Genomic DNA, 59,584 nt, shown 5'->3' with positions numbered 1-59,584 from the left:
CCCTTTACCCCTTCTCTCCCTCTTTCCTTTCTCCCTCTTTCCACCCCATCTCTCCCCTCCCCTTTCTTCCTTCTTTCCCTCCTTCCCCCTTTTCTGTCTTCCCTCTCTTCCCACTGTCCCTCCCCCTTCCTTTTTTTTTTTTTGCTGTTGTTCTCAGTGCTTGCCCTGCATTTCCTCCCAGTGTACCCCCCTTCTCTAGCACCCCCCCTCGCCAGATGGCCATGCTGCACTTCTTGCATTTCTCTTCTCTTGCCCCCTAGCTTTGGTTGGACCACGTGACCTTTCTCTTGACTCCTCCCGTCTCCTGATCTTGCTTTTTAGCTGACCAAGTCCCAGGCCCCCATCTCGGGCCTGCTTTTCTTCTATTTTGACTGTTTTGACTTAAGTCCTCCGCCAGGGTACCGGTTTCCCAGGTCGATCAGACCATTGGTCCATCAGGCTTCCAGTCCATCAGGCCTCTGGTCCATCAGGCCCCTGGTCCATCAGGCCCCTGGTCCATCAGGCCGTTGGTCCATCAGGCCGTTGGTCCATCAGGCCCCTGGTCCATCAGGCCCCTGGTCCATCAGGCCCCTGGTCCATCAGGCCGTTGGTCCATCAGGCCGTTGGTCCATCAGGCCCCTGGTCCATCAGGCCCCTGGTCCATCAGGCCGTTGGTCCATCAGGCCCCTGGTCCATCAGGCTGTTGGTCCATCAGGCCCCTGGTCCATCAGGCCCTTGGTCCATCAGGCCCCTGGTCCATCAGGCCCCTGGTCCATCAGGCCGTTGGTCCATCAGGCCCCTGGTCCATCAGGCCGTGGCTTGCTGGACACCTTGAGGAGCTCCAGGTCCCTGCTCATGCCTGCTGCTGTCATTGGGTCCTTGTGGAGTGTCCCCCGCCTTCTTCCCGTGCCCGGGAGCCCAGTATTCTCTCAGTGTCCCGAGCTCGGGAGGGAGTCTCCCTCTGAGGAAGTCACCCCCTTGGGGGAGGCATCTGGGGGCCTGCGAAGGCTGCCCCGAGGAGGCAGGGACTGCATGGCTCCTTTTCAGGGACGCCTGCTCCGGGCTGCTGTTCGTTGCTGGGCCGGGCCCACCGGCCGCCGCAGTCACCCCCACCCCCCCACTATCCCTTCCCCTCCCCGCTTGCGGCCGGCTGTGTGCGCCGATGACTTTGGGGATCCTCCATGGCTCCAGCTGAGGGGAGCCGAGCTCACCGATCCCGATGAAGGGGCTGAGGGCTGGGACCCTCCGTGCCAGCATCCTGCCCATTCGACAAGGAGCCAAAGGGGCCTCTGCCAGCCCCTTCCCTGCCCGGCTCTTGCCCCCAAGGACCTGCCAGGTCCTCCTGGTCTTGCCTCCTCCAGCCCAAACATGGCCAGCTCCTTCTGTGTCTTCGTGCGCCGTGGGAGCCGGGCTCTGTCCGTCCTGGCTGCCTCCTCCCAGGGTTCTCCCCTCTGAAAGGGGACCGGCGAGATGGCCTCCACTCCCTGGGCAGGGGCAGCCTCCTCCCCTCCCTCTCCAAACTAGTCGGCCGTGGCGCCCCCGGGTGTTCCATGCAAGGACACTGAGGTCCACGGAGGTCTGCAGAGACGGGCCAGATGCTCAGCTTGACTTCCTGCATTAAGCACAGTGCCTGGCATACAGTTGGTACTTAATAGATGCTTAGCCCACCTGGGCCACAGACCTTCAATCTAGAGTGAAACGTTTCTCTCCTTCCTCCTCTAGGAATTAGGATGTGAGGTCAGGTTCCCCTCCCTCTCCTTTCTCCCCCCCTCCCCTCTCCTTTTCTCCCCTCCCTTCCCCTTCCTGCTCTCCTTCCTCCCCTCTCTTCCTTCCCTCCCTCTCTCTGCCAGGTCTCAGGCTCACTTCAGCAAGTGGCCACAGTGGGGGTGGGGGGAGGTCACAGGACGAGTGGGGAGGCTCGGGAGCAGCGGGGCCCAGCACCCTGGGGTGCTCTGGGACACCAAAGGCCCTGTGCTGGAGCAGCGAGGTAAGGGGCCGGACTCAGGCTGACTGTCCAGCAAGGTGGTCCCCCTCCCCTCAGGCACCCGCCCTCAGCCGCCCTCGCCAAGCTTTGCAGCTATGATCTCGTTTGATCCTCAGTGACCTTGAGAGAGAGGGGCTATTATGATCCCCATTTTACAGATAAGGAAACTGAGGCGGGCAGTGACCTATCTGGGGTCACTTGGACAGGGTGTCTGAGGTTGGATTTGCTACTGGCAGGGGAGGAGCTGTGTGTGCTGGGGCCGGGGAGGCAGCTGAGGGGTCGGGGGAGGGGCTGAGGAGCTGGGGGAGAGGCTGAGGGGCCGGGGGAGGGGCTGAGGGGCTGGGGGAGAGGCTGAGGGGCCGAGGGAGGGGCTGAGGAGCTGGGGGAGGAGACTAAGGGGCCAGGGCTCCTCTGGTAGTTCCCTGGCCTGTTCCCAGGGACATCCTTGGAATTGTGCACCCCGTGGGCCTCCATCCTCCCTGGGGAAGCTGGGCTGGACCCCTTTCCCTTCTCCCCCCTCCTGCTCGGCGGTGATGGGGCCTTCCCCGCCCTCCCTTTCCCTTGATCTTCTCTGTGGCTCTGAGAAAGCCCCCGTTTCACCACCGAGAGCAGAAGAGCGGGGGAGGGGAAGGGCAAAGAGAGACCGGAGGCCGTTCTGCCGGGCTCCCCGAGGACCGCAGCGGGGAAGGCCGGCCAAAGGCAGGGCCCCGCGGGGAGCCCCACAGACCCTCCATCCCCCAGGGCGCCCCAGAGGGCGGCGCGGCGCTAGCCGTCCAGCGAGGAAAGGAGAAAGGGCCGGGAGTGCGAGCGCCTTCCGGGGAGACTCCAGCCCCGGAACACGGGAGAGCCGCTGGCAAGAGGAGGGGTCCCCGCAGGCGCTGCCGGAGAGAGCCGGAATCCCGAGCCGAGTGCCCAGGGCAGGGGCTGTACCAGGAGGAACACCACGGGTCAGGAGAGCGGTGCCCTGGGGAAGGAGGGCCTGGGGCCGCTGAGGAAGCGGCCCAGCACTAAGACCTACAGTCGGCGAATGTGAGAAAGGGCTTCCCGAGCGGCTCCAACCTCCAGGAGCACCGGAGGAGTCCCCCAGGGACCAAGCCCTACACGTGCCGCGAGGCTCCCCCAGCGCCACCCTCCGCGCACCGAGCATCCGCCCCGACGCCGCCAGTGTGGGAGAGCCTTGGGGGCAGCTCGGACCTTCGCGAGCACCAGAAGAGTCACCGTGGCGAGAGACAGAAGCAGCTTCGTGTGGAGCTCGGCCCCGGGGACAAGCCCGACGGGGCGCGGGGAGAGGCCGGAGGGGCGCGGGGAGAGGTCCGATGGGGGCGCGGGGAGAGGCCGGAGGGGCGCGGGGACAGGCCCGATGGGGGCGCGGGGAGAGACGCCACGGGCGCGGGGAGAGGCCCGAGGGGTGTGGTGAGTGCGAGAAGGCATTTCAAGGGGAGCTCGGACCTGAGCCAGCACCTGAGGGTTCACACGGGAAGAAGCCTTGGCTCCTGGAGGGACCCCCGTCCCGCCCTTCCCAATCCCTCCCTCTCTTCCAGCTTCCTTTTTTCTGCCTACAAACCTGCTGGAGTCCTCCCTCTTGCTGCCCAGGTTATGGGGCAGTCCCTGGCCCCCACTTAGCCCATCCTCAGGTCCTTGGGGGGAGGGTCTTTCCTACTAGATGCTCCTGGCTGAGACCTCCGATGCCCTTAGCTGGGCTCCTCTGCCCAGGGCCAGCCTGGTCATGTCCTGGTGACTCCATGGGCCATGATGGAGTTCATGACTTGCTGTCCTGGAAAGAGGGGAGGGCAGAGAAGGGTTCCCTTGCAGAGAGGGTTCCCTTCCGAAGAAGGGGCTGGCCCTTCACCCAGTGGGCTAGCATTCAGTGGTGACTGCCCTCCAGACTCCCCCTCCCCATGCTCCTAGCCCTGCCCTCGTGTGGCACCTCTCCCCTTCAGATCCTTCCAGTCCTGCTGGAATCCCTCTCCCTGGGAGACCCCCCCTTTCTAAAGCACCTTGTGGAGGAGATGGCAAGGAGGTGTTTGTGTGGGGAGGCCCAGGGAGAGGCAGTCAAGCTTACCTGTTGGGGCTCCTAGCAAGGAGGTGGGTGGCAGTGTTGTTTCCCCTCCTCCCTTTCAAGCTGATAGCAGGGGTTCAATGTGGCACAAGAGGAACTTGCCCAGGCTACAGGCAGAAAGAAAGAGAAGGGTACACCAATGGCTCCCTCCCTGGCCTCCGGGACAGGCCAGTCTCTGCCTGTAGGGTTCCCCAACCTCAGCTTTTCTGCTTAGGTCACTGATGGGTGGAGTTGCCTTCCCCAGCTGTTTCCCTTGTGACCCCAGATGGAGATCACCTTGGTAACTTGGTCAGTTCTCCCCCATCATTGGGCTTTAGTGTCTCATAGGGGCATTGGACTTTAATTCTTCAAGTTACTGATAGGCTAATTTTATAGCTTAGAGGTAAAATTGCAGAGTGTTTTTTTTTTTTTTTTTTTTTTTAATAAATGGATTAGATTTTATTAGTTGCCCTTAAAAAGGCATTAAATGTCCACTTGAGAAACATGGCAAGCTTCCTAGATGACCTGTGGCAGTGGTTATTGACAATAAATTGTATACCAGGTAGCTAGGATCAATTATTTTTATATTTAGTACTAGCAACTAGTAATTTTTTTAAAGGTTTTTATTTAGAAAACATATGCATAAGTTATTTTTCAACACTAACCCTTGCAAAGGGTCCCTTACTTATCTCCTCCTTCCTCCCACCCCCTCCACTAGATGACAGGTAGTCTATTACATGTTAAAAATGTTAAAATATGTTAAATCCAATATACCTATACATATTTATAGTTATCTTGTATAGAGTGGTCTTGAAAAATATAGAATTCTAGGGCTTAGAAGTGTTGCACCCCACTATTGAATTCTCAGAAATTTTGATTATCACTGACCAACAGATTGTTATCTGACAGTCAGCATTGTTTGTGGCACTCTCAAGGTACGGTAGCAGGTATTGCTATGTCCTCCATCGGAGCTACATCTCATTACTCTCATTCCCCAGATTCAATAAGCTGTCAAGGTCGGTTGATTTCACTTCTGCAGCATCTCTGATCCATTTCACCTCTGCAGCTTCTCTGGTCGCTTAAACTCTGCAGCATCTCTGGGCCATGTCACCTTTGTACCATTTCTGGTCCATTTCACCTCAGCACTATAGAGGGCTGAAACTATTGAGTTGATGCACTGAGGTCAGGACTGCTGAGCACTTGAGGCTAACTACTGATTGGACAACACTTTATGGGCACTGATTGGACAATACTTTATGGGCATATGCTTGGAAAATGGTCCTTCCCACTATCCTGTGCTGGCTCAATGATTGGTGTATACAGAGGATTGTAGGAGGGACTAGGGGGTGGAGTAAGACTGGCCAGTCATACTTTGGCAGTATATGAGGGAGAAGGCAGTCGCGGAGATTCCACTTCTTTCCTGTTCAATCCTGTGTCTAAAGACCAAGAATAAAGACTAGGGACTTTTGCTTATTCTGACTCTGGCTGATTCTGGGGTGTCCTGGGTGCTAGCGCATTCGTCACATTGCACCATCTCTGGTCCATTTCACCTCTGCAGCATCTCTAGTCCATTTCACCTCTGCACTATCACTGATCCATTTCACCTCTGCAGTTTCTCTGGTTGATTTCACTTCTGCAGCATCTCTAGTCCATTTCACCTCCACACAATCTCTGGTCCATGTCACTCCTGCACCATTTCTGATCCATTTCACCTCTGCAGCTTCTCTGGTCCCTTTCAACTCTGCACTAAATCTGGTTCCTTTTAACTCTGCAGCATCTCTGGGCCATGTCACCTTTGTACCATCTCTGGTCCATGTCACTTCAGCATCTGTGGCCTATTTCACCTCTGCACCATCTCCAATCCATATCACCTATGCTTCCTCTCTGGTCTGTTTCACCTCTGTAGCATCTCTGGTCCATGTCACATCTGTAGCTTCTCTGGTCCATTTCACTTGTGCAGCGTCTCTGGTTCATGTCACCTCTGCAACATCTCTGGTCCATTTCACCACCTCACAATCTCTAGTCCATGTCACTTCTGCAGTATCTCTGCTCCATTTCATCTCTGTACCTTCTCTTGTCCATGTCACCTCTGCAGCAATTTTTTTATCCCCTTCTCTCCTCTGACACTGTCACTTTCTTGCTGCAGGATCTTATCACTCACAGCTATGTAATGTGATGCTAGTGGATGGCAATAGGGGATGGTCTTGGGGAATGGGTCTCTCTCCAGACCATTCCTCATTCTGCCACTAAAGTGATTTTCCTAAAGCACAGATCTGACGTCATTCTCCACCCTCACTCAACAAACAAGTGGATCCCTATAGTTTCTAGGAGTAAATAGGTAATGCTCTGTTTGGCATTAAAAGCTCTTAACGATCCAGGAGAATTTTACACCTCACTGTCAGACTATACTTTTTAAGCATGACAGCCTCCAGGCTGTGTTCTCCATTCAGTGCCCTATGCCTGGAATGCTTTCTCTCCTCCACTCAACTGATCTCCCTGACTTCCAAGTCCCAATTAAACTCCCAGTTTTTACAGAAAGTCTTCCAGGGCTTTTCTTGTGTTAATGACTTCCTATTATTCTGTAAATCACTTGGTTGTAACTATTTGCAGGCCCTTCTCCTTCAGACTTTGGACTCCCAGATGGCAGGGACAAACTTTTGCCCCTTTTTTGTATCCCCAGCATTTAGCACAGTGATTGGCACATAATGTTTAATGTTTTGACTAATGATTGTTTCTCAGTATTTGATTTCATACTGATCCTGGCTTAGTGTAACAGTTTCAGGATACTAAGGTCTTCAAAAAGAGTCAGACCAGCATGGGAACCCAAGAACAAGAAAAATGAGGCTTTAGGGGAGCCCCCGAGGAAGGAAAATCAGGTGGTCTGGAGGCCGCCAAAGGAAGAGAAAGGGATTGTTCTTAGATGTTTATCATTATAGCTGCTGCTGAAGGGAGTACAACTTCGAGAAATACAGCAGAAATCCTGAGGTCCCCTGACCTTCGAGTGCTATTCTAAAAAATCTGTCAATGATCCTAAAGTCTAGTGGCTTTTGGAATACAATAGTTCTAGCAGCTTTCCTGATTGCCAGATAATCTGTTGGTCAGTGATAAAATGGGTTTCTGAGACAAATGGTGAGGTGCATACCAGACCACTCCTCAGTTTTACTTCTGGGCCACAAAATTAGCATATCAGTAAGATGAAGAACCAGATCTGTTTTTTCCTATAAATTTGTCTTCTTGCTCCTGGTTCTTTGCTAACTCCTTTTGGTACTCAGCTGGCTTCAACTGGCATTACAATAAACTTTGCACCTTAATTTGGAGTTGGGTTCAATCCTGCAAATACTTTTGAGACACCTCGACACCGGCTCTGACCCCAATCTATGAACTCTCAATGCTGTTATCCTTCCTTGCTGGGCACTGGTCCATCTCCTTGACCCCCGAGCTGGCCCTTCTGGCCTCTGCAATGGAGCAGCTATGGAAGGTGGGGCAGGCCAGGCTGAGGTCCAGGTCAGAAGGAAGAATTGAAGTAAAGCTAGAGTCACCATCTCCCTATCCCATAATTAGAGGTGCTTGTACTAATTTAAAAAAGAATTGGCAAAGAAAAACTTAACCATAGAGACTTACTATGAGAACAAGACTGACCAGGGTTCATTTTCAAAGGATGATACTGAAGCAAAAAAAAAAAAAGCTTCTACCCTGAAGAATGCTAATTGGCTCCCTGCCCAGAGAGAATTTATAGAACTTCAAAGAGAATTTAAAAATCAAATGAAACATTGAAAAACTAAAAAACCCTCCACAAAAAACCCCAAGAAAAACAAGATTATGAAAAAAGTTAACCAACTAGAAAATGAAATTTTTTTTGCTGAGGCATTTGGGGTTAAGACTTGCCCAGAGTCACACAGGAAGTTTTGTGTCTGAGACCAGATTTGAACTCAGGTCTTCCTGACTTTTCAGAGCTAATGCTCTATCCAAAAAACAAAGTCTTAAAAGATAAACTCTCTGAAAATTAGAATTGGGCAAGAGGAAGCCAGTGAAGCTATGAGACCATAAAATAAAATATGAAAAAAATAGAACAGAATGTGAAACATAACAGATGTAGAGAACAAATCAAGAAGAAAAAATATAGACTACCTGAAAGTTGCGATGAAAAAAGTCTTGACACAATACAAGAAATAATCCAAGAAAATTGTCCTGGAGTGTAAGGATCCAAAGAGGAACCTCGCATTATAATGAAGTAAAGAGGCTTTGATGTCTGAGGTACCCAGATGCGATCTCTGCAGCTAATAGGGACCGCCTTGTGAGTGGGAGCTCTGGGTCACATTGAGAACGCATCAACAACGGGAGGTGTCTCCTCTTATTGGCTGTGCATATGACCTCATAGACCCAATGTAAGTAGTGAGGAGCTGGAAGTAGGTGGAGGCAGTAGAAGTTCAGTCAGAGTGTGGGAGAATGTAGGAGTGGTGCAGGATGTGATCGTGTAGAATAAAGACCTGAGCTTGCAAGCCGCTGTGTCTGGGTGCTCTTTTGGACAAGAGAACTACAGCTCAGTGAGGCAGTGGCCAGAGATCTCGGAAAACCTAGGATTGGGTAAGCAGTAAAGAACCACTGCTCGGAGAGGCAGATTTCTGAAGGCCTGGGATTAGGCAAGACTGGCAATCAGTAACCTCTGAGGGGGAGGTTACACTGGAGTGATAGAACATGTGAAGAAAGTAGAAATGAAAAAAAAAAATCCATTGATGACCGTTTCAAAGAGATCCTTTGTGGAAAACACATAGGAATATTGTCAAACTTCAAGACCTGCACATTAAAGAGAAACTCTTGCAAGAAACAAGAAAAATAAACAATTCAAATATGCTGGGGCTACAATTAGAATTGTGTAGGACTTAGCAGCAGCCATAATAAATAAAGACCTCAGGTCCCGGAATCATTTACACTGACAATGAAAAGAACTAGGCCTGTGGCCAAAAATATATCCAGCAAAATTATCCAGAATATCGAATGAAAAAGAAAACGGACATTCAACAAAACTTGTAGATTTTCAGGACTTTCAACCAAACCTGAACTCAAATTTTTTTCTAAGATCCAATATCAAAGATCAGTTTCAAGGAACTTAATATAAACAAATTCTTTTTAAACACGGAAATACTCTAAGATTGACATCAGCAATGGGGTAGCTTCAAAGAAAGTCTGGGGCAGAATTAAGATAAAAGGTAAAAAATGAGGTCCAGAGGGAGAAGAGACATGGAGACTAAAATTGGAGGGGGGTTCGGAGTTTTGAAAGCCTACTGATGGTGAAAATAAGTTAAAATAGGGAACACCACTACATATATACATATATGGCCTCCAAAATCTATAAATAGGGAAGGATGGACAGAAGATGGAGAAGAGAGGGATCCATGGATGGGGACAAAGTTAAATAGCAAGTGAAGGAGAATTAAAGCAGAGTTAGCGGGAATAGCAAAAATGTGTGGGGAAAGGGTGTGTATGTGTGTATACATATTTTAATAGATACATCTCCTTAACTATAAGCCTGCATAGAGGAAGTGGGGATGGGGTTGAAAGGAATAAAAAACAGAAAAAGTGCTCAGCAGAGAACAAAAGAACTTATAAGATGGACATTCATGAAAATAATTTCTTATATCCTTTCTTGAACCCAATAATTTATGTATTTTGAATCCTCACTGATATTCTGCTGGGCACATGACAATGTTTTATGTTCCATTTTGTATCGTTTTCCTTTCTTTTTTTAGTTAAAATGAGCAGTCTGATTTCACAAAAGCCTGGGAAGACTTACATGACCTGATGCTGAATGAAGTGAGTGGAACCAAGAGAACATTGTACACAGTAACAATCAGATTCGATGATCACTCAACTGTGCTGGACTTGGCTCTTTTCAACAGTTTGATTCAAAGCAATTTCAAAAGACTTGGGAAAGTGCCACCTGCATCTAGAGGGAGAACTATGGGGCCTGAACGTCCCCCAAAAGCAGAGCATTTTCACTTTTTGTCTGCCTATTTCCCCCCTTTTCATCTGATTTTTCTTGTGCAGCATGACAAGTATGGAAATGCTCAGAATTGCACGTGTCTAGCCTCTACCTGATTGCCCGAGATCTTGGGGGGTGGGGAGAAAAATTTGGAACACAAAGTTTTGCGAAGGTAAGTATTGAAAACTATCTCTGCATGGATTTGGGAAAATAAAACACTCTTTAAAAAATGCTTTAGGCTCTGGCTGGAGACACCCTCAGGACACTGGACCAGTCCCACCCATTGGGGCCGCGGATAAGTCAGTAACCAGTCACTGGTCAATGAGTGGGGTTCGAGTCCAGGAAGGGCAGGCACTGGAGGCCCCACCAAAAACAAGTTCCCAGAGCACATGCTTTGCCCCTCTCAGACGCCCCGAGTGCTCCCCGAGGGCAGAGACTTTGGCCCCTTTTGGTCAGTGCATCCCTTGTGTATCAGACAGTGGCTGGCACCCTGTGAGTGCCTGATAAGTGTCTGTGATCAACTGCTTGGCTGATTTCACCAGGGAAGGGAGCTGGGTCCCAGAGAAGGGTAAAGGTCTGCCAGAGCTCAGTCTGTAAGGTTCAGAACCAGAATCCTCTTACAGGTCATTTCAGAAGAGTAAGTCAAGGCAAGAACGACTCACTCAGCTCCTCCTTTTTGCCAGGGTTCCCTGGGACGCCCCCGGGGCTCCCCACCACCCCTCTGGCTGGTTGTTGCCCTTTGTTCTTGAAGAGGACCAAAATGACATCTGTGACGGCGTCCGGTGGCGGCGTGGCCGATCAGACCAATGCGCTCCGGATGCTCCGTCACAGACACGAGTCCCCACGAACTCCGGGGGCTTCTCACGCCTCCTCTGGCACAGCTGCAGCCCCTTCTCTGAGGGGGGCTCGCCACACCGGGCGGTCCCCTGTCATACAGTGGGTTCTCGGGTGCTTCAGAGAGCCCTCCAGAGGGTCCCTGGATCGCTTTTCCTGCCCGCCTCGGGGGCTCGTGCCCTGCGGGGCCCTGACTCTGCCATTTGGTAGCTATATGGGAACCTCTGAGCCTTCCCCCACCTAAGATAATCCTGTTAATTGAGTCAAGAAAGCCCTTGGTGGGGCAGCTAGACGGCACAGTGGATAGAGCATCGACTCTGGATTTAGGACGACTCAAGTTCAAACATGGCCTGAGATACTTAACACTTTCTAGCTGCGTGACCCTGGACAAGTCACCAAATTCCAACTGCCCCCCCACAAAAAAAAGCCCTTCTGCCACCCAGAAGGCATGCCATGGGCAGAGCCCACCAGGAAGCTCCCCTCCTTCTTGGTACGGAAGTTTGCTCTAACATTCACGCCCAACACCTGAGGAGAGGGTCCCCTCAGCCCAGGCCTCAGGGTCACCGGGACGGAGGAGCCGCTCAGAGCATGGAGGCTTCCTCGGAGGCCCGGAAGCCAGCGGGCAACCTTGGAGGCTCCGGACAGCCGCTTAGTCCAATGTTTCACAAGAGATCCAGAGGCTGTGAGCCACGTACCTGCCCACCTGGTCCACAGGTATCGTCCACAAGCCCTGCATGCGTGGGGTCTCCCCTGGCCCAGACCCCCATGCCCACCCACCCTTTTGGGGCACCTGGGAAGTGTGAGGCTCGGTGCCAGTTAACGGTGGAAAGGACCCTACCCAGCGTTGCCTCCTGGGTCTCACTTTCCTTATCTGTAAAATGTGACACTGCTCCCAGCGCCCGCTCCCCGTCCCTCCCAGCTCATTTTCATCATTTCAGCAGAGAAGTGCCCCCCGCCCTGCTTCCCATTCCTTCTCCCCAGCCTTTTTACAGCTGCCAGTGTCCTGACCCCCACCTTCCTTTCTGGACATCCGCCCTCTCCTGAGCGTGGGAGGGGGGCCAGGAAGGTCGGAAGAAGACCTCTGGGGCAGAGGGAAACAAGGGCCATTCCTGTATCCCCCACGGGACCCGCCCTCCAGCCCCAGCTTTGGCCCCGAACGGGGCCCAGGCTTCTGTGACCCATCCGGGGCTGCCCAAGCCCTCCGCCTCTCCCGGGATTCTGGAGAGGGGAACTCGGACTTCTGCTTTTCCAGGCATCCCCTTTAAGAACCAAGGATTTCAGCAGCTACGGCCCCACCGTCCACTCCTTTCCGGCTGCTACAGAGTCAGGGAACATCCCAGGGGCCGCATCAGTGCGCTTCCTCTGGGGCCGGGCCAGGCGACGGGGCCGGACAAAGGCTCTGACCAGTCAGCCTCTAGTGGGCGAGTTCTCTCTCGTGGATGAAGGCCCGTCCTCCGGGGAAGGGGTAACCCTCAAGGGCTTCTTTCCAGTGGGGACCCTCTGAGGTTCCCTCAGGGAAGCGAGTGCCCTCAAGGCTTTTATCACACTGACAGGGTCTCCCCCATCACAGACCCCCCGAGGCTGAGCGAGGGGGCGCTCCGGGTACAGGCCCTCCCACATCCGTCGCGCTGACAGGGTCTCCCCCATCACGGACCCCCCGAGGCTGAGTGAGAGGGCGCTCCGGATACAGGCCCTCCCACATCCGTCGCGCTGACAGGGTCTCCCCCCATCACGGACCCCCGAGGCTGAGCGAGGGGGCGCTCCGGTACAGGCCCTCCCACGTCCCTCATGCTGACAGGGTCTCCCCCCATCATGGACCCCCGAGGCTGAGCGAGGGGGCGCTCTGGTACAGGCCCTCCCACATCTGTCGCGCTGACAGGGTCTCCCCCCATCACGGACCCCCCCGAGGCTGAGCGAGGGGGCGCTCCGGTACAGGCCCTCCCACGTCCCTCATGCTGACAGGGTCTCTCCGGTGTGAATTCTCATGTTCATCGAGGCCTGAGCTCACCCTGAAGGCCTTCCCACACTCAGCACAACCACAGGGCTTCTCACTCCTGTGTCCATTAAGGAATGAGCTCAGTCTGAAGCATTTCCCACCATCACCACATACATAAGGTCTCTTTCACGGTGAATTCTCTGGTGCTGAGTCGGGGGTGGCCCTGGCAGAAGCTCCCCCACAGTCGGTGCCCTCGTGGGCTTCCCTGCGGGGGATTCTCTGGCGCTGGCCCAAGGTTTTTCCACAGCGATCACAAGGATGATGTGTCTGATGCCGGTGAAGCCCCTCCCACACTCACGGGTTTTGCTCCTGTGCACGTTCTGATGTAGAGCAGGAGATGGGCCCGGGCAAAGGCCTTCCCCACCCAGGACCCCGGAGGACCTTCTCGTGTTCGCAGAGGGAGGAGGCGGGGAGGGGGCTCTCCGGCCTTTCTCGGTCAGCGTGAACACTCTGGGGCCGATCCGGGGACGATTTGCTCGAGAGCTGCCCACGTTCTACAACGGGGAAGGTTTCTGCGCGCCCTGCGCCAAGTGTGAGGAGCTCCTTCCCCTGCGCTAGACCACGAGCCCTCATCCCCGCCTGAAGCCCCTGATGCTCGCCTCCTCCTGCACCGCCCTCCGGGGGCCGGGGCGGGCCGGGGCCGCGGGCACCCCCCTCTGGGATCGTGCTCGGGGAGCACTTCGGCACTCGCTTGGCTCGGCCATCTCCTTTCCAGCCCGCAGTCCCCGGGGCCTCTGCCTTTTCGTTCCTTGTCACAAGGGGGGCTCCAGGTTCTGGGTATGGCCTCTTGGTCTCAGGGCTGGTCTGAAAGACTCGGAAAATGTCACCTGTCCGGTGGGGCTGAAGGGGTGGAACTAAGCCCAATGCCTGGAGGGGAGCGGGGCCGAGGTGGCTGTGGTGGAGACTAGACAGTGAAGGGGCCTGGAGGGCAGGGGCAGACAAGGACTTCTCAGGAGCCAGGACCCCTGGAGGGAGGGACCTGGGGGATATCGCTGGGGGCTGGCAGCCTGAGAAGCGACTCCTTCTGCAGTTGTCATGGAGACAGAACGTTCTCCCTCCCCTATGGAAATTAGCCTGTACCAGTCCTTTCTGATTGGTGCGTACGTCCCGCCCTCAGCCAGGAACGTGCGCAGCATGCAGGGGCCGCCCCAGGAGACAGGAGCCCAAAGACGGGCTTGCCCGTGGGGGAGAGGAGGGTCAGCTGCTCTAACCTGGGGAGGGTGGCCAGAAACCCCCAAGGCGCTGCCTGATGAACACCTGTCACCTTCCCCCTCTCTGCCCGCCTCCCAGTAGGTCACAGCCCCTGGAACACTGAGCACAAGCCCCCAGGGGCCTTGGAGGTCGAGGTGGGGGATGGGATTCACATGGACTTCACTCCTCCTCCTCTCCCTCGTCCTCGGGACCCGCCCCGCCCTCAGAACTGGACCCTGGCCACGCTACCCCTCCTCAATAGTCCCTCCAGCACCTGAAGCCCTTCCTGCTGCAATCTCCTCTGACCTCCCTCCCCGACTTCCCGCCTCCGGCTTCGGGCTGAAATGCTCTCGGGAAGCCCCAGCTAAAACCCCCTTTTTGGGGCCCTTCTCAGACCCCCATCTTATTTGTCCCGGCCAGAGCTATTACTCTGTTGGTAAGCTGTCTCCTCCCATGACTGTAAGCTCCTCAGGGGCCAGCTCGGTCCTCTCCCCTTTGTGTACACTTCCGGGGGGGGGAGGGAGGGGGTCCCGAGCCTGGTGGCCATCCCCCCTTCTGGGGGCCGCGGGAATAAAGAGGGGTCCTTCGACCTGCCTTCTCCCCCCTCCCCCATCGCCGGGTGACCCCAGGCTCTGAGGGCAGCCGGGCACACAGCAGGCGCTTCATAAATGCGGACCGTCGGTTGGGGGCATCATCACCGGTGGGGGGCGGTACAGATGTCTCTAAAGGCCACTCTCTGTTCCCTTCGGGGCCTCCTTTCCCCTAAGCATCGCCAGCCATTTTCTGAGCTCAGGTAAGACGCCCACGGGGGCAAAGATGCGCAGGCGTGAACCAGCCTCCTGGCTGAGGAATGACGTCATCGGACCTCTTCTCCAGGGGCCTTCCTCCCAAACAGCCGTGGGTCCCGCCCCACGGTTGGATCATGACGTCACTCATCCGGACCCCGCCCACTAAGCTTCCCAGCGCGGGCACGCCGGACACGCCCAGAGGCAGGGCTGAGCGGCCCCTCGGAGGCCCGGGGGGCGGGAGCGGGTTCCGCGCAGCTCAGCGGCCTCGCCACAAGCCGGTTGGCCTCGGGGTCCGCCTCTGCGCGCGCGCCCGCGGCCTCGGGAGCCACAAGGCACCTCCGAGCGCCTGCGCAGCCAGCCTTCTCCGCCCGGCCCTGGCTCCCGGACGCCAGCATCCGCCGGAGGCACTGCATTCCCCGAAGCCTTTGGGCGGCTCGTGCTGTTGGCGGCCTGCAGGACGCTTAGAGTTAGGGCTCCGGCCTTTTCTTTTTAAAGGCAAGAAACTGAGGCTGCGGGAGGGGCGAGTCCTTCGTGAGCTCTTCCTTCCCAGAAAGTCCCCACCAGTGTGCGTTCCAGCGGACGGCGAGGATTCATGCCCTGCTCCCCAAAACTGACTGTAACAGCTTCCGAACAATGTCCTTTCGAGTCAGGGCCGTGTTTCCCCATTCTCTCTTCTTCCCTCCAGCCTCCAACCTTTAACCTTCAGCCCAGGATGGATCGGGGGCGGGGCGCCCGGTCTGGGTGGACCTCGGCTTCTGGACCCCAGATGGACAGATCCCGGAAGCTGTATTTGTTTGCCCGATTTGAGGGTCCATCTTCCGGCCTTTATCCACGTGCTCCTCTTTGGGCAGTAACTGGCCCTCGGGTGTCACCTCAGCTGTGTGCTATCGCTCGGGGCTGCCAGCCTGAGAGGAGTCGCTTCTGCAGTTGTCATGGAGACAGAACGTTCTCCTTCCCCTATGGAAATTAGCCTGTACCAGTCCTTTCTGATTGGTGCGTACGTCCCGCCCTCAGCCAGGAACATGCGCAGCATGCAGGGGCCGCCCAAAAGGAGGGAAGGCGGGCTCTTGGAGGATTTTGGGAAGTGTAGTGCAGGGTTGCCGAAACGCATGCGCATTGTGTCATCCGAGACTGGGAATGCGCGCGCAGGGCCGTCCACCCTTCAACCCTCCTCAGGCTTCGGTTGGCTTCTGTTTTCCCTCGCCCCGGGGAAGGCGCCCTCGCGGGCGGTACGTTCCGCAGTCCTAACTGCCGTCGGTCCTTCTGCCGGGCCGGAGGCAGGGAAGAGACGGGGAGTAGTGACGTCACAAGGCTGGTCCGGGACACAAAGGAGGGGCGAACCTGATGACATCACCTGTTACCGGGGTCTCTGGACCCAGGCGGAGGCAAGGGGGAGGAGCGGAGATAATGACGTCACTTGTTACTGTCGCTTCAGGCAGAGGAGGAACTGGGACGAGTGACATCATATGTTGGGGCTCTTGGGTACAGCCCGATGGGGGCGGGGCCTGGTGATGTCACCAGTTGCTGGGGCCCTAAGAAGAGCTTTGTCTCCTGTGGCCTCAAGTACCTGGGCACGCAGCAGGTGCTTCCTATGTGCCTGTCGGAGTCCTGGGATGGGATAGCCTCAAAGTCGCCCACATGCAGTGGGTACTTGGGAGCCCAGAGATCCGGCGCCGCCTGGGAAGTCGACCCTCTCCTTTGGCCGCCGAGCTGGGGTCGGGGGTGGGGGAGGGGAGATCTGGGACAAGTTTTTGTGACTCCGGCTCAGCTGTGGGATTGCAGCCCCACTACTCCCTCCCTCTGCCCACAGCAGCCACCCTCAAGGAGACATCCCCAGCGCCCCAGACTGAGCCCCTGCAGGTTACTTCCTGCGTAGTCCCCTAGAAATCAGGGGCTTGACCTCTGAAACCCTGAGGCCAGAGGAACCGGCCAAGAACCTGGACCTTGGCACGGCTGGGTGGCCCGATGTTGGAAGAGGGATAAGAAAGGGATTTGGAGTCCGGGACCCTGACAGCAAGTCAGCAAAACCGTCCCTGCTTTCCAGCTTCCGGGACCCCAAAGGTGGGGGTGGAGGTTCCACTAAAGATCAAAGAGGGATGGTCAGTGCCCTCTTCAGCAGCATCTTCACCCTCTCTCCTCTGCTCCTCTTGGGAGGGATTAAGCTGGAACCCTCCCTGCTCCCCAGGGTCCTATCTGGCTTCTCCCCCTTCTTCACTCCCTCTCCTTTGAGGTTCATGCTGTTCACATCTACCACCCAATTAAAATCTACAGACACGCTCAGGACAGCCCCTTCCTGAATGAATGAATTAGCACCTGGCTCACAGCCTTCCTCTGCTCCTTGGAGGCTACTCTCATGCCAGGGGACTCCACGTACACACTGACTCCTTCAGAGACCAAGCCTCTCTATTTCTCTACCTGCTCACCTCCACTCACCTCGGCCACACCTGGGATCCTGCTGTCACCCACAAACGTCGCACCGACAGGCTGCTTAGTTCCATGGTCTAGAACTCTGAAACCCCTTATCTAAAGAAAGCTACTGTCCTCTCCCCTATCCTTCTGGCTCCCCTTACATGACCCTACTCTCCCTTGACCCCTCAGCCCTCTCTCAGGCTCTCTCCCCTGCTCTAGCCACTCCCTCTACTTCTCCCCATTGGCGACCCAGCTCAACCTTTGTGCTCCTCTCCTGAGTCCCTTAATCTCTACCATGAGCCCAAATGTGCGCTTCTCCCCCCCCCAAAAGCTCCAGTCTTGGATCACTCTCACCATCTGACCTTCACGCCCATATACATGATGGTAAATAAAGGTAGAGAAAATCACGTCCTGACAGGGCCCACTACAGGTTTACGGGACACACTCCACTGGGCCCTTGATGCTACCAGGCTGTCCTACTGTAGCTCCCTCATCAGCTTACTCCCCTCCCCCTCTCTCTGCTGAAACCCTTTCTGTTTTGTAGAAAAAACCTGAGACCATTTGCCATGAACTTCCTCTTCTCCCCTCCCCTCCCTCAGAAACCCCTACCCCTCCTTCCTTTCTTCCCCCATCTTCCATGCTGAGGTGGTCTGACTCCTGACCAAGGTTGACCCTCCACCTGCTCCAGGGATTCTCCCCATCTTACCTACTCCACTAGATCATTAGTCTCTCTCTGGTTCCTTGCTCCTTCAAACCTATAAACCTAACCAGTCTCCCCCAATCCTCACTTGACCTATCTACCCGGCTAACTGTCATTCTAGATCTCCTCTGCCCTTTGTGGCTAAACTCAAATTCACCATTTATGATAGCATCTCTCCTCTCTCTGTCTTCCAAACCCGTGATGGTTTGACCTTTGACATTATCATTCCACCCAAACTGCCCCCTCCAAAGTGACTGGCAGGCTCTTAGTGACCAGATCCAGTGACTCATTCTCTTGGACAGCTCTGTGTCATTAAACACTGTTGGTCACTTTTTTATCCTGAGTCCTCTCTTTCCTCTAGATTTTCAGGGACATCCACTCTTTTCTGGTTGTCTCTTTCTCTGACTACTTATTCCTTCCATGTCTCCTTTGCTGGGACCTCCTCCAGACCCTGTCCATTCCCTCAGGGCTCTGTCCTGGGTGCTCTTCTCTTCTTTTTCCATCCTATTTCACTTGGTGACTTTGTTGGCTCTCATGAATTAAATTACTACTGCTATGCTTATGATACATCATAACAACATGCATACATAAAACAACCTCTCCTGCCTCAACCTCTCTGCTGATCTCTTACTATCTTAAAGACATTTTGAACTGGATGTCCAGTAGACAGACATCTTAAACTCAACGTCCAAATTAGAACCCATTATTTCTTCCCCAATCCCTGCCATCTGTCTGCTAAATTATTATAGCAGGCACCTTCATTCTTCCAGTCTTTCAGGATCACGTTGCACTCTTTACTCTCTCACTGTCCATATCCAACATGGTGCCAAGGCCTGTCCATTTCACTTCTGCACCATCTCTGGTCTATTTCACATCTGCAGTGTCTCTGGTCCATGTCACCTCTGCTCCATCTCTGGTACATGTCACCTCTGCTCCATCTCTGGTACATGTCATCTCTGTTTCACCTCTGATCCATTTCAGTTCTGCATCATCTCTAGTCCATTTCACCTCTGCAGCTTCTCTGATCCATTTCAGTTCTGCTCCATCTCTGGTCCATTTCACCTCTGCAGCTTCTCTGGTCCATTTCAGTTCTGCAGCATCTCTAGTCAATTTTGTCTCCATACCATTTCTCCAATACATCCCCCTCTTCCCCTCTGACATTGCCCCATTCTGGTGCAGACCCTCATCACTTCAATATCACATGAGCTGCTATAGTAGCTGGCTGCTGGGGGGTCTTCTTGCCTCTAGTCTCTCCTCATTTTAGTCCATCCTCCATTAAGTGACCAGAGGGATTTTCTTAAAGTAAAAGTGTGACCATAATTACCATCTTTGTGCCTACTGGATCCACATCTCTGAGGGGGAAAATGAGGCCAGTGACCTTGCCCAGTTCTCCCTCACCTAGATCCAGTTCACGTGCATGTCATGACATCACTTCCCCGATATCATGATTTTCTTTGAGAATGAAGGACAAAATCCAAAAATCCTTCAGTAACTTTCAATGGATTCTTATTGCCCTAGGAAGAAATGCAAAATATTTTGTTTCAGTTAATCATTACACATTTATTAAGTGCTTACTATTTCCAGGCATATATTGGGGATACAAAAAAGGGCAAAAATAGTCTTCTTGACCATCTGCTATGGTCTCAGGTCTCACCATTGGTGGGTGTACCCCACCATCCCACCTCCCCACTCCCCGAGAATTCCTGGCTTTGAGAGGGCTGGTGGTACAGTAGATAGTCCTAGGCCAAAAATTGGTAAGATCTGTACTTGAATTATGCCCAGAATGCTGGGCATCCCCGGGGCAATCATTGATCCTCTACCTCAGTTTCCTGATTTGTAATACAGGGATAATAATGGCATCTACATTGAAGGATGAATCAGATAATGAGATAAGATTATCAGAGGATCAGAGAAGAGAATACTTTCAATCATTAAAGCAAGAAATCTTTAGACACTTGCTATATTCCAGGTACTGTGTAAAGTTGTAGGGACTGAAAAAGAGGCAAAAAATAGTGAACAAACACATATATAAAGCAAGCTCTACCCAAGATAGATGGAAGAATTGGCAGAGGGAAGGCACTGAACTTAAGGGGGATTGGACCAAAGAATTATGAGTGAATCACTATACACAGCTTTATTTAAGGTCACCAGCTTTACTTTCTCCCCCCCAAACCGTGAGAAGTCTCATTGCAAAATCTTGTAATGTTCTTGGTGGGAGGCGTGGGCAACTTCAGTTTGCAGTGAAACATGCTGCTTACCAAAGTACTTCTAAGTCAAGGGTTCAACTCCTAAGAAAGTTCTATTTTCCTTTATGGTATAATAAAAATAAAATGAAATGATAGTATAAGAGACTTGTGGATGTCATAGATATTTGTAAAAAAATTCAGGACTCTTTTAAAAAAAACGCCAGTACCTCAAATTCATACTTTAATAAAAATAACCACTTTTATGAAAAAGTTATTATAGATAATATACAAAATGATGTTTCTTAGTTTTAAAAAAGCAAGCTCTGGAGACTAGCTGATTAGTCATTGGCCAATCTACAGAAGCAATTCAAATTTTATTTTTATACATATCTTACTCTTACTCCTTATCTTACTCCTAAATTAGAATGATTAATAGATTTCTTTCATGAAAATTCACTTCCTTAAATGTGTTATAGGTGCCATAATGCATAGAGTGCAGGGTCTTGTTTGGGGCAATTGCAACTACCCAAACTGACTACTCAGGAGTCGCTCCAAATGATGTACAGAAAAAGTTTATTAGAATCTCGAGAAGCGGACTGTCCTGGCCTGTCGGCCCGAAAGGACAGCAAGGATACCCACAGGAGGAGAGTCATTCACTTGAAGATGCTTATAATTTTTATACATTTCAGACAAAGAACCCCCAAAATCCCACCCTCTGTATGTTGTGAGTAGTTACATAAACCTTTATCCCCCTATGTGGTCAGTGGAATGCAGTGAGAAAGGTGATATACAGCTTCAGCCACTTAATTCCTTCTTTGGACAATGAATTGCATTCCAGGTCTCATCTAAAATCACATGACTGGGGCCTATCGGCCTGATCTACTTTAGTTAACAGTCTCTGATCAATCTGAGCTTAATCTGTAAATTCTTCACCTTTCCACACCATCTGGAGGCAGAAAGTATCCTTGGCTTGAGTTCAAACATGACCTCAGACACTTCCAAGCTAGGTGACCCTGAACAAGCCACTTAACCCTGTTTGATTCAATTCCTCATATATAAAATGAGGTGGAAAAGGAAGTGACAAATCGCTCCCTTGTCTCTGCCCCAAATACCCCAAATGGAGTCACAAAAAGTCAAACACAAAAGCATCAGACACTGTGCTAAGTAATGGAGATACAAATAAGAAAAAGTGTCTGCCTCAAGAAGCTTACAATCTAATATGGGAAGGGAACATTAAAACAAAGCTGCTAAGAGGGAATATGAAGGGGAATGCCAGGGATTATCTGGTATTGGGGGTATCAAATTCTGTGGAGTTCAAATAAAGCAGATAGCTGGAAAGTCCAGATCTCTGCCCTCTCTAAAGGGAAGCTTTGAGAGGAGTTTAGGGTCCCCTTTAGTGAGAGCACATTGAAACAAGCATTTGAACCTGAAAAGCTGGCTCTGGTTTGGCTATAGGTGAACAAAGAGTTCTTAGGTTTATCAAACAAAAGATGAATATTTTAATAACATTCAGAGTCTTAGATTTCTTTCTACAGCTTTTATAAGGACAAATATTGATCTTGATTATTGGTTGAAAATATATTATGAGAAACTTTGTACACCCCATAATCATAAATTATGGTTATTGTCTTATATTAGATAATGTGAAAATGTTTTTTTTTTTTTCCATCACTTTTGGGATACAGAGCTGATAGTTATACTGTTGGTCAAAGTCTTTTGGGTACAGTTCCAAATTGCTCTGTAAAATGATTGAATCAGTTCACAACTTGATCAACATTAGTAACTCATTTTCCCCATATCTCCTCCACCATTTGTCATTTTCTGTCCCCCTGGCCAATCTAATTATGAGGCAGTACCACAGAATTGTTTAATTTGCATTTTCCCAATCAATAGGGCATTTTTTTTTTTTTTTGACATACTATTGCTCTGATTACTCCATGCTTTTGGAGAAGCCCGATGACTGTTCTGTCTCCCAATGATGAGTGAAGGGGCTTCAGCCCTCAATCTTGTGAGTTCATAAGGTCTGGAGTATGTCTCAGTCCTGGGGTGAGCAGAAGAGAAAGGAAGGACCTCTTAGAGTGATCTTTTGGTCCCCAGGACAAGGACTTATCTGGTATAAGCCGGTCAAGGGGCATTTATGAAGCTCTTCTTTCTCTCCCTTCTCTTTGTCCACATAGATGATATATCCTTACCTGCAGGTGCTCAGCCCAAACTAAGTACATTTTGATTGCTGAAACCTCACAAGATATCTTGAGATTTATAGCCTAGGATCATGTCCTACGTCCAAATCACTTCGCTTTTTATCAATTGACCAACAATAGGTCCCAGGTCCCAAGTCAAGCCCCACTTGGTCATTATCGGGCTCCTCTGAGGGCATGTAAATAGCAAGTGTTTCTGTTGCCAGAAATGTCCATTTGGACTGGGTAGAGAGGACCTCCTCTGCCTTGTTTCTTACCTAGCCTTAATCACTGAGTGGGCATCCCCTCAATCAGACTGAGACCTGTTTCCACCTCGAGTGGTCTCTATCTGCCTCCACATCCTGTAGGACCTGGAGAGAGCTTGCTTTCACTATATTTGTGTGCTGTTCTCTCCCTTATTAGTTTATGGCTTCTCAAGGGCAAGGACTCTCGGTATCCCCAGCTGGTTACTGTACTTGGCACAGTGGTTGGTCCTTCTTGAAGAGGACCTCTATCCCCGCAGTGGTGAACCGGCAGCAAAAGACCACTTTCCTCTGAGAGGAGGGCAGAGGATGTGATGGTGGCAACTGGAGGAAGGTCAAGTGTGGAGAGGGAGAGGAGAGGCAGGGAGGGAGCATGGCCTCCATTGTGGAGTAAAGTAGGAGACAAGGCCCTCTGGGGAGGGTCCCTTCTCTCAGGGGTTTGGCACTGCTATTCCTGTGAACGATGGCACAGAGGGGATAGAGGGCTGGTCTTGGGGCTCAGCGGTGAAATGGCCTCCTTTGTATCCAGAAGCAGACAAAAGAGAGATGATGAGGGCTGGGGGCTGGGAAGCAACCCAGGGAGGCCAGAAGATAGCAGCTGAGGGGCCACAAAGAGCGCAGAGGGACAAGAGCCAAGACTAAACCCCGGGGACACCCCCACCCCTCGGCTCATGTGTTGGGAGCAGTCAGAAATAGCCGGACAGCCTTAAATCTCCCACCAGTGGTCCTTTCCTCTGCTTAGTGTTCCTGCTCAGGATGACCCCCCCCCACCCCCCCAGCTCTCTCCCTGGCTACAACCCCTCCTTCAGTGGAGACAGAAACCCAACAAGCAGGAAGCAAGCCTGGCTCTGGGGTCCATGGAGGGCAGGGGGGAGGGAGGGAAGGGGGCCTGCTCTTCCTCTTCATCCTGCTCCCAGGACTCTCTCTCCCTGCCAGGGCCCCCTCCTCAGATTTGCTCCCTGCCCAGGAGGTACATCCCTTTATAAGGCTTCTCTCCAGTATGAATCCTTTGATGTTGAATAAGGCTTTGTGGTGTGAATGGGAGCTGGGGAATCTCTGAGTACTTTAGCCTCAATGAGGGCCGGGGGGATCTCTGAGCACTTTTAGCCTCAATGAGGGCCGGGGGGAGTCTCTGAGCACTTTTAGCCTCAATGAGGGCCGGGGGGAATCTCTGAGTACTTTAGCCTCAATGAGGGGGGGGGGGGAGGGTCTCTGAGCACTTTAGCCTCAATGGGGGGGGTGTCTCTGAGCACTTTTAGCCTCAATGAGGGCGGGGGGGGGGTGGTCTCTGAGCACTTTAGCCTCAATGAGGGCCAGGGGGATCTCTGAGCACTTTTAGCCTCAATGAGGGCGGGGGAGGGGGGGGCGGAATCTCTGAGTACTTTAGCCTCAATGAGGGCCAGGGGGGAGGGTCTCTGAGCACTTTTAGCCTCAATGAGGGGGGGGGGGGGTCTCTGAGCACTTTAGCCTCAATGAGGGCCGGGGGGAATCTCTGAGCACTTTAGCCTCAATGAGGGCCGAGGGGGTCTCTGAGCACTTTAGCCTCAATGAGGGCCGGGGGGGTCTCTGAGCACTTTTAGCCTCAATGAGGGCCGGGGGGGTCTCTGAGCGATCTTAGAAGGGGTGAGAGCGCTGGAGGGAAGCCGGGCGGGAGAAGAGGATCCCCAGTCGCTCCAGAAGTTGCAGTCAGCAGAGTCCTTAGGCTCTGGGTTGGCGGAGCTGGGGAAGAGGCACGCCGGTGGTTGCCATGGAGACAGAACGGCCCTTTCTAGGGGTGGTAGGCTTTTAGGCAGAGACAGGAGAGGGCTCAGATGCGGCTTATGATTGGAGAGTCCGTGGGAAGGGAGGGCCTCTGGAGGGACTCAGGACGCAGGCGCACTGTGCTCCCGGCGGCTGGGGATGCACGCATTTTGTCCCTGGCCCTGTCAGGCCGCCCCTTGCCCGTTCCCCGGCGGCCCTTGCGTGCCTGGCTCCCCGCACCCCGGGGCAGCGCCTTCGGAGCCGGTACGTGCGGACCCCGGTGTCTCTGAACCCCGATTCTTTTGGCTAGTGCATAGCGTCCCGGGCATGGGGAGGGGAGGAGCCCCAGCGCCCGGGGAGGGGACGTGACTGGGTGACGTCACTCCTTGCTGGTGCCTGGAGGTGACGTCAACTGTTGCTAGGGCCCCGGGCAGAGAAGCTGGGATCTGGAAAGTAATGCGCCACCAGAGCCCTAGTAGAGAGGGGCAGGGAGGGAGGAGGGGTTGGAGACGTCACCAGTCTTTGGGGCTCGCTGGTCTCCAAAGCTCGGCCCCGCAGCAGGTGCTTAATATGCACTTAGCCAGTCTGAATGCGTCTCCAAGTCGGGACCCTGGACAGATGGTGCCCTCTGACCCTGAGTCTCTTCTTGTAGACCCCCGGACAGTAAGCTCACCTTGTTTCCCTGGGTGTAGAGAGGAGTCCCATGCCATAAGTCCCGGGGCTGTCAGCGCCCTCCCTCACTTCCGTGCTCCCTCCGTTCTCCCTTGTGGGCATGTGTGACCCTGCCCTCCCCCCGGACACTGCAGGCTCCTGGTACACCCCTCGGCCTTCTCTACTCACGAATCCTTTAGCTCTCTGAGATCAGCTCCAGCTGACCCCAGCCTCTGTCCAAGGTACTGGCCGCCCCTTCCCTTGCTCACAGTCAAGTGGTAATGGGCTGGGCTGTTTTTCTTTGTGACCTCTCCCCACCTCTTCTGAGACACTGCCCCCCCCCCAACCCCTGGCCCCCTCATCTCCTCTGCCACCCCCCCCATCTCCTGGCCCCCTCCTCTCCTCTGATACTGCTCTCTCCCCTCCTCTCAGACCATCATCACTTGGACCATTTCAGGAGCTATTGGGGGTGGGTTTCTGCCCCTCCAGTCTGTCCCCCATGCACCCACCAAAGTGTTTTCCCGGTATGATCTCCTTTCATTCCAGTAATTTAAGTGGAATTTCCTTTTCCATCTTGCTGCGGGACTTTGTGGTCCACGTGTAGAAATGCTGCTTATCTGTGGGGGAAGGGAGGGTATCTTCTGTCCTGCAGCTTTGTGAAAGCTGGAGATCATTTCCAGAAGGTTTTTGGATGATCTAGAATTCTCAAAGCACCTCTTCAGATCATCTGCATGGAGCAAACTTTTATTTTCTCCTGGCTGACTCAGATCCTTCTAATTTCTTTTTTTTAATCACTAAAACCAGAGCCCCTCTTCGTTTGGAAGTTCCTGGGGCTCTTGTCCACTTCCAGAATGAACTCTAAGCACTCCCTCCTTGGTATTTAGAGTCACTCTTCCTTCTCCCAGATCCCTCACCTCACAGGCCAGGGTCAGCTTGTTTTTATCTCTTTAATCCAAGCTCTTAGCATAGGGGCAAGGTACACAGTAGGAACTTAATAAATGTATGTTGGTGTATTGATTCACTGATGTCTCTGTACTTCTGCCCACAGCAGCCACCCTCAAAGACACAGTCCCCAGAACCTCAAGGTGTGTGGACCACCCAGAAGTAAGCAGAGTAGCTGTCCAAGACCCCGGATCCTAGGACTACGTGAGGATTGAGCCCCCACTGAGGGCAGCTTTGCCCAAGTGGCTCCAATGTTGGAGGAGGGGGGTAAGAAGGGAATTTGGGGGTCAGCCCCCAGCAGGTTCCTTCTGATTGAGCTGGCTTCCAGGATTTCAGAGGCCTGTGACTACAGAGACAAGGAAAAGAGGAATGGGTTCCTGGGAAAAGGGAGCTCCCCTCACTTGGGAGGCCTGGTTCTAGGCCCTGACCCTCTCTTTCCACTCTCACCTCTTCAACTTCCAACCAAGGTCATAAAAAGATCCCTCCCTTCTGTGGCAGGCCCTTGGTTTCCCTATCTGTCAGTGGTCCTTCTGAGGCTGTAGAGATGTGAGTCATCATCTCTGTTTCCTGTTTGTCTCCTGGGTGGGAATAGGGAGGATTCTCCCTTCTCTGGGGTTAGTAGCAGATCCTCTCCAGCTCAGGAGCCTGGGACTCAAAGAGAGAGAGCTTTTATTTGGAGTGAGCAAGTTTGGGATTAAATCCTGGCCTATTCCTGCCCTATCTTTGTGTGTAAATTTAATCTAGGTGTGGGATTCTAATTTCAGCAGGCCTAGTCTTAAAGAATGTGGGTCTAAGTTTATTACTGCTCAGAGCCTTGATTGAAATAAGGGAGGAGGAAACTCAAAGCATAAAAGTGATACAAAATTAATAACCACAGTGACTACAATAAAGACACTAACAAACAAGTACAATAGACATTACCATTAAGCATAAAAGTAGTACAAAATTAACCACAGTGGCCACAATAAAGACACTAACAAACAACAGACATCATCACTGCTATGAGGAAGCACCAACATCTGAGTCTGCGGAGTCTCAAGTGAGAGGTGTCAAGATGTCCTTGGACAAGTTGTCCAAGGCTTTCTGGCTGAGTTCTCAAAGTCCCTTTCCACTAAGGGGTTTTTACAGGCTGAGAACAAAGAAGGTTCTGTGCTAAGTGTCCTCCTTTGGTACATGACCATTGAAATGGAGCGGCCTTCCAGGGACTGCTCCCTCACAAAAGGCCCACCAAGGAGAATATGCTTTGATTCCTTTAGGAGGAGTGGGTTTACTCAAGACACTGGCCAGGTTTCCAGGGTAAACCCAGGCTAGTCATAAAGGATGCTCATTGTCGACGGCACTACAAGGATGGCCGGCTCTTCTTGGATGCTTCCCTGGCATTTTGTCAGATGGCTGTAAGCACTTTCTCATGTTCTCAGCAAACAGTTATACAAAAGACCTGGCCCAGACTCACTTAGCATTTCTTACTAGGGTTCCTTACACTGTGGTCCCAATAGTTCTTCCTACTGGTGGAATAGGGATGTGGCCAGACTCCCCTGTCTTCCTTTGGTACCTCAAAGATGGAGGAAGGAGAGGGGGAAGGGAGGGGAGGGGCAGGAAAAGGAAGAGAGGGAAGGAAGGTGGAGGGAAGGGGTAGGGAAAAGAAGAGGGGGAGGGAAAAGGAGGAGGTGAGGGGAAGGAAGGGGAGAGGCAGGAAAAGGAAAAGGGGGAGGGGAGGGAGAGGAAGAAGAGGGAGGAGGAGGACAGCTAGCCACCACTGGGAAGGCCTGGTCCCTCATGTGTACTTCTCCAGTGCTGCCCACTGAGGGCATAACCCATTGAAGGGAGAGGAGGTAGGGGGAGAGTAGGAGGAAGAGGAAGAAGGGGAGAAGGGGAAGGGGGGAACAAAGGGTGAGAAGGGAGGAATCAGTACTGCACAGGCCTGGCCCCCCACCCATGACTCCCATGTCTTCCCCTAGCTCTGCCCACTGAGAATACAGCCCCAGCCCAGGAGGAGGAGGAGCAAGAGGAGGAGGAGCAGAATGGAGCAGCCCTTTCCCAGGTAGGTTTCAGGCTTTGGTGTGTAGACCCCTCCCTGGTTACCATCTGTCTGAATGGCCACTCCTTGAGGGTGTAAGAAATGTTGATAGTCAAGTTTCCCCAAATTTTGCAAAGAACTGGGGTGGGGGGTGCAGTCTCCCCCCAGACCCCTGGTGATTCCAGGAGCTAGCTTGGCTACAGCTTCTGCTAAGGGGACCAGCTCTAAAGCTGCTAGCCTGGCGGGGCTCAGGGGCAGAACTGGAGGCAAACGCGAAGCTTGCTGAACCTCAGACAAATGAAGCCGTGTATCCCAAGGCTGGGAGAGCGGCCGTCTTTAGCTTTGGGAAGTCTGTCTGGAGCCGCATGGAAGGGGCAAACGAAGAAGGCTGGCAGGCTGGGCTGGGCCAGGCCTCTGAAGGGAAGAGTAGGACTGAGCCAGAGGAGAAAAGATGCTTCTCCTTTCTGTCTCACCCCGAGGGAGTTTAAACCGCTCCACTCACTGAGTGAATGTGCGCCCATTTTGGGGTTCAGAATTTTGTTTCCCACAAAGACAACAATTGGGTCCCACTTGCTCTACTCTGTCCCTCCTCCCCCTCCACCACAAATCCCACTCCTTCTGTGGGGTCAAGACCAGAGGGAGGATTAGAGGGCCAGTCCTTGTCTTCTGGGAACTGTGGTTCCCCCTATCAGCTCAGGAGAAGGGCAGCCCAAATACAAGCATGGGTGGGCAACAAGGGTCAGGCACCGGGTTTGCTTTTTGGAACAAAAGCCTGGAGTTGGGCATTTGTAGGGGCCGAGCTAGGGACTTAGTGTTTGGGAGCAGAGGGAAATGAGGTTGGATACAGTTTGTGGATGGCCTTGGGGGACCGGCTGAGGCCCTGGGCCACAGGCTGGTCCATGCTCATGCTGGGATTGTGTTGGCTCATGGCGGGAGTCAAGGGGAGAATTTGGGTCAGCCAGCCACAGGGCACAGGGTAGTCCTGAGTGTGTTCCTGACTCTCCCATCCCTGGGTAGGCCTTGTCTGCTGCTTTCTGTCCTCCCCCCCGCTCCCCGAGACTTACTGGCAGCCGCTAATGCAGCCTCTGTCCCCCACTCTCCGTGAGGTTATCCTGCCTTTCACCCCTTCCCAAGCATCCCCTGTGGGGATGTTCAGAGGCTCTCCATGTCTCTCCCTTCCACTGCTGTATTTCACAGCCTTTAAAAACCCTCACTGGACCCCCATGGCTCCTGGCTCTTGGAAGAGTCATCTACACTGGCTGCCTTCACGTCCTCCCTTCTCTCATCCGTGGCCCTTGGTTTCCAGCCTCATTACCTGGATGGTCACATCCAAGGGTCCTCCTTTTTCTGAGCCTGAACAGTCTTTACTCTGTTTCTTTGACTTTTCTGGGCTGCTTGCTCTCTTGGGCACCTCCCTAGTTCTGAGGAATTCATCATTGTGGAGAGACTCCCAGCAGTCTTTCAGACCTTTCCAACTGGACGTCCAATAGACATCATTTTTTTTCTTTTTATTTATTATTTTGCTTTTCCCTAGTTACATATAAAACAATTTTTAACATTCATTCTGAAAATTTTTAACATTTTCTCTAGTTATATGTAAAAGCAATTTTTAACATTCATTCTGAAAACTTTGAATTCTAGATCCTCTTCCTTAATTCCTTCCCTCCTCCCTCATTGAGAAGGCCAGAACGTGTGCTTCATTTTGTAGTCAGATAGCACCAGATCCTTCTCTGGAGATGGACAGTGTTTTTCATTGGAAGTCTGTTCTTTTGCATCATTGTATCTCTGAGAATAGATGAGTCCTTCACTGCTGAACATCTTGCATCAGTGTATCACTGAGAACAGCTTCATGGCTGAACACCTTGTATCATTGTATCACTGAGAATAGTTTTACATTGAACACCTTGTATCATTGTATCACTGAGAATAGCTTTACATTGAACACCTTGTATCATTGTATCACTGAGAACAGCTTCATGGCTGAACATCTTGCATCATTGTATCACTGAGAATAGCTTTACATTGAACATCTTGCATCATTGTATCACTGAGAACAGCTTCATGGCTAAACATTTTGCATCATTGTATCACTGAGAATAGGGGAGTCCTTCACGCTGAACATCTTGTATTATTGCCATTACTTTATACACAGAATACTTCAGTTTGTATCAGCTCATGGAAAGCCCTCCCCATTTTTCTGAGAGCAATCTGCTTATCATTTCTTATAATGTATTCCATCATAATAGAGTATTCCATCATAATCACATACCACTATTTATTCAGCATTTCCCAATTGATGGTCATCCTCTCAATTTTCCATTCTTTGCCCCCAGAAAAGAGTTTTCAAAATATTTTTTAATATGTATAAGTCCTTTCCTTTTTTTTTTTTTTAAATACATCTTTTGGGATACAGATCTAGTGGTGGTATTTAGGTCAAAAGGAATGCATGATTTTTAAAAAATAGCTTTTTATTTTCAAAATATATGCAAAGGATTTTCTTTTTTTTTAAATAGATGTTAATATGTTTTTTTTTAATTTAAATTTTATTTTATTTAATAATAACTTTGTATTGACAGAATCCATGCCAGGGTAATTTTTTACAACATCATCCCTTGCACTCGCTTATGTTTCGATTTTTCCCCTCCCTCCCTCTCCCCCCCCCCCAAGATGGCAAGCAGTCCTATATATGTTAAATATGTTGCAGTATATGCTAGATACAATACATATTTGCAGAACCGAACAGTTCTCCTGTTGCACAGGGAGAATTGGATTCAGAAGGTAAAAATAACTCGGGAAGAAAATCAAAAATGCAAATAGTTCACATTCGTTTCCCAGTGTTCCTTCTTTGGGTGTAGCTGTTTCTGTCCATCATTTGTCCATTGAAACTCAGTTAGGTCTCTTTGTCATAGAAATCCACTTTTATCAGAATACATCCTCATACAATATCGTTGTCGAAGTGTATAATGATCTCCTGGTTCTGCTCATCTCACTTAGCATCAGTCCATGTAGGTCTCTCCAAGCCTCTCTGTATTCATCCTGCTGGTCATTCCTTACAGAGCAATAATATTCCATAACATTCATATACCACAATTTACCCAGCTATTCTCCAATTGATGGGCATCCATTCATTTTCCAGTTTCTAGCCACTACAAACAGGGCTTATGCAAAGGATTTTCAACATTCACCCTTGCAAAACCTTGTGTTCCATATTTTTCTCCCTCACTCTTCTCCTTCTCCCCTCCTCTAGAGAGAAGTAATCCAATATAAGTTAAACATGTGCAATTCTTCTAAATATATTTCTATGGTGTTCTCTTCTTTTATATAATATATGATAGTTTTCTCTGGGAGCAGGTTTCTTGGGGAGGTTTTCTGGAGGCAGCTTTAGTTTCAGTCCTCTGTCTGGATGCAGATGGCTCTCTCCATCATAAGTGCATTGGAATTGAATCATCTCATTGTTGAAAAGAGCCACTTCAGCAGAACTGATCATCACATAAATCTTCTTGTTGCTGTGTAAAATGTTCTCTTGGTTCTGCTCACTTCACTCAGCATTAGTTCATGTAAATCTCTCCAGGCCTTTCCTTTCCCCTCCTTTCCTTTCCCCTTTCCCCTCCTTTCCTTTCCCCTTTCCCCTCCTTTCCTTTCCCCTCCTTTCCTTTCCCCTCTTTTCCTTTCCCCTCCTTTCCTTCCCCTTCCCTTTCCCCTTTCCCTTTCCCCTTCCCTCTCCCTTTCCCCTTCCCTTTCCCTTCCCTTTCCCCTTCCCCTTCCCTTTCCTTTCCCTTCTCTTTCCCTTCCCCTTCCCTTTCCTCTCCCCTTTCCCCTTTCCCCTTCCTTTCCCCTTCCCTTTCCCCTTCCCTCTCCTTTCCTTCCCTTTCCCTTTCCCCTTTCCTCTCCCCTTTCCTTTCCCTTTCTCCTTTCCTTTCCCTCTCCCTCCCCCTCCCCCTTCTCCTCTCCCTCTCCTTTCCCTCTCCCTCTCCTTTCCCTTTCCTTTCCCCTTCCCTCTCCCTCTCCTTTCCTTTCCCTTTCCTTTTCTTCCCTTTCCCTTTCCTTTCATTTCCTTTTCCTTCCCTTTCCTTCCCCTTCCCCTTTCCTTTCCTTTCCTTTCCTTTCCTTTCCCTTTCCCTTCTCTTTCCCTTCCCTTTCCCTTTCCTTTCCCTTTCCTTTCCCTTTCCCTTTCCTTTCCTTTCCGCAGTTGGGGTTAAGTGACTTGCCCAGGGTCACACAGCTAGGAAGTATTAAGTGTCTGAGGCCAGATTTGACTTCTGGCCTTGTGACTTCAGGGCTGATGCTCTTATCCACTGTGCCTCCTAGCTGCCTTATTTTTCCTTTTTATGATCTCTTTGGAATACAGACCCAATAGAGACACTGCTGGATCAAAGGGTAGTATGTATGATTTTATAGCCCTTTGGAAACAGTTCCAAACTGTTCTACAGAAAGATCGAATCATTTCACAACTGCACTAATGTCTCATTTTCTCCATCCCCCTCAACCATTTGTCACTTTTCTTTTCTGTCCTATTAACCAATCTAATAGGTATGTGGTAACAACTTAGAATTGTTTTAATTTAATCCAATCAGTACTGTTAGGGCATTTTTTCCCCATGTTGTTATAGATTACTTTGATTACTTTGTTTGAAAACTATTTATATCTTTAAAATCATTTATCAGTTGGGAAATGGATCTTATTTTTATAAATTAGATTCAAATCTCTATATATTTTATATCAATTTTATCAGAAAAAATTGCTGCGATTTTCTTCCCACAATAACTTATGAATTGTATTTCCCTTCTGCTTATCCTATTCTCTCTCTTCTTTCACCCTGTCCCTCCTCAAAAGTGTTTTGCTTCTGACCATCCCCTCCTTCAATCTGCCATTCCTTCTATCACGCTTTCCCCTTTATGTATCTCCTTCCTCAAATGCTTTTTTTGTAGGACAAGATAGATTTCTATACCAATTGAGTGTCTATATGATTCCCTCTTTGAACCAATTCTTATTAAAAGATTTTTTTTTCTTTTTTCATGTGAGATAATTTACCCCATTATACCTCTCTCTTTTCCTTTATCCCAGTACATTCCATCTCCCCCTTAATTGCTTTTTATTGTTTATTTATTATGTTTTATTATTATATTATCCCTTCACATTCAATTCACACCTATGCCCTCTGACTATATGTATTTCATGCCCCAATAATCAAAAACTTCTCAGGATATACAAGTATCATCTCATGTAGAAATGTACAGAGTTAAACTTTATTAAGTCCCCTTATGATTTCCCTTTCCTATTTTACCCTTTCATGCTTCTCTAGAGTCTTGTATTTGAAAGTCAAAATTTCAAAAAGCTCTGGTCCATTTCATCTGTGCAGCATCTCTGGTCCATTTCACTTCTGCTCTATCTCTGGTCCATGTCATCTCTGCAGCATCTCTGGTCCATTTCATCTATGCAGCATCTCTGGTCCATTTCATCTATGCAGCATCTCTGGTCCATTTCATCTATGCAGCATCTCTGGTCCATTTCACCTCTGCAGCACCTCTGGTCCATTTCATCTATGCAGCATCTCTGGTCCATTTCACCTCTGCAGCACCTCTGGTCCATTTCACCTCTGCAGCTTCTGGTCTATGTCACCTTTGCAGCATCTCTTCAGTGCTTCCCCTTTTCTCCTCTGACACAGACCCTATTCTGGTGCTTGCTATGATCACCTGACACCTAGCTTATTGAAAGAGCTATTGGCCCCCACCCTACCTCGATTTTCTCCCTGCTTCAGTCCATTTTTCATCAAGCCATGAGTGATCTTATCATGTCTACTTCTTGCCCACCGAGTTCAGAGGGCTACCTCTCCTGCTTAGAATTTAAAGCTTCCTTCCAACCTTTTCAGTTTTCACACATGTTCTTTCTCTCTGTAGGTGCACCTTCTTGCTGTCCTAATATGACTCTCCACCTTTCACCTTCATACCTTTGCCCTGGCTATCCTCTATGTCTGGAATGCTTTATCTCTTTTCTTCCAACTCTTGGATTTCTTTTTTCCTTCAAGACTTGCTTCAGATCTCATCTTCTTCAAGAGACCTCTCCCAGACCCCTCCATTGTAAGTGCCAGCCTTAATTTCTCACTTAGCTTATCCAGTTGGGCAGGGACTTTGCATTGTGATTATAAAATCACATTTTATAAAAGGAAGAAATGAAGGCCTAAAGACCTAGAAGTCTTTCTCCTGTGCTCCCTTAGCAGGCTTGTGCTTGGTTTTCAGGAGCCCGTGACCTTCAGAGATGTGGCTGTGGACTTCACCCTTGAGGAGTGGGGGTGGCTGGGCCCCGCTCAGAAACAGCTATACCGGGATGTGATGCTGGAGACCTACCGGAACCTGGTCTCCCTGGGTAAGGCGGCCCCTCTCCCCTTGGTCCCATAATTCAATATCTGCTGCTCTTTGTTTCCTGTCTAGGGGCAGGACTGGGAGTCTGAGGAGCTTGAGTTTGGAGTAGAGGTCCAGTTGTGAGTGGGCATATGTGTTTGTAGATTTAGGGTCATCTTTTTTGTGTGTATGTAGAGTCTGAGAGGTAGCTTGGGGGTATTCTCTGTTTCTCTGTCTCTGTCTCTGTCTGTCTGTCTCTCACATATACATACACTCAGAACTCAGATTCTTTGGGAAAGTGACTAGCCCAACCTCTGGAGAGGGAGAGGTTCAGGGACTTGCTCACCCATGTATCTCCAAGTCCTCAGACTTCAGACCTAGCTCTACCTGAGTTTATTCTTTTCTTTTGGGGGAGCAGCCATTCAAACCTGTGTTCTGGTCATGTGTGTGTATGAGCACTCACATATATTTGCATATATGTGTGATTGTGTTTGTGCTGCCGCGTGCTTCTATGCACACACATATGTAGGCATGTATGTTTGTGTATGTGTGCACATGACCATGTGGATGAGGGAGGCCTGTTCGTGTGTGTGTCTGTAAAAGCACACATGTGGGCACTTGTGTCTAAGCCTGTGTGTATGTATATTTGTATATGTGTACGTGTGCGCATGTTCTGTGTGCGTGTGTGTGTGCGCGCGCGCGCGCAAGTACATGCAACTGTTCTGCCCCTGGCATTTCTCTGATACCAGTTTGACCATTTCCCTGCCTTTTCTGAAGCCTCTCTGGTTCTCTGGTAGATGACCTTTTTCCAGGTGGAGGATCTGCCTAGTAAGAATCTTGTGATCATTGACTAAGAGAAAGACCCTGCCCTGCCCCATCGCTCTGTTTGTTACAGGACAATCTACTCCCTTTACCTTTTATAGAGATGGACAGTTGAGGCATCCCTGACTTCCTGGAGGATGACCAACTCTTGCTATATAATCTGGAAAACTTCAGTCAGCTTTTGTATGAGTAATGGATCCCCGTCGTGTAAATCTTAGTTGGAATAGAATCAGCGGTACTTTGCGGCAGGAATAAGGCCTAATGATGTTCAGACCGTTTTCATCAGTTGGGACTTCGGCTAGGGAGGGATTGATTTCAACTGGACGCAAAAGGTCATGGCTTCAGTTTCTTGATGATAATTTATTGAGAACACTATAAAAAGTGTTTGGTCCATCTCTTTAGGATCTTGGGCTTATCATTCATCAATGTGGCTCCATCAGCACAGAGTAGTTGAGATGCACCACAGATCTTTGGCCCATAAATAGCCTTTAGTGCGTCACAAAAAGGCTTTGGGGTGTTACTCTCAGCAGAAAACGGAATTTCATAGGTCTTCTTACTGAGCCAAGAATCTCTTGTGGCTTTGCTTGTGCCTTACTTTTGATGGAGTTAATTGCTCTTTCTTAGAGATGGATGAACTATCCTGCTGGTACACACTGTGGAACTCTTCTTTTTCATTTGGCATACTCTGAATTTGTCCATCATTTTCTTCAAACCGGTCTTGATGTTTGTAAGTGTTCTGACCTAGATGGGTGAACAGCTTTAATTTTAATTTTACTTTTTTTTTTAAAGTTAGATGAGATTGTGTGCCTTGGAAGTAATAAGTTTCTGGTTTGGAGGAAAAATTTATGATTCATTTACGTTCTTCTATTACCTTAGGGATTGCTTTTATTGTAAACTGTTATGGAAAAATTCTTTCAGCTTCAGTTATAATTTTTAGTTTTTGATTTTGGAATTTCCTCACTTGTTTTTTCATTTGTGTAATATGAGAGAGAGGGAGGACAGAGATTTTTTTTTCCTAGGAAAGTGGTTGAAAATCACCTGTAGGAAAGGCTGGCCCAGTGACACAACCCTCTCATAAGCATCATGTGTGTCAGAGACTGCATTCTTTGTGGAGAAGACAGAGGCAAAAATGAAACAGCCCTGGCTATGGAGGAGCATCTATTCTTGGGAGTGTCACAAGAGAAACAAAATACACAGAAGATAAAATTTTGGCTGTATCATGCCATGTCATACATATGTACCTACACATACAGAAAATTAAGTATAATTTTGACTGCATCTATAAATGATACACAAATACATACATGTACACATAGAAAATGAAATAGAATTTTGGCTGTATTATATACACACATGTCCAGGGGAGGGTCATATCTTCTGTAAAAGGCAGCTCTCAAATTGTGCATTACATTTAATAGTTTATTCTTCCCCAATTCCAAGCAAAACCAATTTTTAACATTTGTTTTTGTTTAACTTTTGATTCCCAGTTTCTTTCCCTTATTCCCACTTCTCCCCTTCCAGTTATAAAGGCAAGCATTTTGACATAGGTTTTATAGGTGAAGTCATGCAAAATATATTTCCATGTCAGTCACGTTGTAAAAGAAAATACAGACAAAAAACCCTCAAGAAAAATAAAGAAAAAAGTCTGCTTCCATCTGTATTTAGACTCCACCAGTTCTTTCTTTGAAGATATTGTATTGCTGAGATAATTAAATCATTCACAAGTGGTCATCAGACAGTGTTGTGCTCCTGCTCATTTCACTTTGCGACAGTTCATGTAAGTCGTTTTTCTGAAATCTGCCTGCTCCTCATTTCTTATGGCCCGACAGCATTCCATCACAATCAGATGCAGCAGCTTGTCCGGCTATTCCCCAACTGGTGGATATCTCCTCAATTTCCAATTCTTTGCCACCACTAAAATAATGACTGTAAATATTTTTGTGCTTATAGATCCTTTTTTTTTTTTGTTTTGTTTTTTATCTCTCTGGATTGCAGACCTAGTCATAGTATTGCATGGTCAAAGGGAACATAAGGTTTTATAGCCCTTTGGGCATAGTTCCTATTACTTTCCAGAATGGTCAGCTCAGTTTACAACTCCACCAACAGTGGAGTTTTAATGTCCCAGTTTTCTCACATCCCTTCAGCATTTATCATTTTCCTTTTCTGCCATTTTAGCCAATCTGAAGGGTGAAATGTAGCTCAGAGATGTTTTAATTTGCCTTTCTCTGGCCAGTAATGACTTAGAAAATTTTTTTCATATGACTATAGATAGCTTTTATTATTTCATATTCTTTAATTATATTTCTATAAGTGACTTAGTTCTCTATATATTTGAGAAATGAGAACCTTTATCAGAGAAACATGCTGTAAATTTTTTGTTATTGACTATTATGTATTTCCCATCATTTTATTTTCTTCCTGTTTATTCTATGTTCATTCTCAAATGTTTTGCTTCTTATTTTTACCTCAATCCCTCTCCCTTCTTTTCCTCCCCGCCCCCCATCTCCCCCTCATGTTTCTCTCATGCATTTACCTTTCTGCTTCCTTGTAGGGCAAGATAGATTTTTATACCCAACTGAGTGTGTATGTTATTCCCTTTTTGAACCACTTCTGATGAGAGCAAGGTTCATATGCTCCACCCCTTCTTCCCATCTTCCCTTGCAGTGAAAAATCTCTTTCATTTCTTATATATGAGATAATTTACCCCATTCTCCACTTTCACTTCTCCCAGTGCATTCTCTTTCTCACCCCTTAATTTTATTTTTTGCATATTACCTCATCATATTTAATTCACACTACCTTAATAATGAGAAATTTTTTTAGGAGTCTTGAGTGTTATTTTCCCGTGTATAAACACTTTAATCTTTTTAAATCCCTTATCTCTTTTCTGTTTAACTTTTTTTGTGTGTGTGTTTCTCTTGCATCTTGTATTTGAAAGTCAGATTTTCTGTTCAGCCCTGGTCTTTTGATCAAAAAAGTCCTTTCTTTCATTGAATATCCATTTTCCCCTTGAAGGATTATGTTCAGTGTTTCTGGATAGTTGATTCTTTGGTTGTAATCCTAGCTCCTTTACTCTCTGTAATATTACATTCCCAGCTCTCAGATTGTTTAGTGTAGAAACTGCTAAGTCTTGTGTTATCCTGAGGTGACTCCATGATACTTGAATCATTTCTTTCTGGTTCTCTACCCTGGTGTAGACCCTTATCATCTAACACCTACCACCTGGATTATTGTGATAGCCTGCCAGGGTCATTGGTCTGTCTGCCTTAGGCATTTCTTACTCCAGTCCATCTTTCAGTCATCAAGCCGATTTTCCTAAACCTCAGGTGGTCTGCTGTTTTTCTTATTCTGGGCATTTTCTTTGGCTGTTGTCACGGTCCCCTTCTTGCCCTTTCCCAGTCTCCTCCCAAAGAGTAAAGGACATATTTTGGGATGTACATTCACCTTTGACAATTGCCTTATTTCATCCAAGCTGCCCAGTTCACTTCACTAGGGATCCTCACACTTAATTTTATTCTCTTGTAGGCTGGGAGACTAGGAACAAGACCCAGGAGAAAGGTTCAAAGGGGAATGTCCCTGAAGAAGAAGCATCCAGAGAGGGGTCGGTGGAAAGCCTCAGACCGTGTGCTCACCGCTCTGTTTTGAGGATTGATGAGGAATGTGGGAGCCAGACGGCAAGACCTCAGGAGGGGGAGAGACACGTGAGGCAGGCAATCAAACATTGTACGGTCCCCACGGAAAGGAAACATAAATGTAGCGATTGTGAGAAGGCCTTTAATAACCGCTCAGCTCTCACTGTGCATCAGAGAATCCATACTGGAGAGAAGCCTTATAAATGTAGCGACTGTGAGAAGGCCTTTAATAACCGCTCAGCTCTCACTGTCCACCGGAGGATCCACACAGGAGAGAAACCTTATAAATGTGGCGTGTGTGGGAAAACCTTCAGTAACAGCTCCTACCTCACTGTCCATCAGAGGATTCATACAAGAGAGAAGCCTTATAAATGTACTGAATGTGGGAAGGCCTTTAGCAACAGCTCCTACCTCATTGTACATCACAGGATCCACACAGGGGAGAAACCCCACAAATGTAGCGAATGTGGGAAAACCTTCAACCACCATTCAGAACTCGTCGTGCACCAGAGAACTTATACTGCGGAGAAGCCTTACCAGTGCACCGAGTGTGGGAAAGCCTTCAGCAGTAGCTCCTACCTTATTGTCCACCAGAGGATCCACACGGGAGAGAAACCTTACACATGTGAGCGGTGTGGGAAAGCCTTCTGCAAATCCTCCGTCCTGGTGCAGCACCAGAGGATTCACACGGGGGAGAAGCCTTTCCAGTGTCACCAGTGTGGGAAAGCCTTCAGGCAATGGTCAAGCCTCATCAAACACCACAAGATTCACAGTGGAGAGAAGCTTTTTAAATGTCCAGAGTGTGGCAAAGCCTTTAGTCATCGGTCAGAGCTTGTTGAACACCAGAGGATTCATACTGGAGAAAAGCCCTATGAATGCAGTGAGTGCGGGAAAGCCTTCCGGCACCACTCGAACTTCAGTAAACATCAGAAGATTCATACTGGGGAGAAGCCTTACAGCTGCGAAGAGTGTGGGAAAACCTTCACACGGAGCACCAACCTAACCCGACATCAAAAGATTCACTCCAGAGAGAAAAGCTAGCCCCGTCTAGTGTCTGGCACTTTATCATGGGATCTTCAGAATCTTCCTAGTCCAGCTTTATCTCGTCTAAGCTAGTCCAGCTTTATCTCTGCGGCAAATATGTTTTCTGAAAAAGCATCTTCAATCAACAAGCATTGACGACAAGCCTACCATGTGCCGAACAGTCCACGAGCTGCCAGGGGCCAGGCTTTCGTTCATTTAATGGTGGTATTTAAACTATTCACACTTATGAGTAATAACTTTGATCTGTCTTCTGATAATTTGTTATTGTTCATGTTACTCAGAGGGAGTAAAATCCATTTCACTTTTTAAACGCACTAAATAAAATAAGTTATATATATTTTGGGGTAATTCTTTTAATTCTCTGATAGTACTCCTGCCCCTACCCTTTTAATATAGATTTGCATTTTGCTGATATGATTGTAAGGAGAAGGAGAGAATCACGTTATGGTGAGAAAAAAGAATTAGGTTTGTTCCGCCTGGTCACCTAAGGCTGGGTTGTTCTTGAAGACCAAAATGGCACAGTGTGTTGGAGTCCAGGCATAGTATCCGACTGGCTTATCGAACCAGTAGGAGCTCCCAGTGCTCTGCCGTGGTCGGGAACAAATAGTGCAGACGAACCTTTGGAGTGGAGCTCTTTCCACATTTACAGAGATCCTGCAATTTTGCTTTGCTCAAAGCACAGCTCCTTTGATCTGGGCACTCCATGCTGGCCTGTCCTTTGCCACTGTCTCCCATGTCACCCAATTAGCCCCAAAATTCTTTGGAGGGACTTTGAGCGTGTTCTGCTACTGTTTCTTTTGACCTCTGTGTGAATTCTCTGTTAAAGGCTTTTAGGCTAATGTATGTTGGGACCAAGTGACCAGCCTCAGAGCTGTCCTCTCTGCAGTAGAGTGTCCACGCGTGGCAGTTCAGCTTCAGGAAGCACCTCAGTGTCTGACACTTTATCAGGCGATCTTCAGACGCTTCCTAAGACAACTCAAATGGCAGCGACTCAGTTTCCTGGCCCAGTGCTGATGGACTGTCCAGGTTTCATAGGTGTACCACAATGAGATCAGCACAAGGGCTCTGTAGATCTTCAGTTTGCTAGGCAGCCTAATACCTCTTCTCACTCACACTTTCCTTCAGGGCTGCCTAAACACTGAACTAGCTCTGGCCATATGTGGACACTCTTGAAAGTAGGTGAACTTATCCACAACATTCAAAACATCTCCATTTGTTGTAATTAATAGGTCCATATGTGGATGGCATGGTGCTTGTTAGTGGAACAATAAAACCCATTTTATTTGTGTTATCAGGCCAAAATTAGCACAAGTGGAAGAGAATTGATCCATCTCTTGTTGCCTCTTAGCTTCAGAGTCTACACTGAATGCAATCAAGCGCAATCCAAGAGTTGTGCACCAAATCTCCTTCCACCTTAGTCTTGGTTTGGAGCTTTTTCAAGTTAAATAATTTACTGGCAGTGAGGGAGCTGACCTGGGTACCATTTTCACCCTTGCTGAAGGCATCACTGAAAACTTTTTAGCATGGAAACATCATGCTAAAAAGCATAGGAGCAAGCACACAGACCTGCTTCACTTCACTGGGCACTGGGCAAGTGCAAGAGCATCATACCGAACCCAGGCAAGCTTGTCACCACGAAACTGACATACAATACGGATGATCAATACTGATGATGAGTTTCTCTGGGCAACCAGATTCTGACACCGTTTTTCATAAGCCCTCAAGACCAACAGTACCTTGGTCGTTGTGTATAGACCTCTGTTCTGCTCCTGGCATTTCTCCTGAAGTTGCTGACCATAAATCATATTGACCATCTCTTTGTCCTTTCTGAAACCATAGTGGTTCTCAGGTAGATTTCCTTCCAGGTAAAAGGTCAGTCTATCAAAGAGGAGTCTGGCAAAAGTTTTGCCATCAATGACAGTCACAGGACAGCCTATTTCCTTTACCTTTATAGAGATGGACACTGGAGGCATTCCTGAACTCCTGGGGGACAATCATATAACCCAGAAGATTTCAGTCAGCTTTTTGTTGAGCAATGGACCCCTTGCCTTGTAAATCTCAACTGGACTAGATTCAGCTTTATGTGCCTTGCCAAATGAGAGGACCTAATGGCACTCAAAACCTCTTCAGTTGAAATTTTTGCTAGAGAGGTCTTGACTTGAACCTGAGATAACTAGTCAGTGGCTTCAGAGAACATTATGGAAGTGTTCAGCCTTTCTCTTCAGCATTATTCCTCATTACTAATCAATGTGGCTCCCTCAGCACTGAGTAGGTGAGATATGGCCTGTGTCTTTGGTCCATAAATAACCCTCAGGACATCACAAAAGCACTTTAGGTTGTTCTTAACAGTATAAAACTGCCTTCTTGCGGAGCCTGGAATCCTTCATTTCTAAGCTCACTTGCACTTTACTTTTGATGGAATTAAACCCTGTCTTAGAGATGTTTTAACTATCTTGCTGGTAAACCCTGGGGAGTTCTCATTTTTAATTTGTCAGTTTCTGAATTTTTTCATTGTTTTTGTTAAATGAGTCTTGATGTTTTTAAGTGTTCTAGCCCAGATGAGTAAATGTGGTGCTGTACACAACCTCTGACCACTCCTTTTCTGTTCCACTCTTGCCAATATGTGTTGGCTCAGCTTTCACTCCAAGTTAACAATGAACTGTTCTTGTTTGGAGAAGTACTGTGAACTTTTGACATTAACCTTTTGGGAGTTGTCTTGCTCTGGGGTCACTACATTTTTAAAAATGCAAATATTTAGCTTGGAAAACATGTCTGTGATCAGAAGTCCAGCACTCTGCGCCTCACGTTGCCTTTGTCACTCTTGCATCCTGTCTGCCTCTTTTCCTAATGATCACAGAGACTATTATTTGCTATGTATTTGCTATGAGCCAGTATTTGCTATGAGGCTGTATCCGTGAAGTTTTATTGCATTTAGGCAAATGGAAGACAGTACTGGTGATGAAGTCATGCACAAATCATCAGTAGTGTCACAGCTATTGCTGTGTGTTTCTGACTTCACCCCTCCAAAGACTCCCTGTCAGGTCTTGAAGACTGTACCTTTTCTTGCATTAAAGTCACCCAGAATTATAAGCTTATCTTCTTCTGGCACTTTAAGGGTAAGGATTTCCTTACAAAATTTTTCCTGCAAAAGTTTTCATACATTTTTGGGGTATTTTAACCACAGGATGGTATACCTACCTGTTGAGAAAAGCAGACCAGGATTAAATGACACAATTAGCTCCTTCATCATATCAGTAAATGCGCAGGGAGGTCCTTTAAAAAAAGACTGCTCAGACACCCAGAGGGCTGCTGAATGCCACTGCTGCTTCAGTCCAGTGAGAAGACAATGGCTTGGGCCTGGACCATCCATATTCAGCTCCCATTGTATTTGTACCTGCTGTTTCATTACTTGCTCATTGGCATAAGACTTTGAGGCAGGTAAAAATGATAAAGTGGTATGAGTGATGTCTTCTGATTTGCACATAAATTGAGTTTTAAAAATTATTTTATTTTTAATTTATGGAATACAACAAACTTCACATGCTTTGGGTAGACAACCCCTTGACTCACTATCTGCAAAAGGCTTTACTGGGAATATGACTTCTCTGCCTGCCCTAGCTTTTTGAAGGCACAGGTGAGATTTGGGTGAATCAGGTGGGCACAAAGTTGGAAAGCCATTACTGCTTGCCGTGAGGTGCTAGTCACACAGGAAATACTATTCTTCCCTGATCATCATGCTATATACCTGAGTGTAACTGGAAGCAATGAATGCATGGAAGCTGCAAAGAGCAAGATTTAACTTCCAACACTAAAAGCTAGCCATCCAGAAATAAAATGGAGGGTTGTCTGGGTGGGTAGTGGGTCCCCTGATTCCAAAGGTACCTATGCAAAGACTGGATGACTGGCTATTAAGTATGTTAAGATGGGCTGGATTAGATGGAACTTTGTATATTGAGAGGCAGGATGGCTAGGTAACCCAGATTGAAGCTGGAAAGGAGAAATTTGAGTGAAATTGGAAAATTTTTTTTTATCAGAATAAAAAGACTTCTGGCTTCTGTAAATGGATTGAAAGAGAAGGAACGGCATCAAGTCAGTAAAAAAAACAAAACATTTATGAAGCGCCTGCTGTATGCCAGGCAAATACAAAGGATACAAAGTACAAAAAATCAGTTCCTGCCATCAAAGAGCTACAATCTAATTGGAAGACAACATGCAAATAACTGTGGACAAATAAGCTATCTACAGGCTAAGTTGGAGTCAGTCATCAGAAAGAAGGAAGAAGACATTGCTCATGAGGTCATTGATTCTCTTTGAAAAAAGGAATGAAGGTGGGATTGGGAAAGATTTCCTCCAGAACAGAACTAGTGAACTCAACAGTGGGGCTGAACTAGATTAAAATGCAATTGGGAAATGTTAAATAAAACAAATAATATGTAATAAAAAGATAATGTTAATTTGTAGTTGTCTGAGTGATATATGGCCTTCAAGCATTCTTCTCTATTTAAGTGTAGAAGGCATTTTAGTTAAAACCTGAAGGAGTCTGGAGAAACCAAGAGATGTAGATGAGGAGAACTAAGTTACAAGATTGAGGAGTCAGACTCCAAAAAAGAAACACCCAGGAAAGAAAGGGAGGAAATGGTCCAGATAAGGAATATGAGGAAAGGTCAGTGGACAATTGGAGGGTATCTACCCCCAGCAGTGAAGTCAGTCAAGGTGGACAATAGAAAAGGGAAATGGATCTTGAGATGGAGGAAAGGGAAATAATGCTTTGGGCTATCTCATTCATACCCATATATAGTTAAGAGAGTAAAACTGAAAATTTCCTTTTTAGCAAATAGTAATTATCTATAGAGTCTCCATGCTCCAAGTGCAGGCTGATCCTTCCTCTAGAGGAGATGAAGGAGACCCAAGGTATCTTCCAGATTGTTAGGGCCAATGAAGTGTTCCCAAGGAAGCAGAAAGGAAGCTCCATTGGGGTCAAAAAAGAGGAAGAGAGTAGGTGGGAGTTTTACACAGAGGGGAAAGGACAGGGCAGTTGTGGGACTCAGAGCTACAAGCCAGGTTTGAGACTTCTAAAGAGAAAATGTGGGTGGTACTCTGAGGAGAAGGCTGCTGGTGGAACCACAGCATGAATGGAGGAATGGATGAATGGATAAGCACATAATGAGGGCTTGCAGCATACCAGGTACCGTGCTCTTAGGTGAGAAGCCATATTGTAAAGGGGAGAAGAGAATCAGGTGGTTGGTAGTTGAGGGTTTCCTTTTTAGGGATCCCAAGGTAATTGTTGCTATTGATCCATCTAATAATAGTAGTTGAGAAGCCCTTTATCTTTTTGGGCCATGTATTCAAGATATAACTGAGAACCTCCCAAGACTTATCGATTGTCAATTGACAATTAACCCTAACAAGTCAGTTGCATACACAAAAAATTAAATATTTAACCTCTATAAGATTGCTTGCTATCTCAGGGAGAGGGGGAGAAAAAATTGGAATTCAAAAATCTTACAAGTATGAATGTTGAAAACGAACTTTACTAGTATTTGGAAAAATAAAGTACTATTAAATTTTTTTTTTAAATATAAAGTTCTAAGTATAACTGAGGTTTGGGGAAATTTTTTTTTCCCAGGTGATTGTTTATGAGTCCCTACTGGTATACTGGTGATTATCAGTTGGTATCAATCAGACAATTAACTTTTAGAAGGGAATATTTACTAAGGGCAGAGAATAAGAACAGTAGATCTAAACATCCCCTCCCCCCACTCTTCAAACAAGGGGTACACTCTCCCAAAGCACATAAAGAGTCCAGGGGAAAGTAGGGTCAAACCTAGCAAACATAAATTTGTGAGGATCCCTTGGAGATGATAGAGATTTCTGCTAGGATCCTTCTAAAATTCTGGGGATGCTTTCCACAGTATGCCCAATTTATTAGTGCCTGGCACATAGTAGGTACGGAAATGTTTATTGATTTGTTTATATTCAGTTCTCAATGCAATTGCCATCAGCTGTTCTGGGGACATTTATGAAACTCATGGAAAATCCTCAATCTTCTGACCTTTTAAGCCAGAAGGTCATCCTTGGTCAATGAGGAGGGGTGAAGAGAAGAAAGAGACTTTTCTATCCACCCCAAGCAATTCCTCCCTAGGGCTTGGCTGTAATGGTTTCCACTACTGAGCTGGTCAGAAATTTACACACCAGATGCCAAAGAAGCACACAGTATTCATACAAGCCCACAGGGCACACCACTGTTCTTAACTCTGTGAAGATTTTTGCAATAATCATTTATGTGTAATGAATATATTATTCTGACAACTTTTTATAGCTCTGCCTCACTGAAATCCAATTCATGCATAAGTCAAGGCATCACTCTTGATGTCATTGGTTCTCTTTGAGGACAACAAGAAGAAGGGTCCTGCACAAAGTGTCTAGTCTTTCTATCTCTTACTGCTGGGCTTTGTTGGTAACATATAGAAATGCCAATGATTTATGTGGATTTGCTTTATACCCTTCAACTTTACTAAAGTTGCAAATTGTTTCTAGTAGTTTTTAGTTGATTCTTTAGGATTCTCTATGTATACCATCATATCACATACAAAGAATGATAATTTTGTTTCCTCATTGTCTACTCTTATTCCTTCAATTTCTTTTTCTTCTCTTATTGCTAAAGCTAACATTTCTTGTTCAATATTGAATAATAGTGGTGATATTGGGCAACCTTGTTTCATCCTTGATCTTACTGGGAATACTTCTATCTTACTCCCATTACATATAATTTTTGCTGATGATTTTCGATAGATGCTATTTACAATTTTAAGGAAAACTCAATTTATTCCTGTACTTTCTAGTATTTTTAACAGCAATGGGTGATGTATTTTGTCAAATGCCTTTTTTGCATCTATTGATGTAATTATATGATTTCTGTTAGTTTTATTATTGATATTTCAATTATGCTGATATTATTTCCCTGATAGTGAACCAGCATTGATTCCCGGTACAAATCTCATTTGGTCATTGTGTATTATACTGGTCATAAATTGCTGTAATTTCTTTGCTTATATTTTATTTAAAATTTTTGTATTAATATTCATTAGGGGAATTGGTCTCTAATTTTCTTTCTCTGATTTAGCCTTTCCTGTTTCAGGTATTTGCACCATATTTGTATCACAAAAGGAATTTGGTAGGACTCCTTCTTCCCCTGTGTTCCCAAATAGCTTATACAATATTGGAATTGTTTTTAAAATGTTTGGTACAATTTACTTGTAAATTCATCTGGCCCTGGAGATTTTTTCTTAGGGAGTTCATTAATGGCCTGTTCAATTTCTTTTTCTAAAATGGGACTATTTAAGTAATTTATTTCTTCCTCTGTTAATCTGGCTAATTTATGTTTTTGTAAGTGTTCATCCATTTTACTTACATTATCTGATTTATTAGCATAGAGTTGGGCAAAATAGCTCCTAATTATTACTTTAATTTTCTCTTCATTAGTGGTAAGTTTACCCTTTTCATTTTTGATACTGATAACTTGATTTTCTTCTTTCCTTTTCTAATCAAATTAAATAACCAAGTAAACTAGAGTTTTTTCATAAAATCAACTTTTAGTTCCATGCTTTCTTTCAGTTTTGTCAATTTCTCCTTTTATTTTTCGGAATTTCAAATTTGGTATTTAATTGGGTGTTTTTAATTTTTTTTTTTTTTTTTAGCTTTTTTAGTTGCATGGCTAATTCATTGATCTTCTCTTTATTTTATTCATGTAAACATCTAGAGAGACAACATTTCCCCTAAGAACTGCTTTGGCTGCATCCTATAAATTTTGGTATGTTGTCTCATTGTCATTCTCTTGGATGACATTGTTGATTATTTCTTTGGTCTGTTACTTCACTCACTCATTCTTTTTTTTCCCTTTTTATGTTCAAAACATGCATGGATATAGCCTTGTGTTCCAAATTTTCCACTCCTTCTCCCTATTCCCTCCTCTCAATGGCAAGCAATCCAATATATGTTATACCTGTTAAATCCAATATATGTAAACATATTTGTACTATTATTTTGCTGCACAAGAAAGATCGGATCAAAAAGGAAAGAAAATGAATAAGAAAACAAAATGCAAATGAACAACCACAAAAAGAGTGAGAATGTTATATTATAATCCACACTCAGTTCCCTCAGTCCTCTCTCTGGGTGTAGATGGCTCTCTTCATCATGAGATCATTACAACTGGCCTCAATCATCTCATTGTTGGAAAGAGTCACATTCATCAGAGTTGATCGTCATGTAATATTATTGTTGCTGTGTATAATGATCTCCTGGGTCTGCTCATTTCACTTAGCATCAATTCATGTAAGTCTCTGCAGGTCTCTCTAAAATCATCCTACTGGATCATTTCTTATAGAACAATAATATTCAATAACATTTGTATACCATAATTTACTCAGCCATCCTTTAACTGATGGGCATTCAATTTCCCTCTTGTGGTCAGTGGCAGAGAAAGTGCACCACCCCAAGGTGCACTGACTCCAAGAAAGGATGAAAAATTTTTCTCACCAGAAAGACTCGTTTAGCAATTCTGACCCTTATGTAAGCACACATGAGCACTCTCCATCAATTAATAAAATCAAATGCAAAGAGAAAACATCAGGCTGAGCCAGAAATATATGTCACATAGATAAAAAAATGAAAACCTTTTAGGGCATTTGCTCTTCATCCCAGAGGTCTTTCCTTCAAGTTGCCAACCAGTCTTTCATTAGGGGAAATCCCATCATCTGGGGCAGGAGTCAAGGTGGAGCAGAGTCGAGACCTGGGATAAAAACAGAAGGCCTCAGAGTCTGAGGCTGAGTTTAACATCCTAGAAAGGCAAGAGCCCAGATGAGGAAGCGAGAGGCAGCTGGCCTGCAATCTTGGCTGGAGGATTTTCAGGCTGCCCTTGGTCAGTCCTCTCAGGTAGGGTTCCTGCTTTGTTCTCATGGATTTTAACCTGGGCCTTCTCTATTGAGCCCCAGACTCCTGTGGCGTCTCTCCCTGCTGTGGTTGAGTCCATCCCACTCTTTCCTCCTCCTCTAAGTTCTCCTTATGTGATACCCTCACCCCCAGTATTCAGAGGAATCTCACTTCTTATCCTGATAAGGACCAATGTCTTCTTTCCTGAGGCCTCTAGGTAAGTAAAGGTTCCCCCTGACTTCAGAGGAAAGAAGGCCTTCGCTTCTCCTAGGGGACTCAATTCCCAACAAAACTTCCCATTGTAAGCCTCTTCCATTGAACCTCTTCTATGTACCAAGCTCAGCTCTGGGGGATAGGGAGTCAGAGCCCAAAGGCAAACAGAATCTTTCCTCTGGAAGCTTTCCATCCCCTCCAAGGCAGACTGATAAGGGAAGAGGGAAGTGGAGGAGAGACCCCAACACTGACAAGGGCTGAGGGGACCAGGAGAGGCTGGCTGGAGGAGGCAGTCTCTGAATGTTTCCTGGGATTTCAACTTATCCTGTTGGTGGCTCCCTTGGTTTCTGTTTCCACGTGCTCTCCCTATTAGATTGGGAGCTTGAGAGTAGGTACTATGATCTTCGTTTTGTTATCTCTAGCACTTAGCCATGATACATAGTCAGCACTTAATATGTGTTTATCCATTTTGATTATTCATGTGTCAACAGGACTTTGATTTTTATTAAACATGCTACAGCCCTACTGGGAGAATTTGGAAGCTTCTGATGATTAGACTTGGAGACAATACACACACACACACACACACACACACACACACACACACAAATGGATCAAAGAATGAATGAATAAAATAATGATAGGAAGCATTTATTTAGAGCCTGTTATTTACCAGGTGGTGGGTATATTGTATTCAGGGAAGACTATTATCTCTTGTGTGAGGGCTGCTTTCCACCTTTGATGTTTACCTAATCCACCCACCTCTCACCTATGACTCCTAAAAGCTGTATCATGAACAGCAGGTGGCAGACAAGTCTAGACAAGATCGAGTGTAACCAAGATGGCTTCTCATCTAAAAAGCTTTTCTTAGGATAAATACCAAAGAGTACTTTCCCCCAATCTCCGATTTTGTCTCCCTGAAGGGGTGGGGGCAGTGTCTGAAGCAGTAGCATTATAGTGAAAGGAGCTCTCCAATGACTGAAGTGCAAACACCATAACAGATCCCTCAGAAACACCAAAGTAGAATGGAAAGTCCATTTTACAAAGAAACACAAATCTCTCAGGTGCCCAGACAGTATCTTATAATGAGCCAAAACTCTGTATTTGAAATAAGGATTCTTACAAGGTGTTAAGTCAGTGGAATGGAGGAGACAATGGTTATCTAGTTTAGCATGGTTCAGTATGATTGATTTAATCTTACAACAAATAATGGTTCCCTGGTGATGTAATGATTGGTTTATACTCAGTATGATGGATGGCTTTTATTGTAATAGAGTATTTAAGAAATCAGCCTCAGACCTAGAAGGGGGGCTCCGAACAGACTCGGAGAAGACAGAGGACAGAGGAAGCTAGCCTCTTGCTTCCCCCACTGAGACCAAGGTCTGTGTGAAGAGCCTCCAGAAAGCTGGTCAGGCTTCAAGTGAAGGAGATACTCTGCACCTCCTATTGGATAAGGGATCCTTTCTGGCAAGAAAAGAGGGGATAGGGTAGTAATTCCCCTGGAGGGGTAGCTAATACAGATGGGGGGCATCCAGGGTGAGGATAGTGACATTTGGGAATGGGGCCTTTGAAAGTAACATATCAGGTCCTATATGTGGACTGCCTTGGGGATGCTGAGGGCAACCCAATAATCGTGAGTGCCCCCACTGCCCACAGCATTCCCTAGCCTGACTAAAGACTAAGGAGTTGTATCTCCACTGGTGGGGGCCACGGAGTGACACCAAGAGAGCTGGAGAGAAAATACTAAGGGCAAAGCTCTCATCCTCAGAGTGTTGTTAAAGGTACATCTGGGAAAAGTGGAAAATAGCAAGCAAGAAAGCAAGCTGATCTTAAATGCCTCAGCCACCTTTGGAGTTATTTGAGAAGTGAAGGCTGGGCCAGCTCTGCAAAGAGCTGGGCAGGCTGAAAGAAGTTCCTACTGGCTGGTCTCTGGGATTAGACGCTGGCCCGAGGATGTTTGAAACCACCCAGGAGGAGCAAGTGTGTTCTCTTTGTTTAGTAAAGGGCTTGTTCCTGGGAGCTATGAAAGGGTGTAGGAGTTGGGGAGCTAGGGAGTTAAAGGTGCCATACTGGGGGCAAACAGGTGGCAGCACAAACAGCTGAATCTGCAAGCCTATTTCCTTTGCATATTTAATAGGATAATTTTTGTTGTCAAAAGTCTCCTTTCTTTTCATAGGGCCCCATAAGTGTGAAAAATATGAAAAACATATTTCAAGTCAGTATAGATGTTCATTGTCATTCCTTTTCCCAATTTTAAAACTCTGTGAGGGCAAAAATGCTCTGAATCTGGTGGGGGATTAGGACCCCCGATGCCTGGCCTAGGGGAAGCTTAGAGATTTAGTTGGACTGTGGGAGCTAGTTCTAAGGCAGGAGGGTCAACCCCTCTCTCCCCCCAAACACCAAGTTTCTTTGAGAAGTAAGCAAGGAGTCTGAGATAGGATTCAAAAGCTCTAGTCAAGCCCCCCAGGAGCTGGCTCCACCTTTCTTCAGCTTTAGGTATGACTAAGGCCCAAGCAAGAGATTAGTTTAGCTTTCAGGGTTTTAACAAACTGATAAGACTGTGTGGGCCTTTAGGAAAAAAACCAAACCAAACCCAAAAAACAAACTTTATAGCCCTGGGTTGGGGAGGGGGAGCTGGAAGTTTAGAGTTTGTATGGCTGTAGATCAAGATATCATCTAACCTATACTGCTCTTGTTAATTGGTGGGGGCGTTACTTTCCCCTGGATTTGCTCCCTCGAGGACAAAACAAAATTATGAATCTTAATTCAGTAGTAGGCAAAGGAAAGTATCTTTAAGATCTAAGATAGAAAGCCATTGTGTCCCCTGGGATACTCGTACTGGGCTCCTGGCTTCTACTGACCACCTGCTCTGAATATAGAAATTTGGTATGAGAGGAAGAAGCAGGAACATGATTATACTAGTATCAGAACAGGTCCTTCAGGCTTCAGCCTGAGAGCACACATATGACAGGAGAAAGCATTGCTCTGTTTGACAATCATACAGTAGCAATTCCCCCTCATAACCAGACTCAGGCATAATCAGCAGGGAAACAAAGAAACAGAACTGGGAAACTGAATCAGAAGGGTCCCACTTAAGCAGAGGCTAAGGTCCTGTTCTCCCAGCTTTTGCCCAGATAAGTCATCTACCTATGACAATTCAAGAAGGCATTCTCTGAGTAATTTATGACATTTCTCTTGAAAGTGGGCTACTCGCAGCTTAGGGCTAGATACATTCTTTTAAAAGCTTACCAGGATTTACATACATAGGAGATTTTGTTTAACATGTTTTATATGTTTAAACAGATCTTCTGCAAAGGATCAATCATTATACAGGCTTAAAGATTTTTAGTAAACACAGTCCTTGTTTAGGAGCTATCCAGCCAAATAGGGCTTTCTCAGGGCTGATGATCTTGCTTACTCTGATGGTTTCAAGAAAATTGGCAAGCTTACAAATTAAATCCCATGGAAGGGGTTGAGCTTACTAAATTGCCCACCTCTACTATTTTTAGTGCTTTAGTGGGCTGTGTTGTTTGGTACCTCCCCCCATTCTGTGAAGGGGAAAAAGAAATTGCACACCTCATACTTGGAGGTGAACTGATAAGGCTTAACATGATGACAATAACTCCAAGAAACAGTTAACAATTTTAGAATTTTCCTAATAGCCAAATAGTCTTAGCTGTAGCTTCTATTCCTTTAAATAAGTTTTCTTTTTGTTTTAGGAAGAAAACAAGATAATCCTTAAAAGTGAGATAGAACAGATTTTAAAATTGACTTAACTTTAGTTAATGAGATTCCCTAGATTCTGATTAAATGTCCTTGACAAATGGAGTTGCAATTTGGTTATTTTCTAACTTTACTTATATCATTTCTCTTTTGTGAGCCAGGAAAAGAATTAAAGTGCCAGTTTTTACTGACAGGGCCCTCAGAAGTCTGACTCTAGATAACTAAAGTTTTTAAAGTAGTGCCAAACTTTTCTGTTAACATTATCAGTGCAAATAGATCTCTTTAGTGGGTTTTAATTAGAGCTTTTTTAAAATTGCCTTTACTCTAATCTCAGACAAAATTTCCAAATTACTTTAGAAATCATTTATCAGATTAGAAATCATCTAAAAAACCCCATAAAGATATCAAAAATCCAATAAAGCAGAAAAAGGTTTAAAAGAAAAAAGCACATTTTACATAGCACATTTTATGCTAAGCACTTTTGTAATCCATGGTCTTCACAACAACTATTATTTCTCTTTACAAATTAGAAAATTGGGCAGAGATAAAATAATTTGCCATAAATTACATAGCTAATATGTAGCTACAATTGAGAGAGAGAATGGTGAGCTTTTCAAATGCAGAAACTGACTGGTTTTCTCATCTCACACTGCATGACAAGGGAGGGGGGATATGCTTCTTCATATTTAGGAGACGCATACAATGGGCATATTAGGAAGTCTGAAACCTGGAAGGGAACTGACCAATCTTTTCTCTCGAAAAAATACAGCTATCCCATGACTAGCTCTATTAAATTCTTCTTACTTCTGTGCTCACTTCTTCCTCTCCTTTTTCTTAATTATTATTATTATTTTTCATATTTATAACTTTTTATTGACAGAACCCTTGCCTGGGTAATTTTTTGCATTATCCCTTGCACTCACTTCTGTTCCGACTTTTCCCCTTCCTCCCTCCACCCCCTCCCCCAGATGGCAAGCAGTCCTATACATGTTAAATATGTCACAGTATATCTTAGATACAATATATGTGTGTAGAACCAAACAGTTCTCTTGTTACACGGGAAGAATTGGATTCAGAACTTCCTCTTCTTAAAGGAGAACAGAGCCCACTTCCTTTAGTTTCCTCTTTAATAAAATTTCCTTGATACCTGAATTTCAGTGTCAAGTGTGTTTCTGAACATAGCTAAAAGTTGAGAAATAAGTTGAAAAAATTTAAGTCAGGCATTGCCCAAGAGTGAGGTTATATAGTAGTTTGAAGTTTCTATCAAATTCTAGCATGGAAGTGGGGATAAACACCTTTCCCCCCTTCCCTTGACACTTTTTTGCTTCCTATAGAAGCCATAGTATAGGTGATTTGTTAGGAAAGAGCCCAGCTAAGAAAATGGTGAAGCAGATTTCTCCTCCAGGTTAGAAAAACATTCTAAGAATGAGAGTTGACCAAAGTTGCCAGCAGCAGCTTTTAGGAGGAGGATCCCTCAATGGAGGGAGAACTGCCTCTGTCCAGACAAAGACAACTTGATGGCCTTCTGCTGCAACATTTTAGATGAATTTTTTTTTTTTTTTTTTGGTGAAGCATAAATTGGACTCTGTACCCTTAAGATCCTACTTGGTTAGGAGATTTGATCAGGAAGCTGTCAACTGGTGTCTCTACTGAAAGAAGAAAGTAAGCATGTAGAGGAGGCCTCAGTACCACTGGGGGGCCTGGATGGAGCCTATGAAGGCTTACCTATATCTCTCGGCTAATTTGTTTAAGGAGGCATGACTTTCCATTGATATAAACACACAAAATACCAAGTATCTTGGGTGCTTTCTCTGCTGGGGACTCTTTGTTTTAGAACTCTTTACTTTGTCAGGGTGATCCTTCCTCTTTTCCCCGGTCTCTTTCCAATGGACAAGTTCCTGATCCTCTTTATGTTGTAAGGTCAGAGGATTCCACTAAGTCCAGAGCCTTCCTCATTTTAGAGATGATGGAGTCAGTTTCTAGTGGACTTTAGGCCTGGCCACTCTTCAGATCAAACACTCTTCAATTAAGGTGAGAGTGGAGGCCAGCAAACTCATCTTCTTCTCTACCAAGGAATTCCCACCCATTTCTGGGCATCTTTGAGTGTTTTAATGTCAATCTAACTTCCACTTCTTTCAATCAATCAAAAGATACTAGACTTTGAAAATGGTTCAACAAGTTTGCCTCCACCAATCTCTTTATCAAGTGAGAACCTCTTTAACTGAACCCCTTTAACTGGGTTAAGAAGGAAACAGCTCACTGGAACCACACTCCCCAAATGGAGTTACTTAGTACTGTATTGCTCAAACTACCAAGGGATTATTTTGTAATCTGAAAAAAAAATGTTGAAATTCATATGGAGGAGGCAGAGGTCAAGAATCTCAAGAGTGTGACCAAATTTTCAAGGACTCCATTGATTAGATACTGCTGCCAATGATCAATCAATGATGCAGAGATGGGGGAAAGTACAATTTATTATGCTCAGTGTGCAGGCATCACAGAATACTTAGCAACCAGTCATGAGTCTGAGGATCGATTTCAACAGTGTTAGAACAAGAATACCTAAACAGAATAAAGACAGTGGAATTTTATAGAGAGAAAAAAACTTGATTTTGTAAGATAAGTCTTCTTGTCTATTGATGTGTGTGTGTGTGTGTGTGTGTGTGTGTGTGTGTGTGTGTGTCTGTGAGAGAGAGAGGGGGGGGTGATATGGACAGAGGGAGGGAAGGAAGAGAAGGAGGGAGACACAGACATAGACACACAGAGAGAGGATTTCAGGGCTTCAAAGTTTCTTGACATCTCTACATGAAAGTCTCATGTCTATTAAAACAATACTAAAAAAAAGTATCAAAACTACTAAAATATATCCAAAGTTCATGTATTTAGGCATTTGTCTGGACAGATATTTGTGGATATTTAAACGGACCAAAAAAAGCTTATTAGTTCCACCAGGGTAGTTTCTTCTTCAGTAGTACTTTTAAGATAGCATTTAAAATTTCTCATCTAGGATCACCATTTTTACTTGGCATTCTTCATTGTTTTTCACAGCATAACAACAAAAATTCTGATTGCTAATACAACTATAGCTATTATGTGTCATTTAAGTCTGTCTTTTATTCAATGGAAAATCTCTGGAAACTAATCAAAATATATCATAATCTCCAAGTAAAAAAAGTCTATTTTTTCTGTTTTTATCAAAGTGAAGCTTTCCAATCTATTAAAAATTAGCTTTATTAAATCATGGCTCTCCCATATTTCTTCTTTGATGTTATATATTATCCTGTATCATTCAGAAAAAATGGGATACTATATGGATACATGAACATATAACTATAATGGGCAAGGCAAGTCTAAGAACCTTTTTTTATTTTTTATTTATTTATTTATTTATTTTAGTTGCCTAGTTTAGGAATTGGAGAGAAGCCTGGTCACAAATTCAGAAAAGTGATAAAAAAGGGTTTAGGATCATTTATATTTGCATCTCATTAGAACTGTTTGGAGGTGGTAGCTGATTGTAACAATAAGGTCCCTTTGTAAACATTTCCAATTCTTCTGCCATGCTTTGAAAAATTTACTATGAAAGGAAGAAGAACATCATTATAACAATATGAGGACTATTTTCTCAAGCTAAAGTTATAGCCAACATATCATAGGCACACCAGGAGAAAACTTTATTGTCTCTCTTTGATATATTTTGGAGCAACCAATCATGCATTATTCCCAAGCTACCATAGTCAGGCTCAAAAGAAACGTAATGGAAAGCATACCTGTTTATAAAAGAAATAGCACACTAGGAAAACTAAATCAAGAGGATCTTGATCTTACTTTCAAAAGCCATCTTTTTTAACCTTCCCAGTTGTTTATATCAAATCATTGTATATGTGTATGTGGATTTTATTTCCTCTTTAAACGAATTTATTATCTTGGAATTGACAAGTCTCTCATTATTCACATACTATACATATTACAACTAAAGAATCTATTTTCACTATTGGCAAATTCAGGTTCCTGAGGTCTAAATTTGGTCTATACCAAATCAGAGTACAGCACCACTCAGTGTTTACAATAGAAGATTAAAGCATTTCATCAGATAGAAGGGGCAGAGAAAGATGGAGATCAGCCAAGGAGGTAAAGGGGATTATTTAGAATACAGCTGGGAGGATTTGGCATCAGAATAAGAAAACACCTCCTCTTCAAGAGCAAGAGACCAAAGACTTTTACAATTGTAGAAACTATGCTTTAGATAAACCAGTAGACTTTCCTCCTCAAGGATAGCCAATAGCTATTAGAGTATCTGCTTTACCAAGCTTTACCATTGATTAGGGATTGGAAACTTTCCAATATTAAGCCATGTAGTGTTTGTTAGGGAGAGGAATAGTTATTGTTAGATTATCAAAATGTCACAAAATGATTGTGAGTTCTTTTTACACCCCTTCCCCTCTCCCCCATATTCATTTCTTCACTTTTCACTATATTTTTTAGGGGTAGTAATGAGGCAAGCCAAAGCTCTCTCAACTTAGTGGGTAGCCCCATTCTCTAATTCCTTTAGTCTACCTAGCTGCCCATCTGGTTCTCTTTCTCTTTCATCATTTGGGGGGAATTTGACTGTGTGGAGAATCTCTCAAGCCTGGGGAATGATGGAACTGGTTTCTACAGGATTTCAGATCAGGTCACTCCTTCTAGGCTTGAGTCTGGGAATCTGGAGTCTGAGTTAAATACCAACTGTGAAAATAGGGCAAAGATCTTCCTCCCTCCCTCTTAAAAAAGACCCTCCCATTACTGGGCAGTTCTGAGGGCATTAAAATCTATTAAAATGAGAGCAGAAGTTAGGAGTGTAAAAAAAGGGGAAAGTCTCATTTTTAGGTCAAATTCTGGGATATACACACATATACATACAAATTTTGCATAGAGGTATGTGTGTGAAGATTCTAGTGCAATCCTCCATGAAGAAATCCTTCAGTCTCCCTGGAGCATCCAACGCTTACCCCAAGAAGAAGCTAAGGGACCAATGTCTACCTCTATTCCCATTTGGGATGCCCATGATTACATTTGAAAGTTAAAGTAAACTGAGGGACAAGGTTTTGAGCATGATCAATTTATTGGTTTGACTAGCAGTAACTAACAAATTGAATCGATGGTTTCTCTCAATGTGGAAAGACCATGAGTGAAGACTGACTAGATTTTTCTTTATTTTAAAAACAATTAGCAAGTTGACAAAACAAAATCTCGAGCAGCATAATTGGGCATGCTTCTGATTTCCTATCACTGTCCTAGTTAAAATTGATATTCCCTTCTGAACCTCCTCTCCCTCTCACTCTTCCCCCCCCCCCCCCCCCAGCCTAGTCATGTAACTCAAGTCACAAGACAAAGGGAGTTGCTACAATAAGACTTGACCTTTTCAGTTAATCAGGGTTTTCTCAAAAGTGGATTATGGGTGGAGTTACAGCGTGGTGGAAGTAATTACAAGACAAAAGCTTGACCTTCAGGTATGTTTCTCAGGGTTGCCAGTGATGGTTGAGTCTATGGGGAAGCAATTAGGAAAAGGAAAAGGAAAAAAAAAAACTTAAGACAGTAAAATAGAATTAAAATCAATTTTAAATTTTACAGATCTGTGGTGTTAGTGGAATTTACAATTTAGGAGAAAGATATAATAGAATCTAAGTTACAATTGGGGGCTAAAATATGTGTCATAATAAATGAATACAAGAACAGAAATACTTTATTAATAAGAAGTCATTTAACATAGATAAGAAACAAAAATTTCTTTTATTAAATTGTTTAATAATTGAAATGTATAGATTGAAATATTTCAATCAATGAAGGAGGAACAATAATTTAAGAAGGTCAGAAGAAAAATCAAATTTATTTTTACATCAATAAATGTGTTTTGAATAAACAGACTGTATTCTTTAATTAAAAGAAAAGAATTACAGCAAGGATCTAGGAACAAAGAAACTTCATCATTCCCCATATTCTTTGCAGAAAATGTTTTTTCCAAGAAGCATAGGTAGGCTGCAGAGATGCCACCATATTTTATTTGTTTAAATCTTCCAATACAATTTTGTTGATATTTAATAAAGTTAGTAACTTTATTCTGACACTTTCTAAGTAACCATCTATTTACTCTAATATAAACCCTCTGATGCTGAAAAATAATGGAGTTGTAATGGAAGGTTTTTATGTTCATGAATTTTTGGGTTTTTTGTTTTTATTTTAACGAAGTCAATTGTATTTTATTTTCACTTCTAACTTCTGTCCTTTCTTCTATATCCCTAAATTCATTGAGAGGGCAAGAAAAACACAATCTATTATGTCTACTGAGGGGAAACAATTAGAGAGCTATTATTTTCACATTGCCTAAATTTCCCTTGTTTCTCTGCTATTTCCAAAGGTTTCTCTCCTTTGTGAACTCTCTGGTTCAGAGTAAGATGTGAGGGGTAACTGAAGTCTTTCCCAGATTCAATATATCTTGGAGGCTTTTCATTGGTAGAAAATGTTAGAAAATTAGTCACATAACTCAAATATTTCTTCTTAGTTTTTCTTCTGCATATAACATTGACTATTTTTTTTTAAAAGAAAACCAATGAATACATAGGAAATACTTCGAAAACATAAACAAACATTCCACAGGCTTGCACTTCTATCTCTGCCAAACAATGACATATTTCTCCATCTCTCCTTTGGGGAGCATAGTGATTCTTTGCAATTTTGCTACCTTCTCTACTAATCATTTTGTGATCATTCTTTCCATTGATTGATGGATATTCATGTTTAAGATCTGATGAAGTCTTCCCCTTATTTATGTTATTTATTGTGCTCTAATATGAAATCTCTGCTGGGCATTGATGACTGAATTGTGATTAAAAGTTTTTCCATATTAGTTACATTCAGCAGATTTCTTGTCAGTTTGAACACTCTGATGTGATGTGTATACATGGAGGCTTTTCTATATTCATTACAAGTCTAAGGCTTCTCCCCAGTGTGAATCCTCTGGTACTTTACAAGT

General features: G+C 46.1%; 2 protein-coding genes across 2 annotated transcripts; one reads left to right on the top strand and one right to left on the bottom strand.

Moving 5' to 3' along the window:
* Positions 1 to 1,832: 1,832 nt before the first annotated feature.
* Positions 1,833 to 11,344, bottom strand: LOC127556914 (translation initiation factor IF-2-like). Its single transcript, XM_051990433.1, has 2 exons — positions 4,026 to 11,344; positions 1,833 to 3,737 (listed from the first exon to the last, which is right to left on the bottom strand). The coding sequence occupies exon 2, from the start codon at positions 3,108 to 3,110 to the stop codon at positions 2,190 to 2,192; it is 921 nt and encodes a 306-aa protein (XP_051846393.1). The 5' UTR covers positions 3,111 to 3,737; positions 4,026 to 11,344; the 3' UTR covers positions 1,833 to 2,189.
* A 4,555-nt stretch (positions 11,345 to 15,899) lies between these two features.
* ZNF544 (zinc finger protein 544) lies at positions 15,900 to 42,801 on the top strand. Its single transcript, XM_051990997.1, has 7 exons — positions 15,900 to 16,019; positions 16,226 to 16,372; positions 24,315 to 24,529; positions 25,965 to 26,062; positions 27,817 to 27,899; positions 34,112 to 34,238; positions 38,561 to 42,801. The coding sequence occupies exons 1-7, from the start codon at positions 15,900 to 15,902 to the stop codon at positions 39,706 to 39,708; spliced, it is 1,938 nt and encodes a 645-aa protein (XP_051846957.1). The 3' UTR covers positions 39,709 to 42,801.
* Positions 42,802 to 59,584: the final 16,783 nt, after the last annotated feature.

The sequence above is a fragment of the Antechinus flavipes genome, chromosome 3, assembly GCF_016432865.1.
Source record: "Antechinus flavipes isolate AdamAnt ecotype Samford, QLD, Australia chromosome 3, AdamAnt_v2, whole genome shotgun sequence".
NCBI lineage: Eukaryota > Metazoa > Chordata > Mammalia > Dasyuromorphia > Dasyuridae > Antechinus > Antechinus flavipes.
The sequence above is the reverse complement of the archived record's forward strand: the minus strand, read 5'-3'. Positions and strand labels throughout refer to the sequence as shown.

What these genes read in the sequence shown, in the direction of transcription:
- LOC127556914 (XM_051990433.1), bottom strand. Translation starts at nt 3,110, where the DNA reads ATGCTCGGTGCGCGGAGGGTGGCGCTGGGGGAGCCTCGCGGCACGTGT.
- ZNF544 (XM_051990997.1), top strand. Translation starts at nt 15,900, where the DNA reads ATGCGCATTGTGTCATCCGAGACTGGGAATGCGCGCGCAGGGCCGTCC. An exon ending in GGAAGGCGCCCTCGCGGGCG is followed by an intron (nt 16,020 to 16,225) that starts GTACGTTCCGCA and finishes CTGTCGCTTCAG; the next exon opens with GCAGAGGAGGAACTGGGACG. An exon ending in ACCCCGGATCCTAGGACTAC is followed by an intron (nt 26,063 to 27,816) that starts GTGAGGATTGAG and finishes GTCTTCCCCTAG; the next exon opens with CTCTGCCCACTGAGAATACA.